At 33.0% G+C, this 60948-nt stretch overlaps 5 protein-coding genes across 11 annotated transcripts in view; 3 read left to right on the top strand and 2 right to left on the bottom strand.

Annotated features, from left to right (window-relative positions):
• The first annotated feature begins 3454 nt into the window (after positions 1-3454).
• On the top strand, positions 3455-9436 carry LOC106159686 (uncharacterized). Of its 2 annotated transcripts, none has more exons than XM_087002504.1 (7): positions 3455-3639; positions 4593-4746; positions 5075-5180; positions 6711-6826; positions 7204-7289; positions 7545-7763; positions 7954-9436. In XM_087002504.1, the coding sequence occupies exons 2-7, from the start codon at positions 4616-4618 to the stop codon at positions 8055-8057; spliced, it is 762 nt and encodes a 253-aa protein (XP_086858630.1). In that variant the 5' UTR covers positions 3455-3639; positions 4593-4615; the 3' UTR covers positions 8058-9436. The 2 variants fall into 2 exon arrangements, with proteins under 2 accessions (XP_086858630.1, XP_086858631.1); XM_087002505.1 differs by having other exon boundaries at positions 3545-3704.
• Positions 9437-9827: 391 nt separating this feature from the next.
• LOC106159684 (uncharacterized) lies at positions 9828-23174 on the top strand. 4 transcript variants are annotated; one of them, XM_013536063.2, is made up of 23 exons: positions 9828-9948; positions 13169-13279; positions 13635-13698; positions 14555-14650; positions 14999-15100; positions 15414-15641; positions 15888-15980; positions 16196-16291; positions 16650-16748; positions 16978-17040; positions 17283-17372; positions 17605-17703; positions 17924-18016; positions 18257-18373; positions 18628-18744; positions 19450-19557; positions 20066-20134; positions 20353-20439; positions 20779-20865; positions 21361-21447; positions 21631-21732; positions 22005-22118; positions 22288-23174. In XM_013536063.2, the coding sequence occupies exons 3-23, from the start codon at positions 13672-13674 to the stop codon at positions 22423-22425; spliced, it is 2112 nt and encodes a 703-aa protein (XP_013391517.2). In that variant the 5' UTR covers positions 9828-9948; positions 13169-13279; positions 13635-13671; the 3' UTR covers positions 22426-23174. The 4 variants fall into 4 exon arrangements, with proteins under 4 accessions (XP_013391517.2, XP_013391514.2, XP_086858613.1 ...); XM_013536060.2 differs by having other exon boundaries at positions 13169-13292; XM_087002487.1 differs by lacking the exon at positions 9828-9948 and adding an exon at positions 9976-10064 and having other exon boundaries at positions 13169-13292.
• Positions 23175-23651: 477 nt separating this feature from the next.
• On the bottom strand, positions 23652-27634 carry LOC106159678 (protein adenylyltransferase Fic-like). Its single transcript, XM_013536040.2, has 2 exons — positions 27268-27634; positions 23652-26624 (listed from the first exon to the last, which is right to left on the bottom strand). The coding sequence occupies exons 1-2, from the start codon at positions 27605-27607 to the stop codon at positions 25555-25557; spliced, it is 1410 nt and encodes a 469-aa protein (XP_013391494.2). The 5' UTR covers positions 27608-27634; the 3' UTR covers positions 23652-25554.
• A 21-nt stretch (positions 27635-27655) lies between these two features.
• LOC106159677 (ATP-dependent RNA helicase DDX51) lies at positions 27656-43945 on the top strand. Of its 2 annotated transcripts, none has more exons than XM_087002486.1 (16): positions 27656-27828; positions 30027-30624; positions 30804-30954; positions 33993-34132; positions 35401-35517; positions 35719-35780; positions 35930-36038; positions 36424-36536; positions 37325-37346; positions 37578-37713; positions 38033-38112; positions 38385-38500; positions 41370-41486; positions 42555-42720; positions 43092-43226; positions 43464-43945. In XM_087002486.1, the coding sequence occupies exons 1-16, from the start codon at positions 27806-27808 to the stop codon at positions 43482-43484; spliced, it is 2106 nt and encodes a 701-aa protein (XP_086858612.1). In that variant the 5' UTR covers positions 27656-27805; the 3' UTR covers positions 43485-43945. The 2 variants fall into 2 exon arrangements, with proteins under 2 accessions (XP_086858612.1, XP_086858611.1); XM_087002485.1 differs by having other exon boundaries at positions 43446-43945.
• Positions 43946-60394: 16449 nt separating this feature from the next.
• Positions 60395-60948, bottom strand: part of LOC106159667 (uncharacterized) — an 8464-nt gene continuing 7910 nt past the window's right edge. For both annotated transcript variants that reach the window (XM_013536022.3, XM_013536021.3), the window contains exon 8: positions 60395-60948. This exon is cut by the window's right edge and continues 633 nt beyond it. The gene's annotated coding sequence lies outside the window, so the exon portion shown is untranslated.

Here is a 60948-nt window from a genome sequence, read left to right as displayed (position 1 = left end):
ACACATAAAAACGTCATTTAATGTTTTTTTACAGAAGCAAATGGCCAAGATGCTGCTTGCGTGATTTTTGATGGTTAGCTACCAATTACGGGGGCATGTACAATATCTACACAGCACACACGCAAGTTCAAATACAGGAACATGATATTTTGTAATTTGTGAAGAGGATGTTGATCATCAAGTTACGGTCATTGTACTGTAGCAGTAGGACTATGCGATAGTTTCAGGTTGTTAAAACATGATCATCTTGTCAAGAAATTTCTTTCAAAGAGCAGTGTCGAACGTGACTTAAAACATGAATACACCTGTATTATGTGCTTGAGATGCTGTCTACGGACAACAGATCAAATGTTAATTTACCTAAAAAAATGTCGAAAATAAGAATCATTATCTCTAGATCGACGTATGCCTCAGCAAACTTAACGTTGAATGTTTTTTCACAAAGCTAATAATATACATTCGTTCTTATATATATATTCAGGTTTATGTTTTATATTCCAGTTGTTCGTCTCACATTACCTGAGTTGTGTAGAATTTAAAACCTCTAAAATTCTGCGGAAGTTTAGTTACAGTTTGACAAGACTGGGGGCGATGTCTGTCATCCGGTGCATTTGTAGTTGATTTAAGTTGATGCAGTTTTCAAGGCAGCCATACATAATTCAACACGAATTTCCCATTCAGGGCGATCTATGTGTTCAAAGCGTCGTATCTAATAATTGCGTCAGATTAGCTTTAGAGTGAAATCGACCAGTGCAAAATAATTTAACGAATCGCGCCATTATTTAAGTTGCAATCTCTGAATCTAACCGTTTGTATGGAAAGAAGTGATACAGCTGAAACTAATTTTATAATCTGTTATCAAGGATAATGATACAATGATATTTTGCAGGTGTGCTAATAATCCTAATGGTACTCCATCGTGTGGATATAAAATGCCTATTAAATGCAATAAATCTTTGTCATTAATACTGCGCATTTAACTCTATCAGCGACCCTGAGAAAAGAGACAGTCTTTCTATTTTCTGATATCTTGGTTCTAACGCCAGATGCGTGATGAAAAAAACTCAATAAAACAGAATCATGCAGACCTGGCATTTTGGCTTGTTCGTTGACCGGTTAGGTTCAAAAGAATCAATCATAATGACCTAAGCGCCTTAGGAATGTCTTAATAGATACTGTGGATCGTATGTTAAGTTGATAGCATGCATTGCACCGACAGAACGCTAACCTTTTTAAATGGAAGAAAATGTACAAAAAGAAAATAAATAAAATTAAAAACACTGAATTGTCTATATTCCATTGTAATGACAGCATTGATTTTTCACGTTTGTAGCTACGACTTGCATGTTGAAAATGATTAGGCCTACTCGTCACCTCATCTCCTTCGCCCCAAATATCGCACGCAGCATTCAATCTAAAATCTAATTATGGATTTTTGGAAAGCATATGAAAAAAAAATCATATTCTGCCAGAAAGCGCATTGAAACAACTGTCTGTTTTCACTACATTATACACACAAAGAAGAAAAGTGCCCCACATTATAGCTAAAGTTTTAAAGTTTAAGACGGACATGGAGGTGGACTTCTTGGGGATAGAAAGTTGTTAGTACAGCTTGGTCCTACAGAGGCAACTGATTTTCCTCTCTCCTCAACGTTTCTTACATAGCTACTGCACATCAATCCACGAGTTTCCAATTCATAAATAACCTTTAATAAACGCTTGAAATAAACGCTGTTAAACAGTTTTAAATAAACTATTTTCACTTCTTTGGTTTAAAATATTAATATCAAAATAATCATTGCAAATCCACGAGAAGGAAATCTGATAAAGTCAATGATTACATTTTGTGGATCTGCGAATGAAGGGGAAAAAAGCTATTCTTTTTCGGGCGAAATGGAAATCATTATAGGCCTATGCCACCAAATCCAAGCTTCATTTTCTGAGGCCGTGAATGTGGTAGCTGGAGAAATCTGCTATTTTCTCGGGTCAAGTGAAAATCCATCACTTAATTGTTCAGTAGCCTTACAAACGTGCCGACATTCTGTTCCTGGTCTCCAGACTGCGCGCCGTAGACTGAACTGTAGGTTCATTTGCATAGTGCACAGTGAAAGCCTGCGTGCTGTGTCGGTGCATCCCTCACGACTATAAGGCTGACGTCAGCGTTCTCGATGGTAGGCCTATATCTCGATGGTAATCATGCTAATAAAAAATGGAGTCCAAAAAAGTACATACTTAGGCCTGTAATATGGTGAGTGAACAGTTAAACCTACATGCATCAGGGCCGTAGCCTCCGGGGGGGCAGGGGGGGGGGGGGGCAGCTGCCCCCCCCCCCTGGGATTTGAGGTGCAAAAAAATCTCAATTTCTGACTTCTGATTGAGCAATAAATAACAGTTAAAGGGATAATAACTCTTCATATGAGATCTATATTTCACAATAAAAACATTGTGAATAACTCATAGAAATATAATATATTCTGTTTTACCACAAAAACGGCAGTTATAGGCCTAGCTATTATTCTGATATCTGAGCTTGTCTTTAGACCACGTGACCTCCATTGATGGCTTAACTCTGTTAAAATCTGTTAAGAGATTTTAACAAAAAACCAAACTTTTTAGAAAAAAACCAGGGACTAACTTTGAATGTAAAATTAAATGGATTCATTAACCATTGGCCATGGAAGTTCAGAGTCACACTTTCAAAATGCCAAAATGTAAACAAGAGATAACTGTAGGGGCCTACTGAAATGATTTTCTTTCCAAATTGGTAAGTATGGGAAAATTGTTGTTTACTCCAGGAAAATTCATTTTTTGGCCAAAACGAAGAGTTATTATCCCTTTAAAATTCACCAGAATCAGTATTATACAGGTAGCCTACATACAGTTTTAAAAAATTTTCCACACCGTGGGAGGGGGACACCCCCTCCCACACCCTTCCCCCTCGGGGGCTTCGCCCCCTCGTGTCCGCTTACTGCCCATTTACTTACTGGCATTTTGCTCAGGCTACGGCCCTGTGCATTCCTTGCCTTTTGAATTTCCGTCATTTGTTGGGGGGGGGGGGGGAGGGGGGGAGAGAGAGAGAAAGGTGTAACGTGCAGGCTAGTGAACCATTTTACAATGAGCATTGGAAAGACCAAGAAAATTTTGTATACTGCCCTTTGACACACATGCATATAGAAACAGTTCAACATACAGCGGTTGTTTAGTAACAAGAGGTCTACTGATTTACTGGAAAAAGAGAAAAGTCAGCAATCTTTCAGTTTATCCAAGGAGTTAGGCTACTGTTGTAACTCCTTGGTTTATCTGAGTATTTTGTGTATGACGGCCTCTTTATTGAAACTTCAACGTCATATATGTGTGTGGTTTGAAGATCTCTCATGAAAATGATTCTTCATATTTTGAACTTCAGATAATTGCAGGCATGGGCTGGGCTGTCGTGTCAACCACGTTACAGCTTGAGCAGACAGCTTCAGACATTTTCAAAAGGGGCGCTCATTGGCAAGACCGTCCACATCGGCCAGTTTCTGCTCTTGTGATGTTTGGGCTTGTCTTGCAGGTTGTTGCAACATGGCGTAGCATCTTGACAACCACAGGTGTTGATTCAACGATTTTCTTTAATTTTGATTACGGGCAACAGTGAAGGTAAGTCTATTGATAAAGCACTTTTGCAGACATTGCTTTGTGACTTATCTCATCAAGGAACACTTGTGAGTGGGCAATTTTTAACAGTATTTGTGGACATAGGGGATAAAATCTCCAAAAAAAAAAGTCAACTTTATTACGTACTGTAGTATTTATGACTATTTGTATTAGGTCTTACGTTACGAGTAGGCCTACGTACACGTGCATTCTTGGTGAAGTTACTCTTCTACAGTACATTTACTTATCCCTGGTAAGAATGAGTTAGACCTATAAGTATGACAAAACCATCGAGTAATAATGAGTTTGAAGCAGAAAGGCGAGAATAGTGCGTTATCACTGATAATGTGATGCATGTATACTGTATATGCATAATGCCAACTGGTTATCCTGGCATTTAATTAAGAATTGACACATTATAACAAAAAGGTATGCTTGCCAAATTACTAGTAGGTACACCTGTTGATTTTAAAACAAAAATGAAAAGCATGGCGAATGAACTTCAAATAACTAATTTTGCGTCTTTTTTTAAACAATTTTGAGTGAAATTTTATTTTATAGCATTTGGCAGTTGTCAACAGTAGAATACACATCTGAAACATACATGTTCATATTTTTGCAACATACATATTTTGGCTGTAGTAATACTGAAAATAACTTTAATAGTAAAAATTAATTGTAAAAATATTTTCCCCATGGATACCAGATCCGTTTGGTCAGTGTTAGCAACTCAGCTACACATTTGTGTGTATTCTAGTTCTGTCTGCATGGTAATACTTGTCTCATGTATCTATTCACATTGTTTTCGGGGGTCGTTTTACAGTATTGTTATTAACATGTTACACAATAGATGTAAATGCATGTATTTTGAGTATTGAGTATTGTGACAACCCTGCAACAGAAGGCAACTACTGACTTTTTCACATAGCATACACTGGTTATTTTTGCACTTACAGGTCTACCTATTTCTGTGGTAGATATGGCAGCAGATTACATGCAGAGGTCATACAGTAGCTATGGAGAACATGGCAGAGGAGCAGGTGCAGAATTGTTCATGACTCCACAACCACCAGCTTCAAGAGCAGGATACAGGCCATTCTCCAGGAAACAGTAGGTTTTTTTCAATACGGTAACATGGTCTGGCAGCAAAACATGTACCCCCCCCCCCCCCCCTTAAAAGAGAGAGAGAGAGAGAGAGAGAGAGAGAGAGAGAGAGAGAGAGAGAGAGAGAGAGAGAGAGAGAGAGAGAGAGAGAGAGAGAATAAAATGAAAAAGAATTGTTACCAGTATTTCTTTATTTTACATGTAAACTAGTTAATATTTAGGATAAGATTGCTCATAGTTAAATTGATTCCACTTTTATATAACTCCTTGATTTGTTTACTTTTGTCTAATTATCCATTTCAACATCTACTGTATTATACATCTTTTTAAAAAGGACCAATTATGCTGGCATGAATGATTGGATGCCAATGCTGAACCCCAGAAAAAGTGGCCATATTCCACAGACTGTATCAGCAGCAAACTGGAAAACTTATAAAATGGTAAGGAATGACACTATAAGACACTAAGTAAAAGTAACAGAAGTGCTTTTCTGATTGTATAAACTGACATATATGCCCATGCCATCGCTGTCTGACACATTTGGTCACACCAGCACTGCCAGTTCAAATTTTTGTTTCACTTTAAATTTACTGAATGACTTTTTTAAGTAAAATTCAGGTTCAGAGTTCATACACGGACCTGATCAGATTATTTTTATTAAGTTTTTTGTTTCCTATTCTGTGTTTTTTCTTCTTATTTTTACAACATTCTTCACATAAGTACCAAACTGTATTTTTGTTATACTTAAAATTTTCTAATGAGATTTGTTTGATAAAAAGGCAGGATGAGTTTTAAAAAATAGCGATCTGATTAAATTTATGATTTTTTTTTTTTTTTTTTTTTTTTTTTTTTTTTTTTTTTTTGCATGTATTTTTCTGAAATTTACCCCATAAGTGCCAAACGGTATTTATTTTTTATAACTCAAATTTACTAGGACCTTTTTTGGTAAAAAAGTGAAGTTTGGGTCTAAAATCAACCAGGTGTTTACTTAAAATTATAGTTTCTGTTTTGTGTCAGAATATGTGGCAGCTTCACCGTTTATATGTTTAGGTCAAAATTAAGCATCTATCTCTTGTTTCAATAATTATTATTAAAAGAATATTTGTTATAAGATTTCCTAAGTTCATTTAAAAAATGTATTTTGAAATTTTTATTGGCCTGTTACTTGAAGTGGTTAGAGTTCCCAGCAGGCATAGTTACGTTGGACCAACATTGAAAACAGGTTGATACATTGAATTGCTGTTGTCTACCTAAATTTAAGGTAAAATCAACGTTGATCCAGCCACGTTGACTCAACGTTGTATTTTGGTCAATGACACAACCTTGCAGTTATAGATTGTAATTTAAAATATTAATTATTGAAAACGTGATACTTTGTTTATCAATACTGTAACTAAATTTATCAAAATAATAACAAAACGGTTTTAAAGTAAAAGTGACAGTTGTTTTGTGTCTTTAGTTAACTAGTGAATTTTTTGAACTTGTTATTCAGAAATACATTCCAATAAACTGAATTCCTTGCAAGGTCAGCTAACACTAGGATGAATAAGTTGCTGTAAATGTGATGGAGTTATCAGTTCTTGGTAACCTGCTATTATAGATAGACAGGTTGAGGAGACTGTGACTTTGTTATATATATATATATATATATACATATATAGGAACTATATATTAAACTAAACCTTGGAAATTTTATCTTAAAGGCCATACATTTAAACTCTACATATATTTAGCCATCAGAAATGTCCTACTGCTAAACACATCCAGGCTAATTTCCCGCTGGGTGGGGTTGATATAACATTGTTTTTTGACGTTGATACAACGTTGCTATCTGAGGTTGACACAACTTTCAGATCCAACGTTTATCCAATGTCTTCTCAACGTTATGGTTCAATGTTGTTTCAACGTTAAAACAACATAATTTGCCCGCTGGGTTGTTGCTGATATTATCACATTTTATACATTTTTAGAAACAAAACTTTTACAAACCTACAGTTCCTCCATCAGACAGTAATGATTTCTTCAGTGCATATCAAGATTTGTCGGATAAAGTGGCTTACAGATATCCAAACCCTGGACTTCCAAGGTCAGTTGAAAATGTTATATTTACATTCAGTTTTTTGTCTGATATTTTTTCTGAAAAGCTTGGAACAATTGTACATCTAAAAAACTTTCTTCTCCTATGCAGTTTTCAAATGAAAGAAATAATAATAAATAAATAAATAATAGAATAAAAGTTTTTAAAAGGAAAATCTGTGTCCTGAATCACAGTCATGCAGCTTGTCAAACAATCAAACTTCATTATCTAAAATGTTGCCCCACAGTGCTGCGCCAATGTAAACTTGAAAATCTGTCCCTCTTCCTGAAGACCCAGAAGACGACCTCAGTCCGCCCCTGCATATCATATCATACCATACCATATCATATCATATCATATCCATGTTATGCTTATCTTTTCAACAGGGAACGTCAGGGGGCTATTGGTGGATCTTGGAGACATATCAAACAAGTGCTTGGTTATGGAGGAGCACAGATATGTTTCATTGATGGTAGGCATCAGTATAAGACAGAAAAAAATCTTGGGCCATGTATGTTTGAACACATATATGTATATGCACACATGTATCTGCATGCACATGCTGGGATGCACAGACAAGAATGCATGTTCATTCTCACATGCGCATGCATGCACACATACACACACACACACACACACACACACACGGCGAGAGAGAGAGAGAGAGAGAGATGTGAACAAGTTGTTGCAATTTTGTATATTTTTTTAATATACTGTTTCATTCCAGGGCTTGTTCGACAGTATGATACTGACAAATTTAATGAATATCTACAAACTGGAGGCCGTGAATCAAGGGCTCTTCCTCTTCAACCCAAAATGAGCACCCCTATCTATTCCCTGAACAGACACAATGTGAGCAGTTACAGGAAAGATCTGAGGAGGCAGATTGAGATGGACAACTATAGACCTTGGTACCAAGAGGCTAATCATCAAGGAGCCAGAGATTGTGAGTTATTTTTGTATACAAACATACCCATTAGTGACATCCTTTTCATCTCATAAATTCAGAGCTACTCAAATATCTGAAAATACCAGTGACTCTGTATAATTGTAATAGAATATATATATCTTCATTTTTATAGCTGGAGGACATATGTACTAAGACTGTACCTTACTATCTGTTTTTGTATTTACAGTGCCAACACTGTATGAGGCCACACCTCCTACCAGATTCATGAAGCCAGGAACAGCTCCAGCCAGCTATTCAAAGTACAAAGGAACATATGGGCTGAAGGAGTGAATGCTTCAAAACAAAATTATGGCAGTATTGATAATCAGTTATATTGCACTGAAATCAAAATTGCATTCTCCTTTGCATAGCACAGTATCAAAATTCCATGCATGTAACATATTTTTATTGGTGGATTCCTGATAAGTACCTTTCTCTACTTGTGTCTTGATGTTTTTGAGGCTTAGAATTCAAAAGAAAATTACTTACTTTTTGTGCGCTTTTACTGTTTATGAAGCTCTAGCTACTTAATTACAGTTCAAGTTATACATAAATAATGAAAATAATGATAGCATTAATATCTAACAAAGGTGGTAAGGGTATAGCCATGTGTCCCCAATAGATAAGTGTTCTGCACAAAGATAGATGTGCCATATCACCAAAGTCAAAAGTATTGTATAAAGACATTGGTTTTGGTTGATGCAACACTGAGTGTGGCAATTTTAGGCATTCCATGAAAAAGGCAGTTTTCTGCTATGTGCTAATATTTTTCTCATAACTACATGTACATTTTATGTCTGCTATGTGCTGAATGTGGTTGCTATGTGATATGATGCTTTAAGATGCTTCCTGTTTTTGATCTTCTCATGGCTACCTTGTGCCTGTAAGTTATTTAAATTCTAGGGTTTGCACAAAACTGCAGTACTGTAAACAAACACAAAATCATTGCTCAATAAAATGTACACATTTTAGACAATCTTACTTTATAGAGAGTCAATGCAGTACAAATGTTGATGAACCTGAAATTTTTACATAATGTTCAGAAAGAATCATAGGCCAATAAGATCCTTTGCTATTGTTCCAATTTTGATTTGATATTTAAACATGACACTGTTGGATTTTATATAATTTGGTATTTTTATCACCTTTGCATACTGGTATATATTTTTACACTCCATTTGTAAGAAAGTTTATTTATATAGATTTCACTTTATTACAAAATGCATCTTAAAAATGAATGTGTTTTATTACAATTATACAGTAGGATGATTTACCAATCCATAATCATTTTTTACTAAAAAAGATATATATATCATTTTATAGTTTGCTGTAAAATGTTCGTAATGACTACATTCACATTTAAAATAACCCTTATTTTAGGGGAATTTTTAGCAATGTGTTATTTGAATATGATCATTTACTTGATTTGCATATAAAATGCTAACATGACATGAATTGGTGTATAGTCACAGTAATGACATAAGAACTGCTGGTAAAGTTATATTGCTCAAGAAGAACTCAGTATTACCTGAAGTATAATCAAAATCTTGTCTACGTTTCAGTGATGGTTAATGTACTAGTACATGTATACATATGTTATTGCATAATAAATAAATATAGTTTGCAGTTCACACTCCTGTGTAGTTCAAATAAATGTTTTGGTAAAATTGTTTGTTAATTTTGTTAACTGTATGAATATATTTAATTAACAGGTTAAAAATATTAAATACAAAGAAATAAGTATTTTAACCCAGGTACAACAAAACTTTTTAATTGGCCAATATGATCCGCAGCATTTGAATTTATGAAAGGCCAGAAATGCCAAAGATACATTATGTCCCCTGTTCAAGTCAAGGCACTCCAGTGATGAAAGGATACTTTATTTTTAAAAAATTGGTAATATGTATATCATATTTTCTTTGAGAGTTTGGTTGCAAAAAATAAATAAATAAATAGACAAACAAAATAAATAAATAAAACTACATTTAAATCGTTAATAGTAATGAAAATAAGGAGAAAAATAAGGTTGATCCAAATGATTTGGGCTTATGGGGTAAGGCAAAAAGCCTGTCTTGTCTTGGTTTGGTTCTCTTCGTGCAACATCGGCGAGCAGTTATTTATGCGTACCAGCGGCAATACATGGAAACCGACAAGTCAACAAAGTTTATTCCCACAGACAAAGGTATGTTTTCGTGCGTTAAAGTGAATATCAGAATGTATTGCTATTTCCAAGATTAAGGTGTAAATCAACGCCTATTTCAAAGGACTTATATCAGAATTGGTTCATCTGACGTACAGGTATTTATACAGATACTAGTACACAATGCCGCAGTACATAGTTTATGAACCGGCTTGCTGCCAAAGTAAGCATGCCTCAAATGTGTATTGTACTGATTACTGCCAATACACTTAGTTCAAAATATTATCCAAAAGGTCACCACAATAACTGTTTTAAATTGAAAACTCATATTTTAGTAGAACTAAGACTTAATTAGAAAGTTTTATTTGGTGAGTTTTTTCCAATGGAACTGGAACCGCCAACTGGAACAACAGCACATTTAGTGAACATAACATTTTAAATTTTAAATGAAAGAAGCCCTGCTTTAAATACCTCTTAACAGTTAATATTATTTCCTAATTAATTTGCATACTTCAAACATGTTTGAAATACCGGTATAACTTTGCTGAATGAACTAAAAATTGTTGCTTTTCTTTGTTGTTAATCACCAGTCTTAGATGATTATTTTAGCAATCCTTCTTTGGCATGACACGTAATATGTAATTAATTATGTTATATTGTATAGTACGTACCAGCCCTAAATGTAATTATTTTCTCTGATACTGTATGTACAGGTAGTGGTACTATTTGTGCTCCTCTGTTTGTTTACTCTATTTGTGTTAACCATAAATAGGAATGTGTTGTACTAGTATATACATGTATGTATTGAATTCATTACATTTCCAAGTTTACCTCCACTAAAATCTGGTGTAAGGGGCACATCACAGTAGTAGAGCAAGTAAGGCATCAAAATTAATTCATGCTTGTACTTGTAGTTAATTGTACTTAATTAGCAATATATTAATGACTGTTATTAATGTTCAGTCATTTTGTTCTTCAGGCTAATTAGAGTCAGCTACAAATAAACTGATTTTGTTTCAGAACATGATATGTTTTCCATTGGATTGTCCTACTGAAATAGTACATACTGGGTACTTTATGGAGGAAAGTTAGGTACACATGTTTCTGCAGGTGTGCTAGGGACATATAACTAGGTCTTGTAGGAGTATCTTTCCCACAAGAACTTATAAATTGCTCCCCAGTTACCCCCTCCAGAGATTTCTACCCTACATGATAATATCTATTATTAGTTGTGAGCACAGCTCTTTCCATTTCCTTTTTTCCCCCTTTTTTTATTAAGTCCTTGTCATTGCTTTTCATTGATAAAACAGGAATTATTAATTGAGTCAGTAACCAAGAAGAATACTTTTGCAAGTCATTGGGTAACTACTAGTACTGTAATTTATTTTGCCTGGTTATTTGTTGGACATAATTGGTGTACATTAGTACAAATAGATGGTTACTCAGAAGTTATCCTTTGTTTTAAGCTTTTCTTTTCTTTCAATTATTTTATCCTTTTATATTTTATTTTGTTAACTGGAGTTACTGGTACATAAAACTGAAAATTCAGTGTTGCAGTTCTATGTACTAGTGGTATGAACATATGTTGATCACTAGCTTTCAGTTTGTTCGAGTTCACTTTTAGAGGTGTTTTTATTGTCAGCAGGAGTGATGAATTTGAAAATCTTTATGTTGGACTACCCAGGGTGTGTTTATAAAGTTCTCTTCTCAATTATTTTCTTCTTGGAAGATATTTTGTGTAAATTCTACAAATGTACCCACTGGTCTATAGTTCTTTTTTAGTAGCAGTATGAAAAATACCAGCTTTTCTTTGTTGTAACAGGTGTACAAACTTTACACAAGCTGCACATTCTTACTAGAAATACTAGTAAATATACTCCATACTTAAGGCTGCTCAAGAGGTCATTAATGTTCTTATAAAGGAGAAATATTAGCTTGCTAGACAACATATTCACATTTTAACTACTGGTCAATTGAGATGTTATACATGTAGATAGCAAAATCATAGTTCACACTGAGCTAGAGCTTGGTGAAATATGCCTTAGTGTAACCTATAGGATAGATGATGAAGTCTATATTTTGGGTCCTAGGTGTAACCAACTTTCATTCATTCATTTCTATTGCTTTTGTGGTGCCCTGGTCAGATTTCACACATGCATGCAAATGCTTTGGTAATGGACATGAAATGAACAATATTGTTCTTTGACATGTTGTGTTTCAGCAATGTCAGCAAACCGTAGATGTTGGTAACAATGAGCTTTATTCAGCAGATAGATTTATCTAATTATGTAATCATCCACTCTCTGTAAATGAGTAAATACTCTTTCTGAAAAGTTATGCATACATGATTGACTACACATTTATGTATAGATGTAAATGCAAGATAATGTGTGAATTTATAGAAATATTTAAACTGAAGTTTTCATAATGTGGCTGGCAAGTGTGAAGCTATGAGTATTCGCTCTTATGAAGATGTAAATGGCCTAATCATGTATTTAGAAGGTATTTCAGAAGATGTATTATATTTATTAGGCATTTATTTGATAGAAAAAATAATTTTTTACTGTCACACACACTGTCAGTGGTCTATGATCCATATCTTAGCAGTTAAAAGCTTGAACAATATTGAAGTGCACACATGATGTTGAATGTTGGTACCCTGTGAACAATTTTGGTTATAGAATAAGATATATATCAATCAAAGTATTCTAAATGGAATGTAATGAATAATATTTTTTTGTTTTTTTATGAATTAAAAGGAAGCACCATATTATGATCCACATGTTGTGTTGATTCCCTACTAAGTAGATCCACTGTATAAAAATTCAAAAGTACTTATGAGACATGCTACAACTGCTTTCCTTGACTTATCCACATTTCTCTACAATGTCAACTCAAGGATATATAATAGTGCTTTTCCACTCAGTGGGTGATGTATGACAGAAGTTGTTTACAGTTGCCAAGGGGGTGACCTTATTTGCAGTTAACATTTGGCTCCGTCATTCAACCTTTTCAAAATGAGCTGTTAAAAATAATGCATTTACAAAGGCGTCTTTTTCACTTAACAGTTCTTCTACCTGGCAAAAGGAACCGGAATATTTGGACAAGGAATGTGTGAATTTTTATACAATTATTCTTTGTAGGGTATTCAAAGGAGTTTCTTGATAGAAGTCTTTGGATTTTAACCAAAAACATCTACGGTTTTGGTTGACAATTAATACCAAGTGCTCAGTAAATAACTAGTTTTTATTTGTTTATTCAGGTTATGGCAGAAAGGGCATCATTGAATTAAAGGGATTAAAAGCTGTTCAAGAGTAACAAGTGCATATGAAGTGACCAGTGTGTGGAGGACACTGTGCAAACAACCCAAGAGGTAAAGTGTGGCGGTAAGCATCTCAGTTGTAATGGTATGGTTATTGAGCTACAAATAAAGTTTTCCAAGTCAAAAATAAGATATGAAATAGCATTTTTATGTTAAGTTTTATTTTAAAAATTGATTGTTTTACAAAGGTATCATATAAGTGTATTATAATATGAAGTTAAATCATTATAACCAAGTTTATTAAGTGCTGCAGGTACATGTAGACTTGAAGGTTGAGAGGATAATCTAATATTATTGATCTTGTAATTTTTATTAGATTTTCAAATTTAAAAAACGATTAAATTTAGTAGGGCTGTATTTTTAAAATTATATGAAATTGTATAATTCCTATTTATTTATTTTGAAGGTACATTATGGTTTGATGAGGGAACGATAATTTCAAGATGACTTGTGTACAGTTGGCAGAGCAGGTAAATACATGTTGTTTTCTTAGGTCTTGCTTGTTTCTTTTCACAGAAGTTTGAGGCTTATCTGTTTTAATTAAGAGAAATGTTATAATTGCAAACATATAAAACAGAAAGTTGAACATTGGAAACAATCCATTTTAGGCTGTTAGCACTGCGTGCCATACATGACTAGAAAACATGCGAAAATCTCTTAGGTCAGATTAACTTTTCAATGATTAATGTGAAACTCTTTGTGCAGGGATTGTTTTCTTAGAGGGCATTCCCAGAGATTTAGATCGATCTTACTAGATCGACCTAACTCCCTGGGGGTTCACGCTAAATTGCAGTCAGCCGACCACGCATGGAAGTTAATTACCCCTTTACAGCTTGTAGTAGGCAGGACGGACATTTAAGCCGGATTATCTGACAGTAATCTAGTGAGACTCCCCACGGGGATAGATTGATCTAAAATCTATGGGAATGCGCCCTAAGAAAACAATGCAGAATTGACATGCAAAACTTTGTGAAATAAGAGAAAACAAACAAAAGAATTTTCATGTATAAATTTATTTAGCTTTTATCTGTTGCAGCACACCAACAAGTTAAGTTATAGTCTGCCATTATTTCTGACCCCTCTCTCCCTCAATCCCTGTCAAATCTTTTTTGACTTTATGCCAAGACTGGGCTTTTATCGGATGTATCTTATTACTTTCATTATAATAAGATTTTCCAGAAAAACAATTTCAGTTTAAATTCTATTGCATATTGATGGTAATTTACATAGTAAGTATTGGCAGCATGCAACTGCAAACTATTTATTATGATTTTTAAGTTAGTCTGTGTGAAAACATATTAATTAGAAACACTCTTTGAACACTAGTTGCACCAGATTATTTGTGAAGGCAATTATCCAGAGGTCAGGAATTTACTGGATCATGTTGTGGACCCCAGGGCACTGCAAGAAGTTGAGGAACAGGTATTGTATTCCACTAGTTTTTGGTAAAGTCAAAGTGTTTGCAATCATACTAATTAATATTGAATAATAATTTTTTGGTTCAGTCTGTTGTTCATTTAGCACAAGATTTATCACCAGTTTTTCTCTAGATTGTTAGACTTGTGAATTATTTCAGTCATTTTATTAGAATTGTCTTTGAAGCTACATGAATTTTTGAAATTACCTTTAACACAGTCTGATAAGACCAAGAACAGACAGGTTCAATAAAAAAATGCAGACATATTTACATTTTTTTTTACCTTTCCCTAATTTTTTCTTCCAACATAAGCAAATTGGTTTATCATGGTTATAATTTTCTGTAAATTTCAGTTTTCTGATAGAGATCCAGTAGTGTGTGCTATTGATAACAACAAAGAAACAATTGCTTGTTATTTGGTGGAGAAAGGCTTTACAATTTTAAATGAATATCAGGTAATATTTATCTGAATTAAAATGTTTGAGAAAAGAATGTTATATTCAAAACACAGAATTAACAGTTCCATGATCTATAATCAATATGTAACTAAAATTGTGAATGTAAAGTAACAGCCAGAATAATGAAAAGCTGTATCCATTTTCAAAGCAAGGGGAAATTATAACATTATACTTGAATTATACAATTTTGATATTATAAGTATATATATATAAGCAGTCAGTCGCTTTTGGTTGTTACTGCATGGCCTCTTTTTTAATGCAAGGCTCACTGTCTCTGTTTCTTATGCCAAATTTGTCAAAATCTTTTCAGTTCCCAGACAAAACGTGTGATCACTGGTGCTATTCTGACCATGGAGACATTCGCTGCCCTGTGTCAGCCTATGATGCCAGGGACTTGGCACATACAAGAGGCCTTCTGAAAGTGCGAGACTTGATAGATGACATCAGAAAATGTCGCAGGAAGCCAGGAGATGGCCTACAGCAAGCACCTACTCCTCTAATTGAAAGAGAACCTAGTCCTGTTAAGAAAGAAAGAAAGGTAATTTTGTCTGTTAGGTGGACATACCTGTCCAGTGTTGCTTGTGACATAGTGATAAAGCAGCCTTGACATAACTGAAACTTAACATGCATTTTAAAAACATATCCTAAGAATAGCACATATAAGATTGTGCTAGACCAAATTTAAATAACAGAAATAATTTCTGAATGTAACTGCTTAGAACATGTAACGTATCTACTCAAAACTTCTTTAATATATTATTGTGACATTTATGTTCTGTTTTAGTCTGCCATGTCATCCAGACTTAAAAAATCCCAGGGAGTTGGAGACATTGCCAGAAGTCACATTCAAAATTTAGGACCTGATTACAAAGATATGGTAATTTTCTAATTATAAAGGGTGTTTTCTTTTGAAGGGTGGTAAAATTGTATTATCTTCTTGGTAGTTCTGCTTGCTGGTGCACAAAATCAAAATATTGAATAAATCTGGTAAATGTAAGTATAATTTAGGTTGGTTATTTCAAAAAAATGAGAAAAGTCATCAAAATTTGATAACTTTTTTTTACATTTATTTAAAATTTATTGTTTTTTCAGAATGGCAACTCTCTTCTTCATCAATTTGTGGAAGGTGATGTCACTGTGCTGTATGCCTTGGCTAGTGGAGGGGTACCTGTTAACTCTCAAAATAAGGTGTTGTATATGATATTGTTTTAACTATACAATTTAATCACCTACATGTCATATTGCTTATTTGCATTTAAAGTATTGCAATTATGTATATGCTAGTGAATGTTAGATAAAATGGTCTAACATTATCAAGCTAATTTCATCAGATTTATGAAATCTGTTGAACATATAATATAAGTTACACTGATATTTGGTTTTGGTAACAAGGAAAAGTGTGTATGCTCTTTTGTTTATTGAAAAATTATATGGAGTTGATATTAATTATGATGTCATATTAAGTTGAACAGAGAATATATAGACAACCCTTCAGAAACACATCAGGAGGCACTGACAAAAAATTGTTTCCATCTATATATTTTAGAATGGTGATACAGCTCTCCATCTTTCTGTGCGATCTGGCCAAATAGGGGCCACAGAAAGCCTGCTTCAATGTGGAGCTGATTTTAGTATAAGAAATAAGGTAAAATTAGGTATTTGTGTTAAGATGAAAGGGAACTTTTTTCTTTAAGAAAGGTGTTTTTGAAAATTTTTAAAATGTGACATATGAAAGACAAATGTGTGAGAGACTAATTATTATAAATTCGACATGAAATGCATCCTAAATTCATTTGCCTGATTATTTTTATAAATTGTAAGCATTGCTCAGCTCTTTTTATTCAGCAGCTATTAACTTTGAAGTCAAATTTCAGCTTGGTCTGACTCCACTGGATGAGAGTAATGGCAAACTGAAAGAGCTTTTGAACAGGTATAAGGTGAGTCCTTATGGTGAAATACAGGGAGAACCTACTTGTTACTGATTGTAAATGAATAGATATTCATAAATATGCATAAATAAACGGGTATTCCTCATTCAGATGTGCTAATAATTGTCGTATGTAATGGTTATATATAACCTTTTATTCTTTTTCAGTGGCTGATATATTTCTGTTATTTAAAACATGCATTTGTAAAAATTTTACTTACATCTGGAATTGAAATGCTCCTTTCTTTTCAGCCTGGTTTGGTTCAAGCTATTCTTGATGGCAACACTACAGCTGTTGGCAGGCTCATAGATCAGTGGTGCAATGTTAATGCAGTTGTCAAGGTAATCTCTAGGAAAACTTGGCATAACTTGAAATTTTAGAAATGTTTTCTTGTAATCTGTTGTTATAGTTTAAGGTTTATGTGTGAAACTCAAAATGTTTATGAAATGCATAAGATAACTGTTCTGACATCAGTAATGTATTTAAAAAACACTTCCTCCCCATATTATTTTACCATTAAAGCAATAAATTTTTTTCTAATTAAACAAACTCATCTGCTTGGTGTTTGAATAGGAAGGAAAGACAGTGCTAGAATATGCCAGGAGCTTGTCTGGGAAAATACCAACCATTCTGAAATGTTACAATGATCTCAAAAGTTTTCAGCCTACCAGTGTAAGTAATTACATATTATTTTATACTGAGCTTTTCTCTTTTCCTTTGTCTAAACCAACCATTGTTCTCCCTCTCTCTCTCTCTCCCTTAAGCAGATACATGTAAACAAAAATATACTGTAGTAAAATTTTGTTTCCAATAAATAAAAACAGCAATTTGTCCCCAAGTGACACAGATATTTTTTAAATTTTTTTCCAAATTGTTCTTTATTTTTCTTTAGGAACTTATACATGCAGTGCTTGCTGATGACTTGGCTAGTGCAAAAACAGTTCTTAAAACAAAGAAAAGCTGTATTGTGAATAAAGGATTCAAGGTAAGCCAGATTACCGCTACTTATTCAATGTTGCTAGGATTATATTTCACCTCACAACCAACTTGCTTAAATCATTTAACATTCATCATATCATATTCCTTGTGGAAAACTGCCAAACTGGCTACATCAACTTGCCAATAGTTTTATTGTCTGTATGCTACTTATATTTGCTGTTTGTGTGTACTTAGTACTTTTCAGATGATTAGCTAGATAAATGCTGCTTGTCATTTATCATTTTAGGGTCCTCAGGGTACCACACCCCTTGCATGTGCCATCAAATGCAATAACTTGGAGATGGTCAAGTTGCTGGTGGAGCATGATGCAAAGATTGCTGTCAGAGTCAAGGAGAGGGAGGAGGTATTGAATGTGTGTGTGTGTGTGTGTGTATGTGTGTGTGTGTGTTAGAGAAAGTGTGTGTGTTTAAACAGCTTTATGTATTGACTGGTTTTTGTATTTGTATATTGCAAGAAAAAGATGTCTTATTATTTGTCCCAGTAATTAGTTAATGGCATCAGTTGAGAACAAACAAAAAGTCAAAGTCTTAGAAAGCAAGTTTGGTTGATCACAATGAAACATTGCAACATATAATACATGCTTTCTTTATTTTCAAGGATGAATGCAGAGACACAATGCCCCTAATTATGAAGGCTCTTTCACCAAAAGAACATTTGGATGTAGCAAAATATCTTCATGCCTGTGCCCGTTTAGAAGCAGCTGAGAAAGACAAGGTTAGATATATTCTCAAAATAAACTAGAAAAGCACTCAGAGAGCGCAGATCTCCGCCAAGGCAGCAATGTCTCCACCCAATGCCGTTTCTCCCCTAAATTTTCGATATTTTTTATTTTAGATTATTGATTGATTATTGATCCAGATCACCATCAAAAACTAATCATCTGTTCCTTGGCCCACTTCTGATAGTTCCTGAAAATTTCATCAAAATCGGTCCATAACTTTTTGAGTTATGTTGATGACAGACAGACAAACAAACAGGGGTGAAAACAACCTCCTTGGCAGAGGTAACAAGCTCATGTATTCTTCACCTGTAACATTACAATCTTTTGCTTAAATCTGATGATACTCTGAGCAGCAAATGTGATGTCTACCAGATTCTTTGTCAATTCTCCATTTGTGAACACTTATTTGACAGTCAGTAGAGGTTTGATTGAAGATTACTGCACCAATTACCAACATGTATCGTCTGGTTTTCTGATTCCATAGAAGGGCATGTGAAGTAGTTATTAGACTTGTCCAACATTAAGGTTGGTGCAGTAAAACTTCAATAAAGTCCTGCTTAAGCTCGATGTATGGAAATTTGAAATTGATGTAACTGGTCTGTTTTGGCTCTAAAATTTGGACTTTCTGATGACTGAAATTGTATTTTTTATCTAAAAAGGGCTATTTATTTTGTTTACATGAATTTTTTTTCTGTAAGGATGGCAATACATTGCTTTTGAGAGCAATCCAGGATGGCTGCTCAGTGAAATGCATAGAATGGTTAATAAATGACATGCTGGGACAAAACCTAGTGGAACGGACTAAGGTTTGTTGATTTCAGAAGCACCAAATCAGAATTAAGATGAGGAATCAGTACATAGTAAATTGCAAAATAATGAAGTCTCAGTGGGTGCTGTTAATGCTTTGTGCTTGCATATAATATTATGCTCTTTTAAATCACACCCTGATATAGTGTTCTGAAAGCTAATTGCTTCAAACAACATACTTTCTCTGAAAATTACTGTACTGTTTGGATCTTTTCAATGGGCAAAAATTATCAATTTTTCAGATACATAATTTTATTATCACAAAAGCTATATTTCAATATGGCATTTGTGGTGCTTTTACTGCATTTAATAAAACCATAGAGTAGCCTGCTGATTAATTATGTTGCTACCACTCGGTAGGAATGTTCTAATAAAAAAAAAAATTACTTATAAAACACAGTATCTGTAAAATTTTCCCTCTTTGAAAAGATTGAGCAACTACTGTACATAGTTGGATACCTTGTATATAGCTTTTTTAAAACATGATTTAATTTATTTAAATTTTAGAATGGACTTACACCAAGAGAACTAGCATTTAGCCTAGGAAAACATGATATAGTTCAAGCTATTGATAAGGTTTGTTCTTGTGATGAATCATTTACTTACTAATAGGCTCGTATGTTTATTTTTATACAAATCTACTATTTTATTCATACGTCTTTGATTGATTTCAGTTCTATTACTGCATCAAAATGTGATCATTAAGTTTAAATATTCTTTGTGTCATGGTATAAATTTGCAAGATAATAAATAAAAATATCATAGTATAATTCCTATTTTTCTATAATTTTCAGATTGTCATAAGGCTAGTTGGTTTTCAGTTTGTGAGAACGCTTGTGGCATGTTTTTATGGCTTTGCAAATTTCCAAATTAAAGACAATGTAAGTAAAGAAAGGTGAAACCAATCTGTAGTTGTGCTGATATAGACACATTTTTAAAGATGGAAAGAAGTCTTACTTGTTTACTGTAAAGCAATTCATGTACATGTACATGTAAGGTAAGATGTAAATTAGGAAAAGTAAAAATCATATTTATTGAGTGAGTTAAAGAAAAGACCTTATTATATACTGGGTTATTTTGGATTCAGATGCATTATATTTCCTTCATTGAAAAGTAGTATATTATAGCTTTGATAAGTGCAACAATTTATTTTTATATGGACATATTTTGAATAACTAAGTGATACATATCATACATACCTATTTATTTTGCTTTTCTAGGAGACTGGTGAAGCCCTGTTGCAGGTAGCTATGGAGATTGGGAGTGAAGAGGATATGTTTGCCATTAGTCACTGCACTGAAATTGAGGTAGGTTGAATTAAAAGCTGTTGAAAACAGTAGACTTAATATCAAGTCATGTAAGTGACAGCTGGTGACAGTAATCCTATGCAACTTCTTATAATGATGAAGTTAAGAAATACTGAAAGTCTCTTCATTGGATGTGGATCTTTTGTATGTTTTAGTTATTTTTTTATTCTTTTTATAACTTATTTTAATGCTGATCAGTCCCCCTTGTATCAAAAAACTCTTTAATACTGTCCAAATCTTTTCAACTTGCATTTTTATGAAATTTTATTTTAATGAAACTACACTTGTTCACCAGCAAAATGAATTGAAAACCTTCTCTGTATAAAATAGGCATTTAGTTTTTTTTTTTTTTTTACATTTTTTTCTTGAACACAATCAACAGCACCACTTCATGCTGATGATAATAATTGAACTGGTATATATATGTAGATTGCTAACAGTTTTAATTTCTTTCATGTAAGCAGGTAGTTCAATCTTTTATGTTTTTTTTTTCAGTGTATGGCAGTCCAGCTTTTTCATGCAGCAGCAAGGGGAGATATTGTACAAGTTGAGAAATTGAATACAGCTGAATATGTAGACAAGGTGAGCATTTTTGTCACAATAGTTTTTATGTGTATGTGAGTGCCTGCATGCTTGTGCATGTGTTCTAGAATATGTGCATGTACATGTATATTTGAACATGTACACATATGTATTTACCTCTGATAATTTTATTTCTCAACATGTCAAAACATATTTAGACACTTGAAGAATTTTGATTTTCAGAATGGCTATACAGCATTAATACGGGCAGTGGTCTTCAACCAGCTTCCAGTGGCAGAGAAATTGGTCATCATGAGACCAGTGTTAAAGAGTATTCCAGATAATGTAAGATAGCATACTACTAATTAAAAAAAAGCAATAAAGACTTACTGTTTCTGTTTTGTTTATTGAGAGAAGTTTTCTATTTGATGATGCTGTATGCATTGCAGAGGAGTACATTAAAGATGCTTGGTGTACATGTAGGTCTTGTTACTTCTGAACTTTTTGTTTAATCTGCCAGTTTCTTTTATATGTGACTTTTCAAACTATTTAACCAAGACTTGGTTTTACTGCCAGATTATGGAAATACTAGTAACTCTGATTGTATTTCTTACCAGTGTAACCGCTACCCACTCCACTATGCCTATGCCATGCCTGAAAACATAGGAAGACCATTTGTAGAATTATTTCTGCAGAGAAATCCTGAAGATATTGAGAAGAAAAAAGACTGGGTAAATGAATGACACTCATGTTAAAAGGAATAACACAGCATTTTAGAAATGAACAAGCCAATCTCATTTTAACATTAACATTATTAAAATTGGAAAATTATGTGTAGCAAGAATACATTTGCTGTTACGCTTGAATTCAGTGTAAACCCATTTTTTCAATGTATTACAGCTGGGCAGAGAAGCAGCAGAGTACCAAGCAATGAGAAATACCCCAGAGGTCTTGGATATGTTGAACAAGGCCAGGACACTGGATGCCTATGGGAAACCAGGACCCCCACTAGCACCTGTTTTGATAAATGGTGTCTAATGCTTATGTCCACTGATGCATCTGAAGGATTCTACAGTTACTGACGAGTCTGTTAGTGCCCCATGTTATTCAATATTTTATGGTAAAAGTTAACTGCAGTATTCCATGCTGCAACCTAGTGATAGTATCTGTCCTGTTGTTACATTTTTGTATGATGTAAAGAGTCTAGACTGTCTGGCAATGAACTGATTGAAAGTTATGATGCATTTAAGAGAAAAAAATATTTACATGTACTGTGGAGCTAAACCTGGCACCCCGAGTTTCAGAGGATGCTGGAAACTGCTGGAAACTCCTCTCATCTTTTTCAAAACTGCATGTTTGATAAAAGCGAGATGATCAATTGCTGGACACAACGGAGGCATTCTGATAGTAGAGAGGTGAATTTCTAGTGACCTCTGAAACTCAGTGTTGCTTGGTCAATTGATGATAATTTATAGTGATATGCATTTTAATGTTAAAAGTTTTCATAATGTGTCAAAATGTGAGTTGTATCATTGTGCACTAAATGTATGTGATATTTATGCTTCCATGTGCCTTTTTCAAGTTTTTAAAATCAGTTTACATGTTTTATATATTTATATTGAACAAAAATATCCATGCATGCATACATAATGCATGTCCACTCATGATGTAAAGAAAGTGTGATCATTAGTATTATATTTATCACTACTTTTTAGAATTTATCCTATATTCTGTGACCAAAGAAAGAAAAATATAAATACAATAAAAAAAATATATTTTTAAGTTAATATTGAGTTATCTTTTTAAATTACCCATGCATGTTTGAAGTGAATGTGATCACCCTTTGTGCTGAATCACATTTACCAATATTCTGCCAAGTAATTTTTCCCTTTAGGCCAATTACAAAAGCTAAACTGATACATTTGTCCCCATTTCAATTCTTTTATGGCAGGCAAGATGCATCACGAATCTGGGATATTGAGATTGATTACATTTTAAAATATTGTCTTCAAATTAAGGGAGTATAAATAACATTTAACAAATTGTTTTCCTTTAATGGTTTTTTAACATTTAATAAATTGTTTTCCTTAATTGATTTTCTCTTTTCTGGCAAAACAAGATTTAAGTTGATTACCATGAAACTAAATGTATAACTTCATTCTCCGTGTCTTGCACCACTGCTTTTCAGTTGGTTAAAATAGATTTGGACTCCAAACTCATCTCAAAAAAAAAAAAAAAAAAAAAAAGAGACAAGTATTAGGCAATTTTGCTGTGAATTGCATTTAATCAATATGTTCAAAAACCAAATTGCACAAAATACTGATTAAAACAGTAACCATATCCTGTGTATATCCAAATCTTCTTTGACAAATCTCACTATCAGTAAGATATAAAACTGAGTATGGCATCATATTACATAGATCTGGAGTAAAGAGGAAGATGGCTTGGGAACTTGTAACACTTCATCTTTGTTTTTTAACTACCCTTATCTCTTGTGGCAAATCACTTGACGTGTACCAAGAATTATTTTCAAAAAAAAAATTGGTCAAAAATATAAAAGACTGATCACAACATATTTCACATGAAAAACTAAAAAAAGAAACAATTTTTTATCCAAACTTTCAAGAATGCCATGAAAAAAACCTGAAACATTAAAGAAAACATTTTTTTAAAAAATTTAATAACCCAAACCCTACTAGCCTACAAACCAGATGACATTTTTCTTCAAATAAACCATTTGAATATTTCTATCAGATTGTTCATGGTTCCAGGAATTAATTAAATAACGTTTTAGTGATAATAATCACATACATTGGAACAAAACTGTTTTCTAAAGTGATAACTATCACTAAAACATTATGAAATCTGTATATATACAAATGTTTGGTGTAACTTTTTGTGTTCACATTGGATTAGCTGAAACAATATTATACAGTGCCCCCATGTACAATATTTGGCTCTTGGTGATGTCAACTAAAATAGATATGTCGATCTTTTAGGTAAGTCAGTCTTTCAATAATCAAAGAACATTCACATGCACTCCCTCCTCTTTAAATAACAATTTCTCATACAGCTGGCCTGCAGCATCAATAAATTAAAAAAACATCACAGATATACATCAGAAATCAAGAAGTGCAACAGATCTAGACAAAAACTTGGTTATATTAGCTACAAAGCTTATGTCTTGAATGAGCACTGCAATGCCTAATGTAATTTTAAGATCTGCTAGTAAGATTACTATTTCGATAAGAATGACACTAGCAGTTAATTTGTATGTTGATGCTGGGTGCCAATCATATTTTTTGTTATTTTCAGTATAGTTTTGGCTCTTGTGAACATGTGCATTTCTTTTTCACCAAATGCTAAAAGCCAATATCACGGCTAAAGAAAATCCTTCATCCTTTTCAACATTTAATCGCTATTTTGATTATGTAAAGGAAAAAATTCAGCCTTTTTGAAGAGAAATTATGTTAGAATTAGCCATTTTAGTTATATATATTATGAAATCATGCTTATAAATATGTTATATTTTAATATGCCAAAACTACCTAGCCACTGAAGACTCTAAACTAGGATAGAAGATAAATATATATTTTGGGTCTTATGTCTAAAAGAAACAATATTCCAATCATCAGTCTTGTCATAAAGAACATAAAAAGTTTAAAAAGTTGTGAAAAAAAAAAACAAAAAAAAAAACAAACAAATAAATAAACAAAAATAAATAAGTTCCTTGGGTTTTTGTTGCACTCTTGTGATAGATAACTATATTTATCACAATATTTATGTTCAATGGCAGTTATCTACAATAAAGATAAATTCATAAAGAAACTTGCAGTTTCAGCTTATGGAGTAAACCCAAAACATTCTAGATTCATAAAATAAATAATTTATCATGACATCATATTTCATTTCCATATTAAAAGATAGCTTAACAATTCATAGTAATTTATTTGCTCCACTATCTTATCTAGAAATGTAAGGGGAATGCCAAAAATAAGTTTTTCCTACATATACCTTTAAAACAATGTATAAGTTAGGAGCAAAGTAAACTAACTAGACCTATGGCAGTGCTTCTCAGGGAACTCTTTAACTGTAATTATACTATATATATAGTATATTTACTATAATAATATACTATACATAGATCTCAAATTGTATCAAAACAATTTAAGGATCTACAATTATCACTCTTTCTTGTTCTCGGTACAGTGATAATTTTCCCTCATAATCTTTGGTGGCAGAGAGCAAGTAATCATCTAATGTTCTTTCCAATATTGAAGCAATAAAACGAATAAAAGGCCTAACATCTCCTTCACTTGCTGTCTCAATGTGTTGATAATATAGGTGTTTTTCGCCCACTGGAATTATAATGGGAGGGTAACCAGCATGCATAAGTATGAGATTCATGAGTAATCTTGCCGTCCTTCCATTTCCATCATAAAATGGATGGATGAGCACCAGTTTATAGTGGGCCAAAGCACCAAGTTCTACTGGATGCATCCTCATAGAGACATCAGAGTTTAACCACTCTGTAAACTCCTCCATTAATCCAGAAACATCACTCGCTGCAGGAGGAATGTAGTGTCCAACATAAACTTGAGTGCTTCGTATGTGACCTGCTTCAACTGGGTCTACAAACCCAAGTACTCTTTTGTGAATTTCTAAAATATCATTTAAAGTTATTTTCCCAATTTTTTGTACTAATGTACTATTAATATAGCTCAGAGCTAAATCTAGTCCTAAGACTTCATTGTGTTCCATAATGCTTTTGCCTGCAATAGCCATTCTGTTCTCTACTACAGATCTTGTCTGTGATAAAGTCATAGTATTACCCTCCAAAGCTACAGTATGATATATATGATGAATATAACTTTCTTTCTTCATCCTTCGGAGTCCTGGGTGATTTTCAGGTATCCTAAAAAACATCTCCCGTTTCTTTTCTATCCTATTAAACTGAGCTTGGTCTATTTCTTGTACAAGTGGTAGCGTCCTCTGTCTGTTAGCCATGGCTTTACTGTGCTGTGGACTGGCTGCAATAGCTCTGTAATACATGTGTTCTGCTTTGATGATGTTCTCTCCTTGGTTCTCTAGAAATTCTCCATATTCATTTAAAATATCTGCATGTGTTGGATCTAATGCCAATGCATGTTCGAACAGCTTCAAGGCTTTTTCATGTTTACCATGCTCCTTCATTTCAACTGCCAGTTTCAAAGCTGCCAAGGCTTCTGTTTTCACTTCTGGAAATGAAGAAATATACATAATATGGACCCTGAAAACTATATAATGTGAAAATATTTCTCTTTAATGCGACTTCCTCAGCTTGAGTTTATTTGACAGCAAAACAAACAAAGGATAAGTAAAATTTTATAATTCAGAAAAAAAAAATGTTGAGCAGTGTTCAGAACAGATTATTTCAATTTGTACTAATGCTTTACTGACAATTTAGTTGGTAAATGAATCTAAAAACCACATATTATGACTTTAAAATACCACACTGGTCTACCACAAAAAAAAAAAAAAAAAAAAAAAAAAAAAAAAAAAAAAAAAAAAAAAAAATTTGTTAAGTATATATAAACAAAATTATGTAATCACCATATGTAAATCTACAGTATACCATTGTAAACTATTTATATAACTACATACATTGTAGTTTACTAAGGTAACATACGGTGAATTTATCAAATTTATTAAAAACAATCATTTAAACCTTATCTATTTATGGTTATTATTATTTTGCTTATAGCAGGCTATTGCGGTATTCTAAAATGCTTTTATGTTTTTTAGATTCATTAACCGATGAGGGTGACAGTCAAGCTCGTTTTTAATGAAAGTGAAAATTAGTTCAGTTTTTAATGTTATCCAAGATTTATGATAACTTACCTTCTTTCTTCTCGAGTACTTTTTTTGAACGTGCCAGTAAACTCGTCTTTGTGACAGTGTCACATTGTAAATCCTCAAGGTGTTTTTTGTATATTAAAACTGAAGGATTAGAAATTTCCTTACTTTTTAACTCGGAATCGCCGAAACCAAAACTTGCGTTCGTTATCAAGCGAGTTACATTTGGAATATATATGGAAAGATAAGCTAAAGTTATACCACTAAATAGAACAATCAATATAGTAACTTTTGGAAACATTACGCGTTTTTCTCCTGCCTCTTCATTATCTAAATGGCTTCTAAAGCCGTTAACACATTTGACTTCACCTTCCCATTTTGCCATGTCAAACTCTAATGAAAACTTCCGGTTATTCGTCTCTATTTGATTGGTTTATATTGGATTTCCCACAATTCTTACGGAAATGAACAACAAACATGTCTGCGCCCTTGAGATGGCATGAGTAACACAGGCTGATAGGTTATGGTGTACTTCGCTGATAGTTAGATTATATATGACAGCAGAGTTGTGTGAAAAGAGGCGATGGCATTATTTTCAGTTTCTAGGTTAGTTTTTTTTGTTAATTTTAAAATGTTATACTAGTATACCGCATTTACAAAAAGTCCTTCAGTACAGTGTTCCCAATTAATAGGTATATCAGAAAAATTTTCAAACTGATCAGAAAATTATAATACTTATATCATCTGAAAGGTAATGCAAAAACTGGATGAAATCACTTGGAAATTTTTAAATATTCTTACAAGCAACAAAGATATTGAAGTTTTTTAACTGCAAAAATTCACCAAAAGTGTCCACACTATTCAGCTTAAAACCTGTCACTACTGACCAGCGGTGATCACTCAGCTGTAGCTGCATCTCAAATTGCTTGTGACCAATTAGGGCAATTATGGCTGTTTGTTAATCTAATGACCCGGAAACAAACCCAAATTGGCGACCGCACAAGCACATGGCTTGGATGGCTTCCGTGCAGATCATGTACTATAAATTTTGGGCATCAAATATAAACTATACTTCGCATGGTTTAATTTTCATGATTTTTCTACATTATATTGCAAATTTCATAAACTTTATTCGCTATAAATTTCAAAAAGCTGAAACCAGCACTTAACTGACATTTTTGAGCATTTTGTCGAGGCATAACTTCAAACGCCCTGAACTGAAACTTCTCAAAGACTGCAACACGGGGAAAATCATGTGATCGGATTTTACTCTTTCATTTACAGCTTATTTAGTTAATGGCTTGTATTAGTGTTTTTTACGCGGCGCTAAAAGAGAGATTTAAAAAAGGGGTGCCATAGGCGAGCTGTCAGCAGGCTGATATCAGTTTTACACTTCACTGCCCCTGGATAGTTACTACTGTAGCGCCCCTAGCAGATTGTGATATACCTACAATTAATTAAACTTTAAATTTAAACGATGAGTTGATGTTCACTCCTGAAGTATTCTCAGCTCTCATCATGTATGAATAGCTTGGAGTATGTTAAAACACAAAAGACCATTAGAAATAATACTAGATCAAATTATTTGAATAGCAGAAATGGTGATCAAGTGCACCATATCGCAGACGAGTAATTAAATGTGTAAAATTAAAACATAATTTGACTTTTAAGACAGACTTGTAACAAAATTTGGGGTTCCCTCAGTAAAAAGCATGCAACAACGGGCCTTGCTCTTACTCTTTATTGATGTATTGATGTCACCTTGGTACATGAATCTCAAAAACACAAAACGACTTTAATATATTCTATAGCACAAAATTCACCCATTAGCACTCATATTTATGATATCTGATCCATATCATGTATACATATGATCTATACACTGTTTTAACACAAGAGACCAAAGCCCTCTAAAAATTTAACCAGTGTGCACATCTACCATGATGGGGGAGCTCTCCAATTTTTATCTTACTTGTCATCTTTTCAACTCACACACTCCAGGAAAGCCAACAAGTTTTCTGTCAACAGAGCCATGAATATGGTAACATTCATCTGTTGGTCTACCAGTTAGGTTACTGTGAAGTCAAACACAGCTGCCACAAACAGACTTCTTAGTGTGAGAAATATATTAGAAATGGTTTCCTGTTCTAAACAAACATGAATAATCATGTTGGTCAAGCAATTTTGTACACAATTCTGCTTAGTAGGTTGCTTTCCAGAGAGAAAAACAGTGTGTCATTATTTGACCTACCTGATGTATTCAGAAACCCATTTGTGATCATTATTATTATAACTTTTTTACGGGTGCTTGATTTTACAGTGAGAGGTAAGCTAAAATGAGCATCACAATGGATGCACAAACTGGTTGTTATTTACAATTTTTGAGGCCTTTGCTTTCATGTTTTAGCACAGTGTACATATCAGAAACAGAAGTGCTAATGCATTGGTTTTGTGATGTATATTATAAAATGTTGTCGTAGGTGTTTTATTCAAATTTTTGTTACATAACATTTGACATCTGTAAAATCATTATGTGTTCAAACTGATTATTACTCCTTATTCCCAACAAATGTAAGCACACTTTTCTTCATCTAACTTGTTCATAAGTTTACAATACAGTGTTGAGATAATAGATAAAAGCTATAGCCAAATAGAATATTTTATATTACTAGTAAGTAAATGTGACTAGAACTTTTTAAAATTCCTGATATTGTTCAAACAGTCACTAGAATTTTTAAGTTCTTGTTATTGATTGTTCTTGTAATTTTTATGAATGAAAACAAGGTATATTTAATATATTTTAGATTCAGCGGTGATGCATATGATACAGATGGAAACAAAAACAAAAAAGCTGCAGATATACTTGCAAATATTCACAGAAAAGCTAAAGAGAAAAGAAGGCAATCATGTTCCAATGTACAGGAAGCAAAAGAAGAAAGTGCAATTTTAAAGCATAGGGATTTGACTCAAAATGCCTCTTTTAATATTAAAGAGGAATCGGTTAAACATCCAGTTGATAATGTAGAAACGAAGCCAAGTGATTTGAAAGAGACCTTTTTAAAAAAAGATGAATCTAAGCCCTCTGCAAAAAATGTGAAAAGGAAAAGGGAAAAGAGAAAACTTATAACAGACCAAGATCCTGGAGTTGTTGAGTCAATTTCTCAAGATTTACAAGGGGAAAAGAAAAGAAAGAGATTTGCACATCAACAGCAAGATGACAAAGAACAAGCAGATATTTCTGATGAACCTCCAGTAAAGTCTTTAAAAGAGTCAACTGAGAATGGTATTGCAGATGCTGATGATCAAATAGAAGATGAAAGGCAGGATTTTGCCACTGAGGACCAAACTGCAGAAGGAGGCTTTACAGTCCTTGGAAACTTTTATAAAAAGAAACAAGAAAAGGTATTGAAGTTAACTCATCAATTGAAATACAAATATTTGGTGGCAAAAAATGTTATGTGCCGATAGTATGTAAAGAGACATTCTTTCACATACGTATGACAAATTATTTTTTATTTAAGATATTTTGTAAAATTGTGAGCTTGTTATGCACCCTACCATGGTAAATATTCTTATTTCAGGTTCACCGCCAGTTGCCAGCCTGGTTATCCCATCCAACTATTGTTCCTATTGACATCAGATATCAAAAGTCTGCTTTGGATGCCGTGAAAGGGTTAGATGAAAGCTTACAAGAAAAACTAAAAGAAAACAATATATCATCTTTTTTTCCAGGTTTGTATATTATTTTTTCTATATTAGTTTTTTTGGTAGAATGACTCCAAAAAAGATTACATTTTTTAGAATAGGCATACTAAGTCAGTTTTTTATGTACAGACACAGAAGTGTCTGTACATATTGCCATCACCTGCGTCTGTCGTCGCCGATGCCGTCGCCGATGCCGATGCCGGCGCCGTGCACTTTCCTTGTTAACACGATAAGTGGAGGGCAGTTTTACTTTTTGGCTTTATATTTACAGAGCTGATGAATATTCATAAAACACAGGTCAAGTTCGAAAATCAGCATGATCGGGTCATTATTGTAGAAGTTTTGCTGTTTTTTCACTTTTCAGCATATATGCAACCCTGTTAACACATTTTAAGGAAAACCGATAGGCTTGTTGTCATTAAACTCACAGGAGTAATCAATCTTACTAAAACGCAAGTCAAGTTCGAAAATCGGCATGATCGGGCCACTATTTTAGTAGTTATGCTGTTTTTTCACTTTTTAGCATATATGCAACATTGTTAACACATTTCAAGGAAAACCGATAGGCCTGTTGTCATGAAACTCACATTAGTAATCAATCTTACTAAAACGCAGGTCAAGTTCAAAAATCAGCATAATGGGGCCATTATTTTATAAGTTATGCTGTTTTTTCACATTTCCTCAGATTCAATTCTTAGGCATGTTAACAGTCTCATTATTTAACTAATAAGATATGTAAATGTGTTTGTTTGACATTTCCTGCAACTTTACAACATTGTTAGTTGATTATGTAAAAAGGATGGTAAACTTGTTATCATGTATTGTATAACAGAGTTTCAAAAATGGAAAAAAACTCATATCATTGCAGTTTGTCAGATTAATTCATTCACTATGTTCAGAAACTCGGAATGGAGGAAATTGGACATTAAACACTGTTCTATTGATATTTTTCCCATGTCATCAATTTTCTTAGTTGATCATATAAAAATGGCAGTAAACTGTTAATTTTGTTATATGTTAAACAATTGTTAAAAATGGAAAAAAACACATTTCAGGACAGTGCTGTCTTGTTTACATATTGGCATTTTCAAGGTGTGACTTAGAACCTCCACGGGCTTGAAGACCCATGCTAGTCACATTTTCTGAAAATCCACGATACATATATTTTATTATGTACATATTGCCATCACCTGCATCTGTCGTCACCGTCCATGTTGCCGTCGCCGTGCACTTTTATCGTTAACACCATAAGTGGAAGACAGTTTTACTTTTTGGCTTTATATTTACAGAGCTGATGAATATTCATAAAACGCAGGTCAAGTTCGAAAATCAACATGATCGAGGCATTATTGTAGAAGTTATGCTGTTTTTTTTTCACTTTTCAGCATATATGCAACACTGTTAACACAATATAAGAAAAACATATAGGCCAGTTGTCATGAAACTCACAGGAGTGGTTAATCTTACTAAAATGCAGGTCAAGTTCGAAAATCGGCATGATCGGGCCACTATTTTAGTAGTTATGCTGTTTTTTTCCCTTTTCAGCATATATACAACACTGTTAACACAATATAAGAAAAACAGATAGGCCAATTGTCATGAAACTCACAGGAGTGGTTAATCTTACCAAAACTCAGGTTGAGTTTGAAAATCAGCATAATCGGGCCATTATTTTAGAAGTTATGCTGTTTTTTCACATTTCCTCAGATTCAATTCTTAGGCATGTTAACAGTTTCATTATTTAATTAATAAGATACGTAAAAGTGTTTGTTTGACATTGCCTGTGTCTTTACAACATTGTTGGTTGATTTTGTAAAAATGATGGTAAACTTGTTATTGTGTATTGTGTAATAAAGTTTCAAAAATGGAAATAAACTCATATCATTGCAGTTTGTCAGATTCAATCATTCACTATGTTCAGAATCTCAGAATGGAAGAAATTGGACATTTAACACTGCTCTATTGATTTTTTTTCCCATCTCATCAATTTTTTTAGTTGATCATATATAAATGGCAGTAAACTGTTAATTTTGTTTTTTGTTAAAAATTGTTAAAAATGTGGAAAAAAATATTTCAGAACAGTGCTGTCTTGTTTACATTTTGGCATTTTCAAGTTGTGACTTTGAAGTTCCATGGGCCAGAAGACCTTTGCTAGTCACATTTTCTGAATATCCATGATACTAATATTTTATTATTAGAAATTGATGGTCATTATGCTGTTAAACATTATGTAATATTGCATCAAAATTTGAAAAAAAAAAACTATTTTTGGGCACTGCTACTATGATGACCATTTAAGAAAAACCATGTCACTTACTGTTCTCAAACTTACAGGAAAGAAACATGGGACTATAATATACAGCTTCAGTAGGCAATGCAATCTGCCAGTTAAACATTTTTTTGTGAAAATTTAATTTTTCACATATTGGCATTTTCAATGTGTGACTTAGAAGTTCCACAGGCTTGAAGACCCATGATAGTCACATTTTCTGAAAATCCATGATAGGTATATTTTCTTATTAAAAATTGATTGTCATTATGCTGTAAACCATTATGTAATATTGCATCAGAATAGAAGAAAACACAATTTTGGGTGCTGCTGCCATGATGACCATTATGAGAAAACCATGTTACTTATGAATGCAAAACTTTCAAAAAAGAAATACAGGACTAAAATGCAGCCTGACGTTGGAAAAGCAGTCTAATTGACTTCTTTTTCTGGAAGTTTTACATTTTCAAAGTGTGAACTTGAACTTCCATTGGCCTGAAGCCTTATGCTTGGTACACATTTTACTTACATTGGTATTACCTGTTGAGCATAATTAAAATTTGATGTTGAATTTGCAGTTTAACATAATGTACTTTTGTATCAGAATTGACAGTAGCCTATTTTGTTATTTCCTGCTTTTTGTCTGTACATTTGACAGCTTTGCTGCCTTGTTAAAATTTTAAGTTAAGAATTTCCAATGTCTGCAAAAGGAATAAAATTGTAAAGGTCATGCATGTCTGAAATATATTAGGAATCATAGTGAATATTAATCCATAGACACACTTGTATTTATTAGTCCAGGCTAGTGTTATCCCTGCTATCCTTCAGTCTGTGGAGTATGGTATGGGACGTGCAGGATACAGGCCAAGTGATATCTGCTGTTCTGCTGCTACTGGAAGTGGAAAGACACTGGCATTTGTGTTGCCTATTGTACAGGTTATTATTTTACTTCTTTGGTAGAATTGGAATGTTCAAATATAAATAATTTGTTTACTTAGTTACTTACTCTCTCAGTCAGTTAACTGTTTAGGCCACACTTTTTTATTTTTATGGATGACATCCTGCGCGCGCACCGATTTCCGTCCGTTCTCCGGAAAAAAAAACACCCCCAACGAAGTCGGTTGTCGCAAACGTCATTATTGAATTTGCCGGAAAATGCGCTTTCTGCGCATGCGTATTATCGCCACGTGGAAATATGGTCGCTTTGCCGTCAAATTCATCTCTAGGATTACTTTCAAATTACACAACAATTAAAGTCATAAAGAGAACGGGGGCCGTTGTTTTGGACTGGTATGCCACTGATATTGGGCATGGAGATATCACCTTTTTACAATTAAACGAAAGGCTGGCGGCGGCCAGCGATTATCGCCCAGAAAATTTCAGTGACATTCTGTCCAAAGCAACACCTACCAGGGTTTTTTTTTTTTTTTTTTTTTTGTAGCGAAAAAAAGGTCGACAAGGGCGTCGAGGTATTTGGTGGGCTTGAGCTTAGGTCGGACAGGCCACCCGACAGTTTGGCTGCTACGTGTGTGTCGAAGTAGACATAATGGCATCGACTGAAATAACCTTTAACAGATTTGATAGTATTAATATTTTTTTAAACATTTCTGTATAGTGTTCATAATGATTTAATATTCTGAGAGCATGGATAAAGACATATTGTTAGTTTGATACGTGTTTCTGTGGTAAATTTGTGTTTCTAGCTGTGTACTGACAGATTTCCCTTACTTAAGCAGTTTTTTTTTTGGCCCGTTTTTTTTTTCTCCCTCTCGCACCGATTTTGGGGTCCCCAGAGGATGTCATCCATAAAAATAAAAAAGTGTGGCCTTACTTTTATTAACTAATGATAAATATAATATAGTTGCTTTGAATTTAATTACAGATCTCATTTAAAAAGGTATTTTCAAGTGGTTTAACATCAGACATATATATATATATATATATATATATATATATATATATATATATATATATATATATATATATATATATATATATATATATATATATATATATTTCAATTATGATTTTATATATTATTCTTTCTCTTAGAAAAGTAGAAGTTTGAAACAGGAAAGAATGTGCATGTAATAGTTCTTACATTTAGTATGATGGCTTTTATTTTTATATTTAGTATGATAGCTTTATTTATTGCTTCCATGAATATTATTATGTACAGCTTGTTGCTTTTTTTTTTCTTTCAGATTCTACAATCACGTGTTGTGCCTCAAATACGGGCATTAGCAATTCTACCAAGCAGGGATCTAGCAACACAAGTTTACAAGGTGTTTCAGACTTACTGTTCTGCCACACAACTGAAGGTAAAGGAAAAACTTTTAGAGAAGATTAATGTGGAGGAATATTTATGTACTGTATCAACTAAACTTTGTCTAGTTGTAAACATATTATGGTATTAAATAAAATTGTATCAGAACTTGTACGAAGGGTTTTAAGACATCATAATTATTTAAAAACTTCATTTTTATAACTGTTTAGTGTTGTAATAAAGATATGTATTGCAGGTCGGTTTGATCATTGGTCAAAAGACACTGGGCAGTGAACAGACAACAATCGCAAAGAAAAGGTCAGTATGTTACTCTGTAAGTCAATGTTACATAATTAGTAATTATAATTCTGTCAGATTTCATCTTCTCACAGGTGATAGTTTCAAAGAAATGTTTTTCCTTGTTCCTAATTACCATACACTAAACTTTTTTTACATTTTTATTGCAGTCACAGAGGTTTCCAGAGTTTAGTAGACATTTTAGTAGCAACTCCAGGGAGATTGGTGGACCATATTAATCTCACACCTGGATTTACATTGCAACACTTACAGTTTTTGGTGAGTTGCGGATTGAATTAAGAATGATATTTTATCTGATATACAGGATTTTTCAGTTTAAAATTTGTTAGAATTTGATGGTGGTTCATTAGTTGATAATAATAATTCAGCTGCCTTGGTGGAGCTTTTTTCTATGAGTTTTTTTAATTTTGGGAATACAACTGTAACAATGTGTATTTGTTCAGGATGCTTATAAAATGTTGACTTAAGACTACTTAAAAGTAGTTTCAATGTTAGTTAATTGTTGTTCAGTTTTCAAAAAATTAATATATTAAATAGATAAAAAATAATAGTTATAGTGCTTATTAATTGAAAATCAGTACCTTCTGCTGATATCCATTTTGTGAGTGCTAACAGTAAATGAAAAAAAATTCTGTGGGTTCAGGTAATAGATGAAGCTGATCGTATGATGGATGAGATAAAGCAAGACTGGTTAACTCGAGTGGAGACTGCAGTTTATGAACATCGGACCAAACCAGGTGCTCTTAATGCTGCAAGGTAAGAATTATCATCCCTGCACTTCTGGGACAAAAGTCAGGGGTCATGTTATCCTGTCCATCTGTGCATTAGTAATTTCCATTATTTCTTCCTTGGCCATTAAAGTTAGTTAGTTGAAACTTGGGGGATTGATAGATCTATCATCAGGGATGTGCATTGGCACTTCTGAATTATAGTGCAACATGGGGTTGGGCTTTCCCTGGGGGTGGTTGATTCTTTATTCTTTTCACATTGTTATTTCTGCTAACTCCTCCCAGGTCATTATAGCAAGGAAGTTAAAACTTTTTGGGATTGATACACTTATCATTAGGAATAAGGATGGGTCAGTCATAATTTATGTGCGTGTGTGGGGTGATTCTCTTTACATCAAGCATTTTTTCAACAATACTTTTTAAGCTGCTATTATGAAGATCGTTTGCAACAATTTTATGTATATAGGACCCAGGCATTGTCATAAATATCGAGGGACTGGGGTCCCTGAGGGTATGCTACTCTTTACAATGTGGAAAAGTGTAGGGCTATGCTATGGCTACCCATAGAAACCATAAAGTATGTTAATGGTATAGAGTTCAAGATAATACAGGAATTGTCACTTGAAGCTTTAAAAGTCTTTCAAAAATATTTGGTAAAACAATTGTGTCAATATTGTTCCAGTTTGTTTATATCTTGAAAATCTGTGAATTATTTGATGTTTTTCAGCCTTAGTAGAACATCAGTTTTAGTTTTTCTTTCTTAGAATATTTTGCATGATTTGTTTAAAACTCATAACATTAAATTATTCATTTTAGTGCCAGTAGACTAGATATGCCAGTAAGTATATTGATTTTGAAGTATCAACTGTAGAATCTTTTGAATCTCACAACTTGAATATTCTATTGCTTGATTTGTTTTAATCAATACAATTATTTTCATTTAATCATTTATATGTAAAATAAAAAGATATTTTAATAATGAATTGTTAATCACAGATTGCAATAATCAAGACCATATGCCAGCTTTTTTTATGTGAAGAAAATCAGTAGTTTTTCTTTCTTTCCACAGCTACACAAGCTTTTGTTCTCAGCCACACTTTCTCAGAACCCAGAGAAACTCCAGCAACTTAATTTGTTTCAACCAAAGCTGTTTACTGCAGGTTTAAAAGAACGGGTGGAAATTGAATCAGTTAATTTGACATCAGGTGACAGTACAGATACTTATAATACATTTGTGTTACTTTTATGCTAAACCTTGATTTTCACTCTCCTTTAATTTTTTCTCTGCCCAATAACATGAAAGCTTGTCACGCCATATGTATCAAGTTTATTTTATTATATTTTAAACATTTGCATGAATTTCTGCTAGAACCAAGTTGTGCATCTTAGTAACCTATTTCTATTTTTAACAGGAAAATGAAGCAACATAATTTTTAGCTCATTAAAACCTGCCTTGCATTGCCACAAATAGAAAGTTATTTACATGTACTTACATGTAAGCATGTGAATGTTTTTATATTTTAGAGAAAACAGGAGAGGAAGATGGACTGGCAAGGATAGAAGGTGGCTTTGTTGGAAAATACACTACACCTGTTGGATTAAGTGTTAGTTTATAACCTTTTTATTCTCCTTTACTGAGTATAAATGAAAGTTAATATTACAATATTCTGCCCCAATTTTAAGGGTGCAATTTAGGAAATGACCTCTTTTCCTGTATATAGAGAAAATGATTTAAGCTTAGTTAGAGTTATTATTTTCAAGTATATTTGTTTTAATTGCTGAGGTTTCAGTCATGTTATGGTCTTGGAAAAGATGCTGAATGAGTGAATAGAAAGTTTCTTGGTATCTGTTGAGCTATATACTTTCTGTTTTATAGGAATATTTCATCCAGGTGGCAGCTCAAGACAAACCACTTGTTGTTCTCCACTTGATGCACCATTTGAAGTTCAGACATGTCCTGTGCTTTACCAACTCAGTAGAGGCCACTCACAGGTATCAGTCTGTCAGAGAGCATTGAATTGACACATGCATTGTAACAAAAGTGTAAAAGGACTCCAAAGAAATCAATTTTGAATACTGCTTTATTAAAGGGATAACAACTCTTCATATGAGATATTTCACTATAAATACATTGTAAACAACTCATAGACAAAAATGGCAACTATAATAGCAATTATTCTGAAATCTGTGCTTGTCATCGGACCACATGACCTCCATAGATGTCCTTACTCTGCAATAATTTCTTAAGAGATTATTACTACAAAACAAACTTAAAAAAAAAAAACAGGGACAAACCTTGAATGTAAAAATGGATTCATTAACCATTGGTAAGTATGGTAAAATTGTCATTTACCCCAGGAAAAAATTCATTTTATGGCCAAAAATATACTGTGTGTGTGTGTGTGTGTGTGTGTGTGTGTGTGTGTGTGTGTGTGTGTGTGTGTGTGTGTGTGTGTGTGTGTGTGTGTTGTTTTCATCCTGGTAGAATATAATCATAAGGTTAAGCCCAGTTAACCAGTGTGTACTCTCTTGTGTGTACATGCACACTCCAGGATAACACAAGGTTCTATTATGTGTAAGTATTTTATATACCTTTTTTGCAAAATAAATGTATTACATTAAGGTGAATTTAATTTTTATGTACAGACACAGATGTGTCTGTACATATTGCCATCACCTGCGTCTGTCGTCGCCGTCGCCGTCGCCGATGCCGATGCCGATGCCGGTGCCGATGCCGATGCCGTCGCCGTGCACTTTCCTTGTAAACACGATAAGTGGAACACAGTTTTACTTTTTGGCTTTATATTTACAGATCTGATGAATATTCATAAAATGCAGGTCAAGTTCGAAAATCAGCATGATCGGGCCATTATTGTAGAAGTTATGCTGTTTTTTCACTTTTCAGCATATATGCAACACTGTAAACACATTTAAAGGAAAACCAATAGGCCTGTTGTCATGAAACTTACAGGAGTACTCAATCTTACTAAAATGCAGGTCAAGTTCGAAAATCGGCATGATTGGGCCACTATTTTAGTACTTATGCTGTTTTTTCATTTTTCAGCATATATGCAACACTGTAAACACAATATAAGAAAAACAGAAAGACCAATTGTCATTAAACTCACAGTAGTGGTCAATCTTACTAAAACACAGGTTGAGTTCGAAAATCAGCATAATCGGGCCATTATTTTAGAAGTTATGCTGTTTTTTCAAATTTCCTCAGATTCAATTCTTAGGCATGTTAACAGTCTCATTATTTAACTAATAAGATACGTAAAAGTGTTTGTTTGACATATCCTGCATCTTTACAACATTGTTAGTTGATTTTGTAAAAATGATGGTAAACTTGTTATCGTGCATTGTGTAATAAAGTTTCAAAAATGGAAATAAACTCATATCATTTCAGTTTGTCAGATTGAATCATTCACTATGTTCAGAATCTCAGACTGGAGGAAATTGGACATTTAACATTATTCTATTGATATTTTTCCTATCTCATCAATTTTCTTAGTTGATCATATAAAAATGGCAGTAAACTGTTAATTTTGTTTTATGTTAAAAAATTGTTAAAAATGGGAAAACACCCATTTCAGAACAGTGCTGTCTTGTTTACATTTTGGCATTTTCAAGGTGTGACTTTGACGTTCCATGGGCCTGAAGACCTTTGCTAGTCACATTTTCTGAATATCCATGATACTAATATTTTATTATTAAAAATTGATGGTCATTATGCTGTTAAACATTATGTAATATTGCATCAAAATTTGAAGAAACCCCTATTTTGGACACTGCTTCCATGATGACCATGTAAGGAAAACCATGTCACTTACTGTTCTTAAACTTACAGGAAAGAAACACGGGACTAAAATACAGCTTCAGTAAGCAATGCAATCTTTTTGGTAAATTTTTTCTGGCAATTAAACAGTTTTTTTTTGTGAAAATTTAACTTTTCACATATTGGCATTTTCAAAGTGTGACTTAGAACCTCCACGGGCTTGAAGACCCATGCTAGTCACATTTTCTGAAAATCCATTATACATATATTTTATTATTAAAAGTTGATGGTCATTATGCTGTTAAGCATTATGTAATATTGCATTAAAATAGAAGAAAACACAATTTTTGGTGCTGCTGCCAAGATGACCATTATGGGAAAACCATGTTACTTATGATTGTCAAACTTTCAAAAAAGAAACATAGGACTAAAATGCAGCCTGAGTTGGAAAAGCAGTCTTATTGGCTTCTTTTTTTGGAAGTTATACATTTTAGTGAAATATTCATTTTTTTCGTGTTGGCATATTCATTGTGGGACTCGGAGCTCCCATGGACATGAAGCTGAATGGTAATCAAATTTTCTACATGTCCATGCTATTTGTAGTCAATAATCAAAAATTGGTGATAATTATTCTGTAATATATTACGTAATGTTACATCAAAATGGACAGAAATTGTTTTGCACTGCTACTACAAAAATTATTAAAAGAAAACTGTGTTACTTCTTATTTTTAACTTACAAGTATGATTTTTAAGATTGGCATGCAGTTCAAATTAGAAAGCCAGCTCAATTGGGTTGTCATTTATTATTGAATTATACAATTTTGTGTGAAATTTTCATTTTTCTCATTCTGGCATTTTCAAAGTGTGAACTTGAACTCCCATGGGCCTGAAGCCTTATGCTTGTTACACATTTTACTTACATTGGTATTACCTGTTGAGCATAATAAAAATTTGATGTTGAATTTGTAGTTAAGCATAATGTATTTTTACATCAGAATTGACAGTAGCCTATTTTTTGCATTGTTATTTCCTGCTTTTTGTCTGTACATTTGACAGCTTTGCTGCCTTGTTTTTTTTTCAGATTGTTTCTACTTGTCAAACTCGTAGGTGGTCTAGAAGTGCGAGAATTCTCCTCTAGTTTGCATGCCATCAAGAGAAACCGCATCCTCAAACAATTTGCAGCTGGGAAAATTGATCTGTAAGTATTAGAGAATAACTTGATTTATGATGGAAGTTGTAGCGGACCACGAGTAAAAACGAAGAAACATAGTTGGATATGACTGTCGTTTATTCACACAGCATGCACTGTTCACAGCCCAATTCAACTGAACAGAACTGAATTAGAACTGAACAGAAACTGGTGAAAACTATAAAAAGAAAAAAAATAATAACAATACAGTGAAATATCGAGATAAACTAAATATACTAAATAACTAAAATTTATGTGATCTTAAAAAAAAACAATCTTTACAAATGTGTAAGTTTACTTCACTAATTATTTAATTTCAAACACTTACACTAAAACAATATCCATACTCATTCTCTGCTGCCAACTGGCTGCCCAGAGACGGTCATGACAATCTGAGCTGTTACTGTAATTTATTAATAACGTAAAAATACATGTACGTGTTGTTCATGAAAATGCTACACCCATACCAACATACACTTTGATAAACACAATACCCATAGCCTACATTACTGATTATGATTATGAAAAACTTGTAAACTTATGTTAATTACACAAAATACTTCCATATAAAGTGAAATCTAAATTTCACTATATTAAATATATAAATTTTACACAAGCTACATGGAATATCAAACCATACCTTCACTCTGCCAGTAAGTAATAAATGACCATGCAGATCACATGCAACATCGCCTTTTATACAGCTGACCATATGAATAATTGAACACATTTTACCTAATTGAGCAGTGTTAGCAGTTTCTCATCTAACACGATCTGAATAAACATAAGAACGTCGTGGAAATAAAAATGAAAATAATAATTATATATATATAATTTCTGCCGTGTTGGCAACAGAGGTAAAACATTAAAACTATTGGTTTGATGTCTTGAATAATTCTTAGAGTAGCTTACATAGATGGATGTGTACAGATATGCACACACGCTTGCCGGGTATATGTACGCACACACACACACAAACACACACAATATCAACACACATAAAACAAAGTATAAGTCTTTAGGACACAGAATTAAGTATGATATCCTGAATTAACATATTTAAACCATTATTGACAGCTTGGTTTGCTCTGATGCCATGGCCAGAGGTATGGATGTGGACAATGTCCAGTATGTGCTGTCCTATGACTCTCCACCATATATAAAGACATATATCCACAGGGTAGGGAGGACTGCCAGAGCTGGGAAAGTGGGAACAGCTGTCTCTCTGTGTGAAAAGAAGGAGGTAGGTTGTAATGTAGGTGGTAAATAGACAACAATGGTTGTTCGAATATTATATATATATATATATATATATATATATATATATATATATATATATATATATATATATATATATATATATTCTCTTTTTCAAATTGTTTGGATATTTTTCTCATATTTCTCTTCTGTTGACATTTTGATGTTTTTCTTAATTCTATTAGCCTATATTATATTGGTCTCCTTATTTAATCTTCTCCACCTTTGATTTTGAAAATGGCCATAAAATTGTTCAGTTGTTTTAGATAAAAGCTGCCAAAAGAAGACTGCTTGTTCTGTTGAATACCTATCCATTGCAATGTAAATATTATTTCTCATGCTTCCTCATATTTTCAGATTTTCCATTTCAAGAAGATGATTAAAGAGGCAGGGAAGACTAGTGTGTCAGAAATGAAGCTGAGAAAGTCAGACTACAAAGCATTAGTGGAACCATACAAAAATGCATTAGCAGAACTTCAAGAAATTCTCAAAGTAAAATATAATTTGTTTTTTTTTTTTTTTTTTTTTTTTTTTTTTTTTTTTTTTTTTTTTTTCAAAATTTTCACCTTGCATCCAACTGTATTTCTATAATAACTGTGCTCTTTGAGTGTGGGAATATTATATTATTATCTATTTTTTATTTCTTTATTTGATGTTTAGCAATGTAATAGTAAGAAATATGCTTTTTGTCTTCTTTGTTAATTTTAATAGGTTTTATTTCAATTTCAGAAAGAAAAGAAAGGAAAATGATGACGTTAAAAAATACACTACAGTTAGATTTGTTGTTATGCTGTAGCAGGATGAAACATTCTTATGATAACCATATGATGACTTTTCTGATAGTCCGGATTATGAATCTGAGATTGGAAGGAAAAAGATGAAATAAAACAACAGTCATGACAAAGTGCTAATTAAATTTGTAATGATCACTTTACATAGATTTAAAAACTGCTTAGTAAAGTACATGTAGACAAAGTTGAATGGCAATGCACCTAACCAAACTAATACAACTATATGGCAAAGATTTGTCATGGATCCTTTCACATGAGTCATAAGTTCACTGATTAGTCCACATGGGCTAAATCCCTCAAGTCTATTTTAAACTTTGTTAAATCAGTCAAATTAAGTTTTGTGTGAAAATGAATAAAAGATATAGTATTTTTCATAACTGTTATATGATGCATAGTTTTAAAATAAATGACTGTCATCAGCATTGGTTTTGTCATAATTGATTCAAAGTGAAAAACACAGTGGAAATCTCAATCTTTGGTTTTTGTTTTGTGCAGATTTTTCCATTTGGTAGGTATATTCTCCATCAATTTGATATTAATCTAGATTGAAGACTGATGCTTTTTATCACCGTTCAGATTAAGTATTTGTGTCATTTTTTGTTTCTACTTTATTGGATTGTAATATTGTTCAGAAAACATTAAGTAGAAATTTTCAATTTTCTTTCAAAGTTTGTAGTAATTCATACTTGGAAGCGAAATGTAGACTTGGATGCCAGCCTTTGTAATGCAGCATTATCTGGAGGAGTGCCGGAAATGGTAAGTCTACTGTTATTTCCTGCTTTCACTTGGATATTTTGAGATGAGTAAAAAAAATTAAAGATATGTTTGAAAGCTGTTCTTGCTTACTAACTACTGATATCTAAAACAATTCAGCTTTCCATTAAGGATTGGGAATTTCTCTGTACAAAAACAATATATGGCATTTCTTGTCAATTTTTTGATGACTAACATTTTACTTCTTTAAAAAGTTGAGATAAATTACATTTTAAGTGCATCTATGAAGATCAACTACGAGAGTCCCCAAACTTTGGGCTTGGGTGCCTTCTTCTGTGACCAAAATAAGAATAATAAACTACTAGGATATGTGATGTAGGCTATATGTAAAAGGCATGCGGAGTTGAAAGTGCATCATAAAGGTTAACATCAGGAAGATTATGTAACAAGAAGAAAAAAACTCAGGGTTGATCTTTATAGATGTGTTTTCATTGTAATTTATTTATTTCTTATACAAGATAACTTGAATCCCTACTTTTAAAGTTTGCAATAGATTTAGACTTGGTTCCCATGCCTAGATCGATCCATCTAGATCTGTTTAACTCCCTGGGGAGTCTCACTAAATTACTATCAACTAACCGGCTTTAATATCTGCCACGCCTACCGAATCAGCTAGGGGGTAAAGATAATTACCCCCTAAAAGCTTTACTGTGACAGACATTTTAGCTGGTTAAACCAAGGACGTATATTGAATATACGTCCTTGGTTAAACTGATAGCAATTTAGTGAGATTCCCTAGGGAGATAGAGCGATCCAAATATCTGTGGGAATGGTTCCTTACAAAACTTTAACGTTTTAAGATACCTTTTATTTTATGGTTACATTTAATATTTACAAGATGACCTTCAAGGGGCTCTGTCTCTATGTGACTAAAGTGAAGTAAGCAACTCTGGTTAAAGGGATAATAACTCTTTGTATGAGATCTATATTTCACAATAAAAACATTGTGAATAACTCATAGAAATATAATATATTCTGTTTTACCACAAAAACGGCAGTTATAGCTATTATTCTGATATCTGGGCTCGTCTTTAGACCACGCGACCTCCATTGACGGCTATACTCTGTTAAAATCTCTTAAGAGATTTTAACAAAAAACCAAACTTTTTAGAATAAAACCAGGGACTAACTTTGAATGTAAAAATGGATTCATTAACCATTGGTAAGTATGGGAAAATTGTTGTTTACTCCAGGAAAATTCATTTTTTGGCCAAAACGAAGAGTTATTATCCCTTTAATATTCAAAGTGGTTTTCTTGTGGTATGCTGCCATGTTAAGATATGGAATCATCTTTATGTTTCTGTTTAAGATAAAAATTTGTATAATATCTGATATGTAGAATGGAATAAAGTTAAGAGTGGGCTGATCAGTGTAGAAGAGGATTCAAGTAAAAAGGATTGATGATTGATGCAGGGGCACTGTTATTTTGTATGTTTGTTGTAGAGTGAAAATCAATACATCAATTTTGGTAGGTACATAAAGCTTTCATGTTAAAGGGTTCATTTTTTCAGAAAAAGACACCCCCTTTGAAATTGCTGGCTACAGGCCTGATGATACTTTCATTAAAGTTAATGCTGACTCTGGGTCTTGCTTGTTTTATTAGATACACATTTATTCTCTGTGATTTTTGTTAGCATGAACATACAATATAAAATACATATTGATCAAGCACTGTTACACAGTAGCTGTATTTCCAGGCAAAAGAGAAAGTGCTTGTTCATCCTTATGGTCAGTCTATATCTAAATCACTGCAGCTGACTCTGTGAAACTTGTTGTTAACTAGTGACCTTTAGAGCTCTGAGGGTGTATTCTCGATCCTCTCTCTCTCTGTCTATTTTTTTATTTGCAAAATGCACTCTATCATTCTCTCACTTTTAGGTAAATATTATTGAAATCATTCAAATTTGATGAATTAGAGTTGAATTCATTTCTCCTGGCTAAGACACTGCTTGCACAGGAGGCTATTGCTTTTATTGTTATAAATATTATAGTGTTGCTCATTAGATGCTAAGCGCTTAGGTAGGAAAGTCACATCTAAATTTTAATAAATTATATATGTAATAGAAATGGGTCTTATGTGTATTTATTTTTCTTTTCATGTAATGGGTGTTTTCTCCTGTACATTGAGGGCGTATTGGGCAAAATAGATGTGGTCATATTTTTTAAACAAGCATGTTAAGTAATTAAAATTAGCAGATGAAGAGTAACATACATTATTGCTTCTTCAATGCAGACTTTATGATTTATGTCTTGTTTTTGAACAAGTATGGGAACCCGCAAGATGCTTTTTGGTGAGTCAGGCAGGATTTTCCTAGACAAGGGTGCTCTAGTGCAAGACAAGGAATGGGCAAGACGACTTTGTTGAAAATCCCTGTGAGAAAGTCCTTTCAGATAAGGGTGCCCTTATTGGGCTAATGTGGATAAGATATCCCAATAATAACTGTTACGGATGTCAGATAATTGAAATTTTTTTATGTAATGTATGTCATATGTATCGTCTTTATTCCAGTTTTTTTAATAAACATGTGTGCAGATAGCGTCAGCATTTCTACTTAAATAAAAGTTTCTGTGTTATAATACTAATTGCAGTGTCATGATTATGTTGGAGAAGATATTTTTAAGAGTAGTAAACTGATATAGATTTTGATGCAGTAACTGTCTGGACACATATTTGCTTTTAGTTTTACAGTGATTGCTCTTTCAATAATTTCACTGGACAATTACTAGTACAACCCTACCACTAGTACTGGAAATCACTTTATATCATTAATTATTTACTACCAATTTTGTCTGCTGTTGCAATGCCAAACAATGCTCCAGTACTTCAAATGGTGTACTATCTTTTCTGTCATGTCTTGTAATATTGGGTCTTCTCTCTTGAGCAATTTGTGATAGTGATGGTGGTATTTTTTCAAAATATATCCTACAGTAGTGTTCTTGGTCAGCTCCCAGGAAAAATGTTAAAACATCAAATTAGAATTCTACAATCAGTTATTATCTTTGATACTTAGTAAGCACACAATTTAATCAAGGCAAGATATAATTACATCGGCTTTAAATGGAAATATGTTGAGTATGATAAACTTAATATCATAATATATGTAATCTCTGTCAGTGGTTTAATAAAATTTCCCAAGATCCTCTCCCTCTTTGCTGTTGAAAGGCTAATGGTGCTTTGTATTTTATCATCTGCTTTTTCACTCCATCTGAAGCTATCCTGTATTATAATGTCTAACATAGCAAAATATATGAAAATAATTAAGCACATAGTCATGGACATAATAACAAATAATAATTCGTTATTATGTCCAAGACATTGTATATGTGTGGTATATAAGAAAAACATTAGTGCTAATGAACATATAATGAAGGAAACTTCAAGAGAAAAATTAACCAATAAAATATTACATACATATGATATAGGGAGAACATTCATCAAATTTGAAAAAAAAGGATTAGATACAAAGACTGCTGTTGTTTTGCTACCTGTGGTCTTTATGTTTATATTTAGCATTGGCCTTTGGAGACGAGGTTAATTTTGAGAAAGTCAGCATGTTGCTAATTCTTGACAGAAAAACATCTTTGTACAAGAAAGGTCACACAAATTGTTATATTTGCATGCCACCAGTAGTCTGTTCACGTGGACAAACAGTGATGAGCTGTGCGTTTGATTGAAAATACCAGTGGAACATATCATGATATCTGAGAATCAAGCACATTTACTGGGGGTACCCAGGTGCATTTAATCCCTAATATTTTTCTTACATTGTTTTGTTTTGAAGGAAGCTCAGTATATTTCAGACATTTTACTGAATTATATGCATTGTAATTCATTTTTTGTGACCATGAATGCTGTACTAAAATATTTTTGCCTTAGTTTTTTAAAGTTGACATTAACTTCTTGTGTGTTGGCCTCAGTTTTGAACTTGTAGTTTGAAGTATATTATACTGTAATGTCAACAAATCATATCTGTTTGTAACCTGCACCTCCCCTCCCCCCGAATGGTTCCATGTTCATGCATCTGAATTTATAATTTGTGAATTAATAGAAAAAAGTGATTTGCCAGTTAACTAGATTAATTTTGCCCAAACAGCTGGAAGCTAACTTTTAAAAGCACCCCCCCCCCCCCCCCCACCTTGTATATTACATGTTATAATCTTTCATAGAATATGTGACACGTATCACATCAAGTATTCCTGATTCTCGAGCAGGTGCTTTTGATGCATGAGATATACTGCCAGACATTTTGTTAAAATAGACCCTGAAACCATAAAACCTCTCAGAATAACTCTGTCCAAATCTAGTCTGTACACAACATTGATTGTTTTTGTCCTTTATTTGGACAACTGCCATCAAATTCCAATATATTTTTCCAATAATTGGAAAGAACATTCAGTTTAATAAACTGACTCCCTATAGAGGAATAGTCATAATGAGATGGCCAGTGAGTGTGGGTCATACATGTAACACAATTTTTGAAGCAAATTTGGTGTGAACAAAGACTGTCAAAGGGCCTTTATGTAATTTAGGTATTTGACTTTGATCACTGATGTAAAAAAAGCAGGACTGTGATAAAATTTATTAGCCTGTATCCCTCTTTTAGGCTTTTTTTTTTTTTTTTTTTTTTTTTGTGGGGGGTGGGGTGGGTGTTTTCATTTCAACATAATCACCATTTATTTGGGTATTCATTGTTTTTGCTTTTTTTTCCTTTTTTAAGACACTATGTGTAGCATTACCATTTAAGCTGCCATCTATTCTGTATGACTAGACCCATAGTTTTACAGAAGTATGGTTTCAGGTTTCCAGGAAGAGAAATGACGTAAACAACCACAGTCATAAAAGATGAGGTGTTTACTGTCTGCAGTGGAATTTTCATTAACACTTGTGACAGGTGGTCCTTGCAGTAATTGAACATTTACAACTAATGAGTTCCTGGAAATTTTCCATTGTCGTTATTTATCATTTCTCAGTGTATTCTTTTAACTTCCTATTTGCATCAGTGTCTAAAATTTCATTCAGTTGTGAGCATTTATAGTTCTGTAGCTCTTTACTTCAGAGATAGCAATAAAGACATTTATGCTGCCTTGTGGACCCTGAAACCATCAGCTAGATATCATTTAGTCACTTTGAGATAAGAAAAAAAAGGTTAACCCTTCTGCAAACCACCTGAATTTAACACGCCTACATACTCTCCATAAAAAACAGATATTGAAATCTGCTGATCTGCTTATTTTTATAAGTTGCCTTCTGTTAAAGAGATTAAGTAAAAAAAGTTGCTGATGAAAGAGATACAAACAATGTGATTAGTTAAATACAAGTTGAATGAAATGAAAAACCCTATTTCTGGGAGTTTGAGGATTTGCCTTTGGGTCCTGATAGTGATGTTGGCTCTGGATGATCTGATCATATTGAGGTGATGTGTGTTGTTCTTTTGATTTATTTATTATAAAAATAAAGTTTTAAAGACTCTATCAGACTGGAATGTGCTTCATTTGCCTAAAAGCAACAACATGGTAATCAGCCTATTAGAATGAAACAGTTTTTAAGAATCAAAAATGGTTTGTATGATTTTAACATTTTTATTGCGGGCTTCAGCTTTATATAATTGAACATGATTTTTTATCAATAGAATGTAGTCTTCTTGTTATGAGAAAAGCTTTCTACAAACCTAGTATATAAGGCTACTTTACAGTATCATGTTCAGAAAAATTTTATATGGATTAGTCAAATATATGTAGATAGTTGAACTTACAGAAAATATAGTAAAAAGATAAGCAATTATTAGCCACATGATCAATTTTTTTTACATAAACAGAAGGAAATACTTTGGGTATATTACAGATGCACTGTACTTATAACAGAAATAGTCTCGTGAATATCAACAGATTGAGCCACTGAGGTACAAAAAAAAATTCCTTGTACCTTTGTTTACGAGGGAGACACAATGTAAGAACACCTAACACAATGGGGTTTGCATTGTGCCTAATTTTTATGATCAGTGCCTCCAGCCCACTTACAGAGATATGCTGGTACCAACAGTTTTTTCTGATTACTCTTGCCATTGAACTTGCTTTACAATCAGTCAGCCACCATTACCCTCAGAGCCATCATTATGAAAAACCATAAAACAGTTGTGAAACCTCCGTCGCATAATTTTTCAGAAAAAATCCCTGGCATTATGTCTGTCTATAAAGCTTGTTGTAATGTATAGAAAGAAAGGTTAACTATGAGTCTTCCCTTTAAATCTGCTTACCCTGTTTCTTATTAAAACAGTGTATACTATAGAAATTTGTGATTTTCATCAATCAGGTTTGTGTTTTGCATTTACTTACTCAGAGAAATTTATTCTTAAAAGATGGGTATGCACCTCTTTTTAGAAATTCACATGTAGGTCAAATTGTAGTGCTACAATTCTGTTTGTTATGTAACAGTGAGATGTTTATTGTATTCACAATCAGAAGTATCTATAGCTGCTTATCAATTTGACACAAATAAAATATTGACTTTTGATAAGATGTCTGTATGTGCAAATGACAAACTGATATGTGGAAATAAGCTTTATAAATTAGGTTCAAGTTTAACTGCTGGTAGTCACAAATTTATTTTTGGAAGTTTAGCATCATGGGGATTTTATGATAAAGACCAGTATTTTTATTCATATGGTTTAATTTTTTTTCTTTCTTTTTTTTTTTTTTTAAATCACTTAAAATAGGAGGCCACGCACTGAATCTCTCAATTTAAAGGCAAACTAAATTGGTTTTAAAAACTGAGTCAAAAAATTTATACATGTATTCATATCTCTAAATGTTACACTATAAGTAATGTACAGTTGATACCTTTGAGGTTTAAATATAAAAAACAATCAAAAGCCATTTAAGCAGATCAATTTTGCCTCTAATTTGTTTACCTTTAACACTGTAACTGAACTTTCATTGCTCAGTAGAAAGGAGTATAAATGTTTAAGTGACTAATTTTTGTAAGAGAAGGGTGTTACCATAGTTATTCATAGGCATACCATGATCCTCCCCCAAGTATGTGCCCACCATCGAAAAAAAAATTGAGGGAGTGGTTCATGACAGTATTGTTCACATGTGCAATACATTAAAAGGAAGAAGTGGGCTAAATTCATGAATAAGGTTATCAGCAGTGCAGTCTTTTATGTTGTCGTCATAATCTTTATTGAGATGCATCAGTGCAAATTCATGTCATGCAATACTTATTTGCTTTATCTGATGTTCCGTAACCCCTGTTCTGTTTAGTCTGCTTCTCTTTGTACCATGTACAGTCTGTCTACATGTTACAGGTGTCAGACTATACAGGTGTAGAGTGCATTTACTTTGATACAGCTTATTGTTGACCTTTAACCAAAAACTAACTCTTCAATAGCATGTATGAGCATGAAACTTATTGCTTGCTTTAGATGTTTTGCAAAATTTAGGTTATGCCTTGCTATTTGTATTAAAATATGAGAAAAATAACAATTATTAGAAAAAATTTCATACCTTTACCTTTAAGTTACTTTATCTCTGTTTATCTTTATTTTTAATATTTTATTATTTATATAATTTTTAAAATTTTTTGCCTTAGTTTTGAACTGTACGCAGCATAAGATTTATGCAATTAAATTGTTTTGCCTTTGAAAATATGTGCATTATATCATAAAGCTAGGTTATTGTATTCATGTTTATGTCCCTGATGTTGAGGCAATATTTTTCCAGACAAACCACTGACCTATTTTTTCCCCAATTTTCTTTAGTTTATCAACAGAGGACACATTGTAGTACCCCATGCTTCCGGAAGGACCAAAGGGTGTACTTCAGGTTTACCATGTCAAACAAACTAAAACAAATTAAATGTCTGGTGTATGAGGTACTAGTATGACGACTAGCATAGCAATGTGTAAAGAAATGTGTGTTGCTAAGATGTAAAGTGATGCCATGTTTTTGGGTAAAAATATGTCTAACATGGGTACCTGGTTATTGACATTTACAGTGTTTGCAAGTTCATCCCCAAAATACTTGATATTTAGCTTGTTTGCTACACTTCATAAGCACTGGTGCAAGTACTAACCCAATTTCCAGCTTGGGTTATATTCTAGTTCAGTATTACTGTAGGGCAGGACCCCCATCCCAGCTCTACTTACATGTAGACATTCAACAATTCTTGCAGACATTACAGATGAAATTACCTGTAGTTTATGGATAAAGCATTAGTTGGAAAGTATGTTGTTAAAACTGTTGTTTAAAAAGTTGTATAGCATGTATATTGAAAAAGGAACATCTTTAGAATATGTAAAAAGAATTTTGTTAATCACATTTTTATTGAAACATTCCGTTAATTTCACAGAAAATTCTACGACCTTTTAATTCTATTTTAGAAGCCTTTCATGGAGTAAAATCCACATCAGCTCACTTTTTCATTATCTAACTGTGAAGATATATATTTTATTTCAGTTAAGTCAAGGATGATATAGAATTATATAATCTTGGTTTAGTGAACTTGTAAATGTTTTTAACAAACTTAACCTTTTTCTCGGCATGATGTAAGAGTTGGCTGTTGGTAAGTTTTAGTTCAATTTTGGAGATGTAATGGGCTGTGGACTAGATGTCAATCAGTGAGCACTGTAATTTTCAACAAATTTTATGGTGTTTACCTGTGAAATGACACATCCAGGGCAAACCTTATATTTCTTGACTGAAATGTACTGAAGGGTTAATAGCCTTTAGACTCTTATGTGCAATTTATGGGCAATTTAAATTGAATATGTTAGCCTTTGATTCATCTTATGGTGCACTTTCCATTTCTTATACAAAATTTTTTAGTTTCCTTATTATTTGAATTATCAGTTTTCCATTTAATTTTCAAGTCCGCTTATTTCAAATCTGCTCCTTATTCAGACAGGTACATGATTGAAAATATGTTAATCATTGTTAATGCCCTGCGCAACTTAAGTAAATGGAGACATTGTTTTCAGCATCAAGCTTAATTACATTCTCCATAAAAAATAGATGTTTCAGGTGAAGGTTAAGGTGTAACCTCAAAACTAAGTCAATACATACAGTTTATTGCCAGCCTGGTGCCTGGTCATGTAGGTAAACACTTACTTTCTCCTAACAGATGGTATTATGTCATAGCTTACCTGATGATGCATAAACAACAAATGAAAATCCTTGACTTAAGATTAAGTGAGACAGTTAAGAGATGAGTAACTGAATTTTTAATACAAGCACAGTTTGATGCAATGGCTATAGATATATGAGCTGACTAAAGAGTGCATGCAGATTTTATACTTAGTTGTGTTTGAATTAGAATCATTGTTATAATGCATACTTACTGCTTATACAATGTACTACAGTTTTACTTTATTTTTTTTAATCTCATTTTCATGTCAGCTTGTTGACTGTGGTTGCTCAAATTCAGATTTTTTATATGCTTTTTATGATAAAATTTACAATTGCCTTAATAAGGCACCATTCTTCATTTTGTCTTGCAAAAATTAACCTGGTTTCATACCTGTAAATATTTGCAAAACTTGTCTAAAGCATGCAACCTATTCACAAGAAATATATTGGGCCATGATCTCTTAATTATAGCCAACATGCAGATCATAATAGTATATCAATCAACTAATAGCACATGTCATTAGTCTCTACAAATCTGTGAGCTATTTAAATATAGTCTGTATTCTGAGTAACCGAAATTAGTGTGTTATGTAGTCTTTTCTGTCTTCCCTGGAAATATGCTTATGCCATTAACATTAGCACAGTTCCTGTCTGTAAACAGACCATGACCTCTAACATGCCTTTTGCATCAGTCTACTTGTATAGAGTTTGCCTTAAATTCTGTTTTACATCTGCTGTCTAAATTTAAACTGATGCGTTCACTGATAATGTTGAAACTTTATTTCTTGTATTCTGTTAATATCAGCTGAGAATTTTGAAGGGTATTCACATATACTTCCTATTTTGATAACTTGATGTATTTGCTTTGAGAAAATAATTTGTTCACCTAGATTTGCTGGCCTGGTATTCCTTTGCAAAGTTACCTCATGTTACCTAAATGGGATCAGGCCAGTTGTGTGAGTAGATACCTGCATTAATTGACCTAAATTATGCCCTGCACAGGTAGATTGTAGCACCAATAGTTTGCCATATCAACCACACACATTGATCCCTACATGATCAACTTGATGCCTATAATTTTTTTTAATCAGAATATTATTTTCTCCTCCGAATCCAATAAATGATAGTGATTATTGCCATTTCAATTGACACTATAATTATAAATTATGTGTTTTTAATAAATGCATTATTTTACATACTCACTGATAAAACACATATTCAGAAAATCCATGCAAAAATATTCAACAGCTTTAGGATCTATCAGTGGTGAGATTCATCTGTAAGTGAATCTAGTGCATGGGGTGGGCATCTTTTGGTATGCAGCCACACTGCTGAAAGAGATTGGTACAAAATACTGATTAGGAGTGATTTGATAGTGTTCCTGTGAATTGTAACCAATGGATTATGAAGAATAAAGATGTTCTGTAAGGCAAATCCACTGAAAAATCTCTGTTTTTAGATGTCTCTTTTTTTTTTTTTGTGCAGTGCAGCTTTTTTTCTTCACAAAATATTTACAGCTGTAAGAATGCAAGAGAACTGGCAAGAATATACACTGTGAAGTGTGAAGCACTGAAATTGCCCCAATTTGTAGGAAGACTTCATGCAGAATCCTTTTTCTAGTAGTAAAAGGGTGGATTAAGTTCACGTCCTATAGGACTAGGACCCCATTCACATCGAGTTGAGCCATGGCTCTACAAAGCCACGAACTAAATATGGCGGATGCACATGAAAGGAAAACCGCCTAATCTTTTAATAGTCTCTCTGCCTCTCACACGCCTCCCCATGCGTCGTCCCTGAGCAGGTACAGTCATTAAATCTCAGCTCCATTGGGACAACACATGGGGAGGCGTGTGAGAGGCGGAGAAACTATTAAAAGATTAGGCGGTTTTCCTTTCATGTACATCCGACATATTTAGTTCGTGGCTTTGTAGAGCCATGGCTCAACTTGATGTGAATGCGGTCTATGTCTAACAAACCATTCCTGCTTACTGAAAAGGACTTGACAGAAACAGATGTCATACAGAGTATTTTTCATGCCATTTGCTTTAAGAAGTGAAGGTACCCTGCTGTTTTCTAAATTAGTTTTACCCTACTTAGTGTCAATGCTAGAATAAGTTGAAGGAAAACTTGGCCATTACATTGCAGGTATCTTGCAAGACAATGTGAGGCTATCCAGTTTGAAGTAGATTAAATATTCAGAAGCTAAACATGTGTAGGAAAAAAAAGCAGCAAAGCTGTCAAATGACAAAAAGCAGAAAATGATGCACAAAATAAGTCATTTTGTCAATTTGATGCAATGTTACATAATGCTTAACAGCAAAGTCAACACCAAATTTTAATTATGCACAATAGGTAACAGGGATAATAGGAATATGTAACTAGTGTGAGGCTTCAGGCCCTTTGTTTACTAGTTTATGTAGATGGTGTCAGTTCTTTATTGTCCCATGAAGTGTGAATAATATTTCTATTTTAATATGACTTGAATAAAATTGCAGTAGTGCTTATTATTATTATTATGTAAGAGCAAGGTTTGCTGCATAAGGTCTTGGTTTTGAAACAAGAATTTTTGTTATATAAATTCAATTGTAATGGATACGCATTGTCCACACAAGACCTATGACAGGCAGTTGTGGAAAACTAGTGAATTACCTAAGTTCCAGTGTTAGATAAGTGATGTGATAACAATGACTGAAGGTGAAACCTAAAAGAAAAAAAGAATATTGGGAAGATGCATGTTCTGCAATTCATCTGTCACTTTTGAGTGAATTCATTCTTCAAATGTTAGCCTTTCTTTTATTATTAAGGGCATTGAGATGGGTGGAAATGATAATGCTGCCAGGGTGGCACTAGGCGCACTACAATATTTACCAATAAAGATGTTCATGGCCTGGAAAAGGGGCAGAAATTTCCATTTAGGATGTCTGTGCTGGCAAACTGCCAACACGACAGCTTGAAACTGGATTAACTGAGAAGCCCTTACTCTATTTCTATAAAAGTTAAAAGAATTTTCAGGTACCAAGTTGGATGCCGCACTGTATTGACATTTATCTGAACATTAATTTTTCAAATTCTGGTCATATGCTAAATAAATACCAACACAATTAATCTATATAAACCAATGACGACTTCTCAAAATTATAAATAGACAGCCATTGTCTATACTGAAAATACTAAATTTGCTTTCAAATATATAATTTACTGACAGACAGACAAAAAATTAACTACATTTGGCTAATTTCTAGTACCAAAATATTAGGTTGGATTTATGTAAAAGGGAGAATCAGTGGTCACTGTTTTATTTTCTCTGTTATGATAAAAGTTTTTTTTAAATATGGTAACAATTTGTGGGGGAAAAAAAAGAATTTTTACAAAAGGACAACCTGTATAATATTTCCATGTTCACATTGAAATCCATTGTGATTTGAAAAGATGGTAATCATTTTATTATTTCAATATAACAGAAGTCAGGGCCCCTGTACCTTTAAAATTGTAGTTTACTTTTTAAAAAAATTTGTTATAAACAACTTGGCAAGATTGAAATTAATTCACACATCATCTTTATTTATGGAATAATTTCAAATACCATGTACAAAATATATAGAAATATATGCAATCTTAGACATGTCAGCACGAGAAGATTACTGATAAGGCTTCAGCATCAAATGAATGGAATACTTTTCTTTTATGCAGTATAGCTTCCCCTGAGACTTTTAAAATGGAATGTGAAATATATCTTTTTATGACTGAATTTTTAGCGCTCTAGCATCTGAATAACTTTTTGATTATCTTCCCTAATTAAGGAAATAACTGACTTGTTTTTATCAATTTTTTCTTTCTTGTATTTTACATTGTATAGTCTATTTAACATATGTAGATTTTAGACTAAATAATAATAATAATATTTATTTTTATTTTTATTATCATTATATATAGTATTCTTCCAATGTCATGTTACAAGAATTCAATTTCCATTTTGACATCAGCTGATGAGTCAAATTAGTGATGCCTTACAACAAGACAGTATAATGTGTTGGAGTTTTTTCATTGTCACCCAAGGAAATATTTATAAAGGAAGACCTTGCATTTGACGCAAGCAAACAAATCGTATTTCCTCTGACCTAAGTAAGTTGGTGTCCACCTTGACTGCTTACGTTACAATCGAACTGCCTTTGTTATTGTCACCTTGATGATAACCTTCTGTTGCTGAGTCACCTCAATTACACATTGAGCATTTATAGAGGAAAACCTGCTGAAATTATGGACAATATCTATTTAGCCTTTCATTAGTATTAGGGTTTTATCTTTATGCTTATCAGTTACAAAAAATTTGAAAATATTTGATGTTGCACATGCCTTATGTATATTTTAACTTTTGACTACATGTGAACTGTTCAATACAAGTAACAATTTTTAAAGTTTTCCTGAAAAACTACCTAGAAACAAGATTGGAGGGGTATATGGAAAATATTAAAATATCAATGAACCATATAACACTACATTTGGAAGATGGTGAGGGATACTGTTCTGAGTAAGTTTGACAAACAACATTAACCTCATAACATGAGCAACTAGTGCTTAACATAATTTATTACCCAAGAGGCGCACACCTGTGCTGTAATGTGTCAGGTACATGATGTGCAATTTTTTTCTTACCTATATGCAAAACCTAATGAATGACTTTTATTTGATTAAAATTTATAACTTAAACTTGGAATTATAGTGGTATATATGACTTCCATGCCTGTCACTGCATGCATTGCGAACATTGTGGCACTTTAAGCAGTAATAATTTGTAACATAAAAATGAAAGAATTGTTTTAGTAACTGCAACTGCTCTATGCCCTGATATAAACTTAAATTGTTTGGTCACATGCCAGTCAGCATCATTACTAAGGATCACATTTGCCACCATTATTCAAATTCTTTAAAAATAGTACTTATAAGGGTTCAATGGCCTTTATGTGACCGGGCTGGATGAGGTCGTGTTGGTTGTGACCACTTCTTGAACTGCCCCACAGTGCACTTTTGGGGTGTGCCCTGTGCTTTGTATGCAGTGCACTTTTAAATTGCCAGGTCAGATGGTGGTGGTGTCTTTTTCTGATATTTTTGTTGTATTTTAACAATCCTGATGCAAATTTTCTTTTTCTCCTGTAACCAAGAGAAGCATACTCAAGAATGGGTTTGCACAGGTCTTCAACACCACTAAAAATATGTTCATTATTAGTGCTGTCATATATTTCTAGGAAATGGAATCCTCAATTTCAAAGAATTTTTTTATTTTACACTTTATTTCCATTTTACTGCAAAAATAATTTTAGATAGACAGTGTGAGAACTAAAGGTCACTCTTTTTTGTGAGACAAAACTTGAAAACAAGAAAGTAATTCATCATCACTAAATGGGCATTAATATGGGGTCTATCAAGACCAATTTGATAAATACTGGAATGCTTGTTTATTTGAGGGTTGAAAAGTGGGTGAATAACCTTAACCTGCTAGGTGTCCTTGGAACTAGTTAATGAGAGTAATTACCCATTGATCAATCACTGAATGAAACTGGCACTGTCTTTTTTCCAAGGCCTTCTACTGGCTGAATATTAGATATATTCTAAGTTGATAGTAATGCAAAAATCTTCTTTCCAAAGTTGTGCAGAATTGTGCATTGCTAATAATATTTAGACTATGCAGCTATGGTAAGATTGCAGTATGCTGTTGAGAAAATGCTTTCTAAAGATGTACTGTGCATGTATCTCAACCTTTCTAGAAAGGCAAAATCCTTATTTGACTGAAGCCAGATTTATTTGTTTATTATAATGATCAAATGTAGTTTTGGTCTGTAATGTTTAGAATAGACCTGGTAAAAACTGTTTTGAAAAAATTCATGTTAATGGCAGAGGTTGGTCTGAAATAAAGAAACCTTTTTTTTTTTTTTTTTCTTTTTTTGAAGTGTACATTACATCTTGATTTAATGTTAATCATATGGCTTAGCACAAACAACAGGTATTTGAAAATGGAAAACCTGGTTGCAAAATTTGGTTGTGTTGACTGTTATAACAACAAGGCAATATTCTAAACTAACTTTGTTGGAGATAGGTTTCACATGTCAACATGTACGTCTAACTGAAAGCAATCCCCTTAAATTTCGATCTGGATATAAAACTCCCTTTTCACCATTGTGTTGAAAAGCTTTTTATGGAAACTAATGAAAACTTAACCTTGACAGTGGAATTTGAATCTCACATCAGAAAAGGTAGTCTGACTTTTCATGGCATTGTAATTTAATTTCATGCTCTGATAAGCAGTACCTCATTTCTAACCAATGAAAGTGCAAAAATTAAAATTTCATATTAAAAACGTGAGCTTAAAATAGATGTTTTCATCTCAACAGCACACGAATTGCTAAAAATAGACTCACATCTTGGAGATCTGAGAACGAGGGAGAATATTGATTCAAATACAGAGCTATGTATGACTAAGCTCTCTTCTGCACAGCATTCTTAATTGAGAACCAGAGAGAATAGCCATTTGTTTTGTTTGTGGTTGCCTAGTTCAAAATCCAACAATAATCCCCAACTGCCAAAATTCAGCTATCTGGCAAGGTCTTTCGCTAGTTTTAGCAATGGTGGACTGTATGATATTGAGTAGGTTGCCCTGCATCCATGTGCCTGATAATGCTGTTTACACTTCTCCAGTTTAAGATGGTTGCCATGGCTTACATATTTACACATCTAAGACAGTGATCCTTAAAAACCTGTGGGCGTTTTAATCTTTCCCTCTCCAACCAAGGTTAGTCATGGACCGCTTCCACAACATGCTTTCCAGTTGTGCTATTTATGAATTGAGCTCACTTGTGTGGCACTCCGCTTTCAAGACAGATATACAAGAAGTCCTTTTAATATATCTCCCCCAATATTGTGTCGTTTAATAACAGAACAAGTTAAACTTTCAGACTTCAAAGACATATGCCAACACGATTTCTGTGAGTTTTAGATTTTTAATTTCTGTTCATTATATACAGATGTTATAATTAATGACATGAGATGCTATTTACAAATGATGACATAAGATTTAACTTGACATTCTCACTTGCATAAAATGATTTTGGCAAGGACGAAAAAAAAAAGCCTCTACTAATAAGAAAATGCCATGTGACATGGGGATACACATTTCTCATTTGAATGTTTCAAGTTATATCTCAATGTATACAATGTTTTGCAACTACATAACAAAAAACCTCCAGAATTTTTTTTTCAATTTAAGTTAATAAACATACTAAAATTTTAGCAAAACTTAATACTTTGTTCAAAAATAAGAATAAAATGGACTTTGTTATGACAAAGATCTACATTATCGCTTTCATCCAATTACCTATGTAGATACTTTCGTCCATTTTCACCAAGATTGGAATAAAACTGTTCTACCTGAATGACTTAATCAAACGATAAGTTACCATAAATATAATTATGTACACACATGCTAATAAATACATTTACAAACAAATGAGATCAAATTGGACTGGGTACAAAGC

Source organism: Lingula anatina, chromosome 1 (assembly GCF_051362555.1).
Source record: "Lingula anatina isolate TDL-2025a chromosome 1, LinAna3.0, whole genome shotgun sequence".
Taxonomy (NCBI): domain Eukaryota; kingdom Metazoa; phylum Brachiopoda; class Lingulata; order Lingulida; family Lingulidae; genus Lingula; species Lingula anatina.
This window is presented reverse-complemented; position numbering and strand designations above follow the sequence as displayed.

What these genes read in the sequence shown, in the direction of transcription:
- LOC106159686 (XM_087002504.1), top strand. Translation starts at nt 4,616, where the DNA reads ATGGCAGCAGATTACATGCAGAGGTCATACAGTAGCTATGGAGAACAT. An exon ending in ACAGATATGTTTCATTGATG is followed by an intron (nt 7,290 to 7,544) that starts GTAGGCATCAGT and finishes GTTTCATTCCAG; the next exon opens with GGCTTGTTCGACAGTATGAT. An exon ending in TCATCAAGGAGCCAGAGATT is followed by an intron (nt 7,764 to 7,953) that starts GTGAGTTATTTT and finishes TTGTATTTACAG; the next exon opens with TGCCAACACTGTATGAGGCC.
- LOC106159684 (XM_013536063.2), top strand. Translation starts at nt 13,672, where the DNA reads ATGACTTGTGTACAGTTGGCAGAGCAG. An exon ending in TGCAAGAAGTTGAGGAACAG is followed by an intron (nt 14,651 to 14,998) that starts GTATTGTATTCC and finishes TGTAAATTTCAG; the next exon opens with TTTTCTGATAGAGATCCAGT. An exon ending in ATTTCCAAATTAAAGACAAT is followed by an intron (nt 20,440 to 20,778) that starts GTAAGTAAAGAA and finishes TTGCTTTTCTAG; the next exon opens with GAGACTGGTGAAGCCCTGTT.
- LOC106159678 (XM_013536040.2), bottom strand. Translation starts at nt 27,607, where the DNA reads ATGGCAAAATGGGAAGGTGAAGTCAAATGTGTTAACGGCTTTAGAAGC. An exon ending in AGTACTCGAGAAGAAAGAAG is followed by an intron (nt 26,625 to 27,267) that starts GTAAGTTATCAT and finishes CTTCATTTCCAG; the next exon opens with AAGTGAAAACAGAAGCCTTG.
- LOC106159677 (XM_087002485.1), top strand. Translation starts at nt 27,806, where the DNA reads ATGGCATTATTTTCAGTTTCTAG. An exon ending in GCATTATTTTCAGTTTCTAG is followed by an intron (nt 27,829 to 30,026) that starts GTTAGTTTTTTT and finishes AATATATTTTAG; the next exon opens with ATTCAGCGGTGATGCATATG. An exon ending in ACAACAATCGCAAAGAAAAG is followed by an intron (nt 35,781 to 35,929) that starts GTCAGTATGTTA and finishes TTTTTATTGCAG; the next exon opens with TCACAGAGGTTTCCAGAGTT.